The sequence below is a fragment of the Pyrus communis genome, chromosome 17, assembly GCF_041283825.1.
Source record: "Pyrus communis isolate YQ-2024b chromosome 17, ASM4128382v1, whole genome shotgun sequence".
NCBI lineage: Eukaryota > Viridiplantae > Streptophyta > Magnoliopsida > Rosales > Rosaceae > Pyrus > Pyrus communis.
Window position 1 is genome coordinate 8,316,530 of NC_142581.1, and position 70,649 is coordinate 8,387,178.

At 37.1% G+C, this 70,649-nt stretch overlaps 5 protein-coding genes and 1 pseudogene across 9 annotated transcripts; 3 read left to right on the forward strand and 3 right to left on the reverse strand.

Moving 5' to 3' along the window:
• Positions 1 to 1,908: 1,908 nt before the first annotated feature.
• LOC137749174 (subtilisin-like protease SBT5.3) lies at positions 1,909 to 11,258 on the reverse strand. Of its 2 annotated transcripts, none has more exons than XM_068489289.2 (11): positions 10,999 to 11,258; positions 10,770 to 10,879; positions 10,589 to 10,686; positions 10,341 to 10,505; positions 9,514 to 9,622; positions 6,984 to 7,518; positions 3,583 to 3,686; positions 3,249 to 3,494; positions 2,997 to 3,111; positions 2,685 to 2,898; positions 1,909 to 2,569 (listed from the first exon to the last, which is right to left on the reverse strand). In XM_068489289.2, the coding sequence occupies exons 1-11, from the start codon at positions 11,179 to 11,181 to the stop codon at positions 2,031 to 2,033; spliced, it is 2,418 nt and encodes an 805-aa protein (XP_068345390.2). In that variant the 5' UTR covers positions 11,182 to 11,258; the 3' UTR covers positions 1,909 to 2,030. The 2 variants fall into 2 exon arrangements, with proteins under 2 accessions (XP_068345390.2, XP_088545948.1); XM_088689822.1 differs by having other exon boundaries at positions 10,374 to 10,505; positions 10,999 to 11,207.
• Positions 11,259 to 23,787: 12,529 nt separating this feature from the next.
• LOC137709537 (heavy metal-associated isoprenylated plant protein 16) lies at positions 23,788 to 25,033 on the reverse strand. Its single transcript, XM_068448621.2, has 3 exons — positions 24,891 to 25,033; positions 24,699 to 24,777; positions 23,788 to 24,580 (listed from the first exon to the last, which is right to left on the reverse strand). The coding sequence occupies exons 1-3, from the start codon at positions 24,894 to 24,896 to the stop codon at positions 24,336 to 24,338; spliced, it is 330 nt and encodes a 109-aa protein (XP_068304722.2). The 5' UTR covers positions 24,897 to 25,033; the 3' UTR covers positions 23,788 to 24,335.
• Positions 25,034 to 35,110: 10,077 nt separating this feature from the next.
• On the forward strand, positions 35,111 to 38,873 carry LOC137708162 (ubiquitin-conjugating enzyme E2 5B-like; annotated as a pseudogene). The gene is made up of 3 exons (XR_015958677.1): positions 35,111 to 35,183; positions 35,632 to 35,759; positions 38,519 to 38,873. The product of XR_015958677.1 is annotated as a ubiquitin-conjugating enzyme E2 5B-like (transcript).
• LOC137708161 (uncharacterized protein At4g26485) lies at positions 37,146 to 39,314 on the reverse strand. 2 transcript variants are annotated; one of them, XM_068447172.2, is made up of 4 exons: positions 38,897 to 39,314; positions 38,585 to 38,789; positions 37,646 to 38,320; positions 37,146 to 37,433 (listed from the first exon to the last, which is right to left on the reverse strand). In XM_068447172.2, the coding sequence occupies exons 1-4, from the start codon at positions 39,042 to 39,044 to the stop codon at positions 37,346 to 37,348; spliced, it is 1,116 nt and encodes a 371-aa protein (XP_068303273.2). In that variant the 5' UTR covers positions 39,045 to 39,314; the 3' UTR covers positions 37,146 to 37,345. The 2 variants fall into 2 exon arrangements, with proteins under 2 accessions (XP_068303273.2, XP_068303272.2); XM_068447171.2 differs by having other exon boundaries at positions 37,646 to 38,329; positions 38,897 to 39,307.
• Positions 39,315 to 49,721: 10,407 nt separating this feature from the next.
• On the forward strand, positions 49,722 to 53,228 carry LOC137709133 (putative membrane protein At3g27390). Of its 2 annotated transcripts, XM_068448258.2 has the most exons (10): positions 49,722 to 49,853; positions 50,337 to 50,445; positions 50,573 to 50,765; positions 50,989 to 51,125; positions 51,217 to 51,505; positions 51,636 to 51,742; positions 51,896 to 52,061; positions 52,153 to 52,348; positions 52,443 to 52,683; positions 52,861 to 53,228. In XM_068448258.2, exons 1-10 carry the CDS (start codon positions 49,760 to 49,762, stop codon positions 53,108 to 53,110), a joined length of 1,782 nt encoding a protein of 593 aa, XP_068304359.2. In that variant the 5' UTR covers positions 49,722 to 49,759; the 3' UTR covers positions 53,111 to 53,228. The 2 variants fall into 2 exon arrangements, with proteins under 2 accessions (XP_068304359.2, XP_088544899.1); XM_088688773.1 differs by lacking the exon at positions 50,337 to 50,445 and having other exon boundaries at positions 49,723 to 49,853.
• Positions 53,229 to 64,728: 11,500 nt separating this feature from the next.
• On the forward strand, positions 64,729 to 66,493 carry LOC137749248 (uncharacterized). Its single transcript, XM_068489351.2, has one exon. It carries the CDS (start codon positions 65,250 to 65,252, stop codon positions 66,177 to 66,179), a length of 930 nt encoding a protein of 309 aa, XP_068345452.2. The 5' UTR covers positions 64,729 to 65,249; the 3' UTR covers positions 66,180 to 66,493.
• The last annotated feature ends 4,156 nt before the right edge of the window (positions 66,494 to 70,649 follow it).

The following is a 70,649-nucleotide window of genomic DNA, read 5'->3' on the forward strand; positions in this document are numbered from 1 at the left end:
CTTAGGGGTGTGTGTAATTTGGAGATTTTTTTTGCTAACCTTGATAATCTATGGACGGAATTTAACAGAGTTTTGTGAAAATGATTTAAAACCTCAAGAGTATTATTTCGATACTTATGTGTGTAGGGTGGGGGTTGTGAAAACACAAGGGGTATCATAATTACTAATTGGGTAAAGTACAAAAAATTACCTCAACTATTGGTGTCACGATACTTTCATATCTCATCTTTTAAAATTGACAATGTCATACCTCATCTTTAGAATTTGGTCCAATGTTATACCTTCCGTTACTTGGCCGTTTACTTTTCAGTTAAATATTGACGTGGCTTGATTCGGGGTCTACTTTCTATTAAAAAAGATCATTAAAATATTATTAAAAACTAAAAAAGAAATTATTTAAAATTATTTAAATATTAAAATAATAAAAAGTAAAAAAAAAAAAAAAAAAACCATCAGTTCGTCCCTCCCCTCCCCCTCCCCCCTCCTCTCTCTTCTCCCTATATTCATTTTCTTCCCCCCCCCACCTGCAAACCCAAAAAAAAATAAAAATTTTGAAAACCCAACAACCCCCCCTGCGGAAGAACAAGAAGGAGATGGAGGAGGAGAAAGAGAAAGAAGAAGAAGAAGAAGAAGAAGAAGAAGAAGAAGAAGAAGAGGAAAAAAAGGAGGAAGGAAAAAAAAAAATTCACCCCCCACCCCCGGTCGGCGCAGAAGAAGAAGAAGGGAGAAGGAGAAGGAGAAGGAGGAAGAAGAAGAAGAGGAAGAAAAAAAAAAAAAAAAAAATTTGAAAACCCATCAACACCCCCCCTGCGGAAGAACAAGAAGGAGAAGGAGAAGGAGAAGGAGGAAGAAGAAGGAGAAGAAGAAGAAGAGGAAAAAAAGAAGGAAGGAAAAAATTTTTATTTTTTTTTGAAAACCATCAACTCCTCTGCGGAAGAAGAAGAAGGAGAAGGAGGAAGAAGAAGAAGAGGAAAATTTTTTTTTTGAAAACCCATCAAACCTCAAATCCACCACTCTCATCCATTCTTCACATCCTCTTCCGCACCCATCCTCCACCTTCTCTGCGCACTCAAGATCCCGCCGACGGGATATAGGGTTTTTTTTTTTTTTTTTTTTTTTTTTTTTTTTTTTTTTTTTTTTTTTTTCTGGGTTGCAGGAGGGGAGAAGAGTGTGGGTGTGGGTGTGGGGGAAACTGAGTGTGGGTGTGAGGGAAGACAAATTGGATTTTTTTTTTTTTTTTTTTTGTTGGGATTTGCAGGTGGGGGAAGAAGATGAAGATGGGGAGAGGAGGGAGGAGCGAGGAGGGAGGAGGGAGGAGGGAGGAGGGGAGGGACAAAATGAGGGTTTTTTTTCTTTCTACTTTTTATTATTATTTTAATATTTAAAAAATATTAAATAATTGTTTTTTAGTTTTTAATAATTTTTTAATAGAAAGTAGGTCCCGAATTAAGCCACGTCAGCACTTAATAGAAAAACTAACAGAAAAATTGACGGAGGTATGATATTGTCACAAATTTGTAAGATGCGGTATGACATTGTCAATTTTAAAAGATGAGGTATGAAACTGTCGTGATCCTAATAGTTGAGATAGTTTTTTGTATTTTACCCTTACTAATTAGATTAAATAAACTAGTCAAATTAGTTAAAGCCTGCAGATAATCCCATTTTTGTATCAAAGTATAACCTTTGGCTTCTTTTCTGTTTTTGCTTTGAAATATATTTATGATTTTTAATCCCATCCAATACAAGTTCAAATGAGTAATAACATTAGTAGTCATATATATAGTGGCATGTGGCCAGTATCCTGGTGGATATGGTATTGAAATTCTACGCATGCGTCCCTGGCCTGAAACTTTTCTCTCCCTTAAATTATTGTAATAGTTTAGCTAGAACTCTCCCCTCTCCCCATAATAATAGTAATATTTTCATTGCCAATAATTATTGTAACTCATTAGCTTAGTACACAAGAAATGTGAAACTAAGTGAGGTGAAGTAAAATAAGCTGAAGCAATATGCCTACTATTCTAGCTTTAGGCAGCCTTGACAACAATTGGACTCCTCACATAGTGTTTACCATCTGACCATATCAACTTCCCAAACACGTAGTTTTTATCTTGTTTTGCTTCTCTAACCTGCAGGAGTACCTTAAAGCTTTTCTCTTCACCAATTTTCTTGAACTTCAACTCCTTTGGCTCAACAGAAACTGATATACCATCTGGATTTTGGATATGCGCCTTATATGTTCCTGGAGAGCCAACATTTTTCACTGTTCTAGTCAGCTCAAGGGATCCAGAGATTTTAGGGACAGTGATTGAGGGGTAGTTGAGGTTAGTGAGACTTATAGCTGGTTTGGAGCACTTATACATCTCCTCTGAAAACATTTCAATTTGTGTTTCATTGTAGCCAATTGCGCACAGGAAGTTCAAGTAATCGTTAAGGGATAAGTCATAAACCAATCCAGGATCCATAGCACTGTTTGGGTTAACATGTCCTGCGCCGTAACTAAATGGTGTTGCTTCATACAAAGAAGCATTGAGCAATGGTTCCATGCTGTTATCTCGTGTTACCGCTGTGTAACACAAGATTTGAAAAAAAAAAAAAATATCATACAGATGAGTAATGCTCTCTTGACAGACATTAATGTGAAGTGAATACATAAACTAATGTGCTTAGGGACTTCTTACCAGTGGTCATGATTGCAGACTTAATGGCTGCAGGACTCCAATGAGGATAGAGGGTTTTAAGAAGGCCACAAATGCCGGAAATATGTGGACATGACATTGATGTGCCTGACACTGAGTTGAATGGAATTCGCCGTTTATCAAACATTTGATTTGTTGGCCCTTGTGCTTCTGTGTAGGCTGCTATGACACTCACTCCAGGTGCAGTGATATCAGGCTGAATTAATGTAAAACAACAGTTACCGAATACTTAAAACGAGCAAAAAACTTGGGGAGTCTGTTCAATGAACAGAAATTGTTTTGCTAATAAAAAACCTTAAGGATGCCTGGTGTAATGGCGTTGGGTCCCTTCGATGAAAATGCTGCCATGAATGGAGATGGCTTCGTTCCCAGTTCTGTTATTGCGCGCTTTATGTAAGCCCGTGGAGACCTATCAAAATATGTAAGTCTCTCAATTAGTAATTTTACCAAAAAACTTGATACTGCTGACACTGAAGTGAAGCATCCTAACATGTGAAACAAATGCAGTCTAAAACTGGTAATTTGGAGGTACTTCATCCATCTTACTTAGCTGAATTAATATAAGCAAAGACAAGGTTCCCGTCGGTGAAATTGATATGTGAAGCAGGGAGAACATGTGGATCAGCAATAATTTCATTCCCGGTAAGCTCATTGTTAGCAAGAATCATTCCCACGGCGCCAGCCAAGAAGGCTTGCTCACCTTTGTCCACCCTTGCATTGTCCCCTCGAAGACAGGCCAATATCTTTCCCTTCACTTTTTTAGGATCAAGCGTGTTGGGCTTGCATAGCAAACTGCAGCATCATATAAGCAGATTACTTAGAGAACTTGAATATGGTTTTAGTACAATGAAAATCGAAAGTTTAATGTTTTTATCCTTACGCTTCTTGAGCTGATGCATTAGCTGCTTTAGCATCTGCAGCACTAATAAGTTGGTAGAATTTCTTTTTCTTACTCCGCAAAGCAACAGCCGATAAGCTTTGTCCCTTCAGAACAAAGTGGATAAAATTTACAGAAATTTTCATTTTAATCCTTGGTAAAGATGACTTTTAGATTAAAACCATAAGTAAGATCGAAATCTAATTTAGTCCCTTGATACATTAATAACCTCATTTATTAATTATATTTTGATTTTTTTAATTATTTCTCTTTTTCTTCCTAATTTTTAATGTATTAATTTTATTTCATTATAATTTTCATTTTCATTTCATTTATCGTAATATATTTTGTTGTAAACATTTAGATAAACTAATTTTTGTTATACGATATATTTCGATGCACTTTGTCTTCTTCATTTAGGTACATTAAATTTATTATAATACATTTCAGTGCATAGATTTAGGTACACACATTTCGGTACATACATTTCGATACAAACATTTAGGTACATTAATTCAATATAATACATTTCAGTGCATACATTTCGGTACACACATTTAGGTACATTAATTTAATATAATACATTTCGGTGCATATATTTTAATACATATATTTCAGTACTAATTAACATTTAGGTACATTAATTAAGTCTTTCAAGTTTGAAGAATGTTAAATAAAATTAATAAATTAAAAACTCTTTTTTGGTAAAAAAAAATTAAAATTTGTATATTAATAAATTTAAATATTTAATGGGAGACATTAAATAAAATGCACAATAAATATTTTGAATTAAGGACACATCAAGGGATTATAATCAATATGTAATCTAATACTAGGTTTATTTTAAATTTCAATCTTCTTGAAGGATTAAAGTTAAAAAAAAAACCCTAGAAAATTTCATTTTAATCCTTAAAAAGGATGAGTTTTAGACTATTACCTTGTGTAAGATTAAAATCCAATTTTAGTCCCTAGTACATTTAATCATCTCATTTATTAGTTATATTTTGATGTTTTATTTATCTTTTTATTTTTATTTTAATGTACTAATTACATTTAAATTTAATTTTTATTTCATTCATCATAATATATTTTAATGTCTACATTTAGGCAACTCATTTTTTTATAATATATATTTTGATAACAATTTTGTATGTTCTTCATTTAGGTACATTAATACATTTGAATATTTTGGTATATCCATCGATATAAACATATAGGTACATTAATTCAATATAATGCATTTCAGTACGTACATTTTGGTACACACATTTGAGTGTTGACTTTTAGGTACATTAATTCAATATACTATATTTCGGTGAATACATTTCGGTATGTACATTTTGGTACATACATTTCGATATTGACATTTAGGTGCATTAATTCAATATAATACATTTCGGTGCATACATTTAGGTTCATTATAATATATTTCGGTACAATCATGTAGGTACAAATATTTCGGTACAAAAAAGTCAATTTTATATATTTTGGCACAGTCATTTCTGTATACTTATGTATTTATATATTTTTGTATCACAAATTTCTTTTAATATTTTCTCATTTATGTTCATTTATAATTAAAGAACTAAATATGTGCATATTAATAAAATTAAAATTTAATGTGGAGAGATTAGATAAAAATACACATTAAATAACAAAAATTGAATATAAATTTTGATAAAAGTACACTTTAAGGGATTAAATTAAATATGTAATCTAGCATCAAGTTTTTTTTTTTTTTTAATTTTAATCTTTTACAAGAACTGTTGAAAAACCCGAGAGATTTGAGTAGTTTTGCAGGATATATATAACGTAAGCTCCCCTCAAACACTCTAACATGTCTTATTTATGTTAGAATAAAAAAGGACGCTAACTATTTTGGTAGTCCACTCTTCTCTCTATCTGCACTTCGGACTGAATATTTAATGAATTATATTTTCTGCACTCATGGATATGAGTGCAGGACATAAACGAGAATGTTATTTATATCATATTTTTGTATCACATTTTTATACTATTTTATATGACATTTGATGTGGACAACCACATCATTTGAATTAATCAGATTTTAAAATTTAGTTCATTATTTAATAAGGGAATTGTTATTAGCACTCCAAAAATCTCATTTTACACTCCAAACTTTATATATTAGAAAACAAAAATACACTTGTTAAGAGTGTAGAATGAGATTTTTAGAGTGTCAATAACATTTTTCTTTAATAAACTAATAATTAACAAAAACTAGTTAATTAAATGATAATTGTGGTATACAAGCAAGGGCGAAGCTACAAAGGCGCAAGGAGGGGCGTCCGCCCCTCCCCTCATCGGAAATCTAGCCTTGGAGCGATGGTTTCACCCCTCTGGTCCCGTTGGAAAATATGAAATGTTGCTTGTTTCTAGTTTTTCCCTGCTACTGTGCACAGGGTTGTAATTCTTTATAGAAAAACCAGGCCAGAAAACGAAGGCGTTTTGGTCCCGCTTGAAAATTAAAAAATCCTTCCTTTAGTGGACGACGTCGTTCTGTTATTGAGTTAAAGAAAAAATAAATTATTTAAACAGGGACAAATCATCACTCGTATCCCCTCTTTTCCTTTCTAATTTGGGTCCGCCACATTTCGGTTTTAACTCCACCATCTTCTATTTTGCTGACATTTTGTTTGTATTATCTTCTTTTTTTTTTAACGTTTTAATTTCCTCATCATTTTCTCTATTCCACCATCTTCCTCTTTCTCAATTGTATTCCATATAACAATATTTACCTAAAACTCCCAAATAGCAGGTGTTCGGTTTGATTATTGTCAAAAGCAAATCTAAACCATTTTATTATAACTAGCCCAGTATGAAGTTTAGCTAATTCCCCCTTAAGATAAATAATATTGTTTGTTAATAAAAAAAACCTCCCAAATAACATGTAAACATTTTGTTATCCATTTTTTTAAAAAAATAACATAAGTATGGTTCAATGTTTATTTATAGAATATAGTACATTTATTAAGTGCAAAATGTACTTATTTATATGATATATAATAAATTTACGTAAATTCGCTTAAGTCTAGATTAGGTTCCAACCCGTCGCCTGGCTAGTGTCTAACGTTTGTTAAAACCTTGGTTTGTATTGATAAATTATGAGTGACGTTAACATCGTTTACTCCGATTTGGTTGTCTACATTTTTGAGATATTTTACCCTTTTAAGTTTCGTCCCTCCCCCTGACGATTTCTGGCTTCGCCACAGTATACGAGGAGTCTTTTTCCTTCATTTCCTAGGGTTTTGCAAATTTTTCAAATAATGTGGCTGTCCACATCAAATGCCACCTAAGGTGGTATAGAAATATGGTATAAAAACATAGTATGAATATCATTACTCGTGTTAAAATCACTAGCGGAAAAAGGGACTATAACTAACCTTCAAGTGCTTCCAGTTTCCAAGGGTGACATAACTAGGAAACTCCCTATCCATTGTACTGGCGCCGACCGTGATCTGCCATGGCGATATATTGGAGACAGTACCTTCAGCTGGACCAGAATTCCCCGCCGAGCAAACCACCACAATGCCACGCTTAACAGCATGGAAAGCACCAATTGAAACACTGTCATTGAAGAATGTGGTGGGATCTCCACCCAATGAAACGGACAACACATCAACGCCGTCATCGATGGCCACATCAAATGCAGCCAATATATCTGCATCAAAGCACCCACCTCCTCCCACTGGAGGCCAGCAGACCTTATAGGCTGCAACCCTGGATTTTGGTGATCCACCCTTTGCTGTTCCATTACCAAAGCCGAACACGCTTGCACCGGTTACGAAATTTCCACCAGCTGTTGACAAGGTATGGGAACCATGGCCATCGTTGTCGCGCGGCGAATTGAAGGAGGAGTTGAGGGGGCCAGCAACTGCAGCAAAGCCCTTGTTGAAGTATCTTGCTCCAATTAGCTTCCTTTCATGGCAAAAAGTTTGTCACCGAATGGGTTACAAAGTTACCACTATATAACAAGTCAAAACCTTAATTTACAATATGACAAATATGTTGAAGTATATAAAATCCAGCGTCGAAAACTTTTTCAGATAAAATGCAACATACACTGAGTGATTACATTACTAATAACATTGAGACTTTTTGCATAAAAGTCACAACCTTTTGTATATATATTGTAATTCAGTTAAAGACAATATCAGGATTAACTAATAGTGAGCCGTTATACTCCTACCAAAATACACTTTTGTAAACAGCTGAGGGACTACTGCATACATGCAGATAATAAACTATATTAAAACAACGGTCATGTTCTGGACCTGTCTTCTCTCTCATCAATAACGTAATTTGCTTGCTTAATCTAAAGAAGTTGCCTTGTAATATATGGTCCCGGCTTCTCTGAATTCTCAGTTTCCATACACTCTCATCCCTTCTTATTTTATGCGATCACGATTAAGCCACGTCAGTATTTTATATTGATTTTTTTTATAGAAATAATAAGATAAAAACTAATAGTGATATAAAATGTTGACGTGACTTAACCGTAATCGCACAAATAAAAGATGATAGGAATATATGGGAATTGGGAAAGCAGAGTAGCCAGGTCCGTAATATATATGTTTTCTTTTACTGTCTTTCTTTTGGACTACAAGCAGTGAAAGAGTCTAATAGAATAGTGAATAGGAGTTAGATTTCCAATGAAGGATTAAATTTATATTGATATGCATGGGAGCATGAGGCATCTTCTTTCATGCTAGCTGTTGGACAAAGAGTTTGACTTCAATAGCTTGGTAGGTTAATTTATTGTCCTAGAGAAGATGTCTTTTTCAAATATTAAGCAAGCTGATTTGGGGGGGGAAAGAGGTTCTCCAAAGCCACTAAATCAAGTGATTCGGATTCTTAAAATTTGATCAAATAGTTAAAAATAGAGAAGTTAGTAAAAACTTTTAAAATTTATAATAATTTTTTGCCGTTTGATCAAATTTTAAGGGCCCGGATCACTTGATTTGGTGGCTTTAGAGAAAGAGATACGAAGATGATCTCTTTCTGATTTGGGGAGGTATTTTCGTACTATCAATAATAGAAAGATTTTTATAATCCACTCAGTGCCACAGTAAAATACATCGTCTAGATGAAACTAACCATCTGAGACTTCTTTTATGTTGAGAGTGTGAATCTAACATTGAGGAAAAAAAGGACTTTGCGTATACTAATAAGTAATTAGGTTACTTTCCATATTGTCAATTGATTTTAAAGTGAAACCTCAACTGTCTTCGCTTTGAACGAGTAAAGATAAATTTCACTATAGCACATGCTAGCAGGTGATTTGAAAAACCTTATAAACAAGATAGTTGATTAGGACCTTAGATGTAGTGTTCAATTAATAAAAAATGAATCAAATTATAATCTAATTACCTGAATTTTGAGAAATGGGATCATATACAAGGCATTGACGCAGATTTATATTCTGAGTTTGTACGGTGTTCTAGGTTTCTAGAATAAGAACGACCACAACTTTATGAGAAAGTTTCAAATGAATCCTCCTTATAGATACCATTTTCTCCACTACTAGGGGGGATCACCCAGTTGGACCATCCAAGTTTGGATAAAACTGGGCCTGATTACAATGACCGAAGAAGAGTCTCTTGTTTTCTTGCTTCAATTTCAACACGCGTGTTTTAGCAATGAGTGTATCTTTACTTTTCTGATAAGGTAATGTTCTAAACTACTTAATTTACAAAAAATGAATTTGAACTCAAATACAAGGGGCTAGCCCACTACTGTTCTTGCCTAACTCGAATATGCATTGGCAACGAGCCTATCCTGTTTAACTGTTACCAAGACACTTTAATTACACCATGAAATTTAACATTTGATTATTCTTGGTATTGTAGAACAGCAAACATAAGAGTAAACTAAACTTGCTTAGAAAATAATCATAAAATTAAGAGTGGGTACCTGTTGCAGTGAAATTTTGGATCTGTCTGATTTTGACAGATTCCTTTCCACTTGGATGGAATCGGTCCATACCCTTCATCACTAAAGCTCTTGGATTCTGGCCATGCGCCTACATTCCATTCAACAACACTAGGGTTAAGAGTGCTCAACAAAACAATCGGAATTCTTTTTAAACTTACATTCGTCTTATGTTTCCATCCGGACTGATAATGTTAGAGTGAATTATGTAAAAATCAAGCTATAACAAACTTACCAATGTTGCAAACAAGGACAATTAAATGCAATAACAGTCGAGTCTACAATTTTTTTTCTTTAAAACGAAAAATATCTCTTACTATAAAAAAATAGTTTTTGGATACTTATTTGTGAAAAACCACAAGGTAATAAAATAAGAGGAAGCCAGGTAATGCCAAGATCTTTTCTAGTTAAAATAGCTGTAAAAATCATTTAATGGTGATCCAAAACTACATAAAAAAACCTTAAATTAGAGTTGAACCTTCCTGAGGGAAGCGTTGCACAATACTAATAATTAATTTTGTAGAAGGAATGCCTCCCTCAACGTCCATGAATTTTTGTCATATGCATCACGTGTATCAGTGGGAACCAATAAAATTGGTCGAATATATCAGAGCACCAAACTAATGGTTTAAAGAAAATGAAAATCAAATTGTGAACATTATTATGTTGAGAAGTACTCATCTAAACGAGTGACAATAACCAATAAAAGAGTCAACGATCCAAATCAAAATTATTGGGCACATGGCATTGAGCTAATTGATGCCTTCCTAAAATATTTGAGTGCATGAACATGACTTGGAAAACCTAACCAGTATCAAGGTTTCCTATGATCGAATCTTCACCATATCTTGCCTTCTTCCAGATTGAATTGGGTGGAACAACACCCTCTTGCTCAAGTCCCAAGAAATCCCATGATCGAGTTGTGTGTAATTTTCTTCCCTGGTTCAAGAATAATGAGACTACCTTTGGATGCTCTGCAGTATTTCAACGGCACCATATATAATTAAGAAGAGGATAAAAAGAACAGAGAAAAAAGAAGATAAGAAAATAATCTCACTTGCAATCTGAGCCGCCTCTTCTTCTTCTAGGGTGGCAGCAAAGCCATTGATGTGCCTTGTGTAGGAGTAAAAGAGGGATTCTTTTGCAACTTCATGGCTGCATTTTGCAGAAAAAATTCAAATATTTAATCCGCGAAAGGCGGTGATTATGTATTTTAGTTGGAAATATGTGTTAGGTACCTGCCCAAGAAGGAGCCAAGAAACTCATAGTGATTGTCTGTGACTTGGTTTAGTTCAAGTTCCAATAAGTTTGGGGGATGTGAATGTGATCCCAAGTACACCACATATGACTGCAAAACAGAGAAAGGAGAAAGAAAAATGAAAAATTAGCACAAGTGCTAGTGAAATGCAAAGGAAGTTACTTTGGTTTTTTTGCAATTTTTAATGGAGGCAGAGATTGAATGCTTACCTTTTTGATGGCAAAGGTGGGAGTATGGAGTACTAGAGAGGAGAAAAGGAAGGAGAGGAGGCAAAGGGCTGTGGTTGGCGGCCTCATTGCTTGGTTCATTGACCCTTGTTGCCCTGCCTCTTCTGCAACACAGACTTGGGGTTTTAAAGACTTCCAATAGATGTTGGCAAAAGAAACCTCCATGAACTTTGCAATGCCCAATATGGTATAGTTTAGCCTAGCTGGATAATGTAAATGTAATATATAAAATGAGGAGTTGTTATATTAGGATGGAGGGCAAGGTCCACTTGTTTCATATAGATCTTAACTTTCACATCATAACATGATTTTGTTATTATGAGTAATAATATAAGTAAAAGATATGGTTGATGTATTATAAATTTGTGATACAATATTAAAAAGTAATACACATGTTAGAATATAACTAAGGAATTGATAATATTGCGTGACAGTGTGATCATCAAACCGAAAAAGTACTCAATATTTTTAGTATATAAGTTCCCAAAATATGTTAATGTGGACCCTCCTATTACAATAATTGAATATTTGGAGATGAAGGAACTATGAGTGCACAAAGAAGGTTGGTAGATTGGGGGAAATTGAGTTTTGAACCTTGTGTAGTAGGCCATCAAGTGGCCAAGGAGATAATACAGCGAATTTTACAAATGAGAAGCCTACACGTTTATGAGACATTGGACTCTTCCATAATTACATAAGCCCGTCCAATGCCGGCTGATGACAATGCCTAGTGTTGTTAGCTACTAGAGGGAACCTCCTTTGAGCCATTAATCTTTTTTTTTTTCTTTTTTTTTGGTACAAGGTAAACATTTTCATTACCAACAACCCAAGTTTACACAACAAAGGTCACACAAGTACAAGCAAAATTGGACTAACAAAGTTAAACAAAAAAGAGCCCAAAAAAAATTCAAACTCAAATAAGAAACTAACAAAAGCACAATTAGAGGCGTGAAAGCTTGCAGATCGTGTAGCTATATTTGGTTTTCACCAAAGCTAACCATCAGTTGAACTTTGAACTTTGAACTTTGAACTTTGTATATGATATCCACTAGTTGTTAACTTACAATACAAGCATCTGTTTTTTTCTTTTTTAGATTAATGTATCCATCGTTAACATATTAACATACAAGGATTCAATCGTAGGTTTTTTATTAAGAAAAATTATATATATACTAGAAGGCAATAAATAATGAGTGCTAAAAAACACACCTTTCCCTCCCTCCCTCCCTCCTCTCTATGTGAATTTCTTTTACCATCTTGAAGAAACCCTCAAGGGTTGCAGCATTTACAAATCTAATTTGAATTTCCAAGACTCCAGTTAGTGAAGAAAAGTCGAGAGCGAGGGAATTGGTTTTATCTTGGATGCTTGGTTGTGAGAGAGAATAGCGTTATTTTTTAATGAAGAAAGCTTCAACAGCTGAGTTTGATGCCTTCTATCCAATTAGACCAGAATTCCTCAGATGGCATGCTGCCTTCTCTGAAGATGGTCATTTGGATATAGTTAAAGTGCTTGGACGAATCCAACGGTGGGGTGTCCATCCTCCGATCAAAAGTGGAGTCTGGGAATTCTTGTTAGGTTGATTTATTCCAAATAGAACCTTCAAAGAACGAAATCAGCTCAGGTAGCACTGGAGGTAATTCATAAAAAAATAATTATTTTAGGGAAAATAATGGGTAGAAAAATAGCATTTTAATTTCATGGGAATGAGATTATAATTTGGGTGAGAAAATAGTACTATTCATTCAATAGTGTTTTGATTGTTTTGCCTCTGTTTTAATGATTGTTTTTTACAGCCTTAGTATTAAAATGTCCAAAATGCCCTTGCGATACACGCGTTGGTTATCTGATATTCAGTTCATGAGCTGTCATTCTCTCGTTTCGACAACATTCCTTTTCCCCCAACGGAAACCTTCTCAACGAAAGAAAAAACCTTCTGAATGAAAACCCTGTAAATTGCTTCACTAGTTCACCCACACCCACACCACCGCCGCCACCAACCTCTCTCCCCTCTTTCCTCTCTCTCTCTCATGCCGATTCCTGCGGAGAACTAGGCCCCAGAGAAGGTGAAATCAAAACAAAAACCTTTCAAGTTTCATTTTTTTAGTTGTTGGGGATTCTTGAGTCCCCCATTTCGAATTCACGGTTTTCATTTCTTTTTCAATTATTTAGTTTTTCTCTGAGAAAGAAATTTTCAGGATTTTTTTTCAAAAAGATAAACGGGCTACTCTGTAGAGGGATTTAATTTTCTTTATTTCTGGAGCAGATTATTTGATCATCAAAGAAATAGGGCTACTCTAGAGAGGTATTCTTGAGGTTTTGTGGCTTGGGAACGGGAGGGAGTGAAAATTGTTATACACTCAAAATTTGCAGGTTAACAATAGAACTCTTGATCTTAGTGGGCTTGGGCTTAAGGCTATAAATAAAATGTACTTAAGATTTAAATAGTTCATTTCTCAAAGATGGATTACATTCAATGTGTTGTTCATAATATATTGATATAAAGGTAACAAGCGTCGCTTGGCTATAGACTAAATTCTCTCTTTTCTCCATCGTCCGACCCTTTTATAAGAGGTGCCCACCCCTTTATATAGGCCCTCAATGGATTCAAAAAGTCTTGGCTTCACCTACTTTACTGTTCTGGTATTAAATGAGCTACCTACGTAGACTGGCGCGTTAACAATCTTTTTCATTCATTAGTCATTCAACGGTTAAGTGATAATTGTTTAGTTGATAGGCCAACGCGTACCGAATCTTGCTTAATCTTAACTAGTCAATGATGTTCTTTCCGAGTAGTGATCTGACTATTATCCTAAACTTCTGCCTTTGATTGGTGACGAACACGTGGTCTAAGTTGGTGTCTACGTAGGTTTGTTCCTAATGCCTTGTCGGTCCGAAAGTGCTTTACGTTGCTTAATCAAAACAGACTGGTGAGCAGTCGGCTATAGTGCACAGTAGAAACCCTTTTCTATTCCATTAGGCTTTTGGACTTCCTGTATCCTAAACTTTTGCCTTTGATTGGTGACGAACACGTGGTCTAAGTTGGTGTCTACGTAGGTTTGTTCCTAATGCCTTGTCGGTCTGAAAGTGCTTTACGTTGCTTAATCAAAACAGACTGGTGAGCAGTCGGCTATAGTGCACAGTAGAAACCCCTTTCTATTCCATTAGGCTTTTGGACTTCCTGTTCCTGCCTGTACTATTTTAAGGGTCGAAAAGGACTATATGTACTATTTTGAGAGTCGAAAAGGACTATATGTTAACAAAAGTGAGTAGCAATAAGTGGAAGCATTTGTTTACGAGTTTTTAGCGTAAACTAAGTGTTTTTGCATGGAAGTATCAAATTAATGTTTGTGACTCATTTGAAGAATGTGTTTTTTTTTTTTTTACTGCAATTGAGCATATATTCTAAATCGTAGGTAAAATACTATTACAATAAAAAATTTTAAAATTTACAAGTTGGTGCTTACTTCAAGGCATTCGGACTTGGAGCTTTGAACATTTCCCCTTCTTGTTCCGTGGGACTCACACAATATGCTAACTATATTTAGTATTGAACTTGTTATCTATAAAAATTGAACCTACATGTGAAAAATAATATAACTACACTATATTGCCAATAACAATTTTACTCAATGATCTTTAAAAGGACAATAAGTTGGTAACAGGGGGTTGTTTGAGATTACTGATCTGTAAAAGGGCAATAAGTTTAAAACCGCCGGGGTGGGGTGGGTGGGTGTTGGGGTTTGGGGTGGGGTGGGGGGTGGTTTGTTTCTGATTCAACCTAAACTAAGTTATGGCAGATTTGGGTCAGGCTTTTTCTGGGCTAACCCAAGTCTAGTCATCCACCACAAATCCAACTGCTAACCAATCAGACACCAAGAAACATGGCCCAAATACTATATGTACTGATATTTGTTCCCTTTTCCAGAACTGTAATCGGCATTTCATAGAAGTCATCATATAATTCTTCAATTTCTCCTCTACATTTTACAATAAATGAATGCTTGATAATTTAAAAAAATTAATTACTTTTTTTGGCAAATCATGTTTACTGATTAGTTGTTAAATTAGAAATAAGACTGAAAATGATTTGTAACACAAGTGGTAAAATGTTTCCACTCCTTTCCACTAACTATTGCTTGAATTTGAGAGGAAAAAAAAAGAAGAGAAATAAGACTCGTTTATGCAAGTCACATATAAACTGAATCGAGAACGTGATTCATAAATATGGTACAAAATATAAGCGTGTAGTTATCGAGATACACAATAGGTATGTGTCATTATATGTTTTACAAGTTGTTCACGTGTTTAATTTAAATCATTTTGCAAAAATGATGGTGAGAAAATATGAAGCCTTGTCTTCCAGCGTGTATTGTTCAGATCTCTCTACCTATCTCCTATTAATTTAGATTATACACACTAATTGTAACATGTGCCGCATCTCCTACCTCCTACCTTGTAAGTACCCTTGGTAACAAATGTCCCACAAACGGCCGTAAGACAGTACGTTAGACCACCTAAAGCAAGGCTGTGATTTGTCTCATGCAGTGACTTTGGCGCCGTCTAATACCGGTCAACAAGGCAGTTGGCTCTCTCCTATCAACAGCTGCCCACTTACCTGGAAACTATTTTTAAAATTTTATGGGTGATGGGAAATAATAGGTCACCGTATCCAACGCCAGAAACATCCAAACTTTCCACACTCCTGCAGAGCAAAGCTCAAGGCAGCCGTTTTTGGCATTATTAAGCTACTAATAACATTATAATGATACACATCAATATTTACCACTGATATCTGAGAAGATAAATGTTAATTTTGTTGCAAAAAATAGAGAGTGAGAAATAATGTTGAAGAAAAAACCTGTTTCTGCCGTCTGCTGTTTGAGAAGGAGCAGTGCTATCTAATCTCTCATATCTGCAGTTGGATGTTCTGTTGTCTTTGCCTACTTCTATCACTTCCATCTTTCCTTATAAATCCCACTTCTCTGCACACTTCTCATGCAGTCAAGCAAATTCGAGCAAGAGAGAACAAAGCTAGACTTGAATACAATTGCTATTTTCTAGTAACTTCCTCCAATTTCTTTGTCATGCATAGTTTATGATTCAGATTCAGTACTCTAACTATCGGGTAAGCAATGTAATTAAGCTTCTTGAACACCGTGGACTCATCTCCTGTTGTCGTTGACACTTATAGAAGTAGGACTGTCTGATTGCTATACATTGTTGACTCATCTCCTACGCTTACACTTTCGTATTTAGGGTTGTTTAATCCCACGGTTCTTTACCTGTTGGAAACTAATGCAGTTAAACTTCTTATACATTGTTACTTTTCCTGTAACTTTCGTGTTTTTAGGGTTATTTGCTATCTAATATGGTCTAAGAACCAGGTAAGAATTGAGATCTGATAAAATTTCTCACCTGGATGACTTCTTTTCTTGCAAATTATTAATTGTCATAATTGCGGATAATTGGGTTGGATTATTTAGTTTATTGAGCTTCTTATTATTGTGCAGGCCAATTATGATGAGATGCACGATGATTAAGGATCAACCTATCCACCAGTCAAGAGGCATGACGTGCCTGGCTCCCTGGATGCCATCTAAGCAAATTGTCAATAACAATGTTGATTTTTCTTAGTTGGCATTAAGGGAGTCATGCATGTCTAGCTGTTAGACTGACCGACCGATCAATCCTCATCATATAATGCGAAGTTTAAACCAATCATTTCTTACAGTGTTAAGTACACAGCTACATAGAAGTGTGCTATTTTGTTGAGAGGAGGTTGGTTCTTAAGATTGATGAGGAGTTCTTTCTTAATTTATTATGTATTCAATTTACAAATATTTATTGGGAATCTTTATGAAACTTTTTATAATTGGAATCTTTTTTATTATAAATTATTTTATAAAAATTGTGAATTGTTTAGCCAATCAAAAATAGGAAATAAATAGACAGTTCATAATAATTTTACTAGATTCATCTATATTTGTTTTTGTATAGTTTGATGACGAAAGGTTCTCTTTTTTTTTTTTTTTTTTTTGTTACAAAAATGATCTTTATAAAATAATTTATAATATTCATAATTCCGATAATAAGTTTAAAGTTTCATAAACTGGTCATGAAGTGAAATGAGGAGGAACTCCTCGTCAACCATTGAGGCAAAACTCCACCTCAATTATTAAGAAGCCAAGTTAATTTCCTTTTTTGTTGATCCGCTAAAAAGCCTCTATCCTTTCTGTTTTCTTGCTTTTCCCTCTTGTTCTTGTTTTTCTATTTTTGTTTTTTTTTTTTTTCCTTGTTTAAGATCAAGCCAAGGGGAATTGCCGTTCAAGTTGCCATCTATCACCATCATGATTTTTAATTTAACAACCATGGTGAAAGGTACATTAGGCAGTAGCAACACAATACATTATTTGTGTCTTTTTGTTTTATTATTAGGCCAATTTTTTTTTTGTGGTTACTGTGACATCCCACATCGTCCAGGGGTGTGATCCTTATATGTATATTCTCATCCCTACCTAGCACGAGGCCTTTTGGGAGCTCACTGGCTTCAGGTTCCATGGGAACTCTGAAGTTAAGCGAGTAGCGCACGAGAGCATTCCCAGGATGGGTGACCCATCGGGAAGTTCTCGTGTGAGTTCCCAGAAACATAACCGTGAGGTTGTGCTAGGGGCCCAAAGTGGACAATATCGTGCTACGGTGGAGCGGGCTCGGGAAGTGGTCCCGCCTGGGCCGGGATGTGATAATTTGGTATCAGAGCCTAACCCTGGTCGTGGTGTGCTGACGAGGACGTCGGGCCCCTAAGGGGGGTGAATTGTGACATCCCACATCGCCCAGGGGTGTGATCCTTATATGTATATTCTCATCCCTACCTAGCACGAGGCTTTTTGGGAGCTCATTGGCTTCGGGTTCCATGGGAACTCCGAAGTTAAGCGAGTAGTGCACGAGAGCATTCCTAGGATGGGTGATCCATTGGGAAGTTCTCATCTGAGTTCCCAAAAACAAAACCGTGAGGGCGTAGTCGGGACCCAAAGCGGACAATATCTTACTACGGTGGTGGAGCGGGCTCGGGAAGTGGTCCCGCCCGGGCCGGGATGTGACAGTTACTGTGGTGGCACAGCACAATCAATGTGACCTTTGTGTAAAAAAGTTGTTAATCAAACCTCTATGGTGAGTCCTATTTGCAATTGAACTTTAAACCCAAACTTCCATTAGTATTCTGTTAAACAAACTCAGGTGAATATTACATAGAGGGGTCAAATTCATCATTTTAATTTAAATTATATTTTATGTCTGATTTGGTGATTGATCCCGTGAAAATTTGGGGGCTGACCTCTTTTTTCTCCTCCATCACCTGGCAGCGGTTGCTTCCTTCTGCTCTTGAAATATCGAGTATTCAAATGGTGAGTGTGTTTGCATTAGGAAATGAGTGTGTCGTTTTGTACTTTAGTAAAAGAAAGGTGTGTTTCTTAAAAATAATTAAAAAAAAAATTGCTCAACCAGTGAAACATATTTTGATATTAAAAAAGGAAAAATTCAATTGCATGTTTAGATCTAGGAGATACAATTGCCAGGGATTCATTGGCAAGTGATGGATGAGAAGAAAAAGATAGTCCACCAAATTTCTACGGGATCAATCACCAAATCAAACATAAAAAGTAATGTTGATTGAAATGACAAATTTGACCTGTTCACGTGATAGTCAAGTGAGTTTGATTAACGAAAGATCAACATAAGTTTGGATTTAGACTTCAATTGTTAATAGAGCTCATCAACAATTTTTTTACCATAGGTGTAACATTGAAAGTGCCGTATCACCACACAGACCACTAAAAAAATGTAGCCATATTTTTATAATAAGTTACCCCTTAGATTACCCCTTGCTTTTGTAATATAATTAATGACCTAACCTAAATAATTCATGAAGAGTATGTCATGTTACTAAGTGTGTGCATGATCGCGTGACTCTTACTAAGTGATTATAGTCATAGGAATGTGCACCTTGAGGCATCAAAATTTCCGCCCTAACTCGTAACACTTCAGCATAAGGCACATCACAACACAAAAAGAAAAATTTGAAGAGTAAATCACACAAATTAAAGAATGTGTTAGCAGTGTGCAGTATATAATTGCAGACTAAAAAAATGTCAACTTTCTATATATAATTTATGGATAATGTTAGGGAGACTAACTTTTTAAACTAAATTGTGTAAACCAAATGATGTGTTTGTAGACGATTGGATTACTAATTAAGTGTCGATTACGTGCTTATTTTCTATTGGTGACACATAATTTGGTTTGTAAATTTAGTTTAAAATTTTAATCTTCCCAACATTATCCATAATTTATATACTAATAGGTTAATAGCACAAAAGAGATTATGAAATTGTCACTATATAGTTTCACACATATAGCTAAGTAATAATTAGAATAGTGCAATTACAGGAGGGGTCTTGGAATGGTGGATGGCTGTCCAGTTGTCGCCATATTTGTCCTTTAACCAGTTATGTGAAGGGTACATGTGGGCCACTTGATGTGGCAATGCCTTACTTGTGTCTGTTTTTTAATTTTAAATTTACCCCTTTATTATTCAACTACACTTGCAGCTTAAGGCAATCTCCAATTACGGCAGGATATGTACATGGCACGATGTAGGAATGAAGTGTAATTTTGAGGCTTTTGAATGTCTGTATATAGTAGGATGTAGGGATGGACAAATGTTATTTTGTGGTGCGGAATTGACGGTATGGATTGTCGGCCATTTTTTATTTCAAGAAGCTGAGGCAGTCATCTATCACCTAAGTTTTTAGGGGTTTTTTTTTTTTTTTTTTACTAGCTACTATTGGGCCTCTGTGGAGGATTTTTCTTTTTGAGCTTAAACGTATTTATGTTTTTTTCATTTATGTATTACTTTGTAAGTTTATGGTGAATAATTATCACTCATGCTTTGTTTGTGTAAGTTGACACACCCCGACCCAGAAAGTCCACTTGGACCCTGAATCGAGCTGTGCTGGCCGACACCTGGAAGGTGACGAAGCCATAAAATGTGATAGTGTATAAAAAGTGAATAAATTTGAATCTAAAAGTGTCTAAGTACCAGAGTGCGCTACGAGTGGGAGCGAACCCATTTCACACGCGATGTCAGAGCATAAGTAAGGTACAGTAGTATGGGTAAGAATCATACCCTCAAAAATATCCATTAATATTAAGATTCACCACAGATTGTTGTCGATACAAACTCAGCAGTTAAAACCTGGAGGGCACCAAACAGAAGGTGTGAGTAAGCAATAAAACCAAGCTTCCCAAAGTTATTACCCCTCTAAAAGTAATGCCCTAATGTAAAACCCGTATCGTTTTCCATAAGACAGTACAACATATATACATATATCCAAACCATACTCAGAAATGACCAAAACCACGGTTTGCCATTAACTCCACCATACATTAATAAGTAGGCCAAATGAACTAAATCAATACAAAGTGATATATCAGTCAGAGTCATCTAAAATGACATGTACAACTTATCCGTATCTCATCAATCATGGCTAGCATATAAGTCGGAGTCACCTCTAGTGACCTGTACGACTTATCCATATCTTATCAATCCTGGCTAGCATATAAGTCGGAGTCACCTCTAGTGACCTGTACGACTTATCCATATCTCATCAATCCTGGCTAGCATATAAGTCGGAGTCACCTATAGTGACCTGTACGACTTATCCATATCTCATCAATCCTGGCTAGCATATAAGTCGGAGTCACCTCTAGTGACCTGTACGACTTATCCATATCTCATCAATCCTGGCTAGCATATAAGTCGGAGTCACCTATAGTGACCTGTACGACTTATCCATATCTCATCAATCCTGGCTAGCATATAGCTCAATAAGTATACCTGCACACGAGTCAGAACCACCTAAAGTGGTCTGTACGACAGGACTGGGTGTAAATAAATAAGCTCAAGTGCTACGATCACGTGAAGACTGGGCGAATAATCGCGGGTCACCTACGAGTCGGAACCACCTAAAGTGGTCTGTACGACAGGACTGTGCACCTACCTTGAATCCAAGGTGAGCATAAGGTGCGGGAGGTGAACATCACGTGAAGGACTGTGCCCTGGCCACGGGCGGGAGCACTAACACCGGGGTGCAGGTTTATGAGCTCTCAATGCATCTCAATATAACATGTGCAACACATGGCAACCAGTACGACAGTATCGAAGTTGCCTAACACATAACTGTAGTCATGCTATAACGCAATCGATTCAACTAGTACCATAAACTCACCTGAACTTACCTGGGTGTCCTGAGTTCACCTTTGCACTTGAAAGCATTCCCAATAATTATATGCAAGTAATATACATATTGATATACTATGATGCAATCTAATACTCAACCATGTCGTAGCATGTTCAATTATAAACAATACAGTGAGAAGTGTACAATCAATAACGCATTACTCCCAAACTACTTATTTTCAGGGATAATTATCCATGACGACCCAATTAACACTAATTTAGCTAACTAATTCATAAAACTAAAACTTGCCTTTACCAATTTCCTTCGCCTTACTCAATTTCCCAAGCAAGGCTTTGGTCTCAAATATTTTATGGCTGCATCTAACGTCTCGTTAGACTGCCTACGTACCCTAAATAGGGATCAAGTCATTCGTAGTTCATATCGTACTTCAAGCATTCACAATAATTATATATGAAAGTAATATACCTAATCAATTTAAAAGTGTCGATAGAACTCTCAATAATATGTACGATAAAAAGGAAAAGATCCACTTACTTGGAGTCCACGCTATAATTCTCTAGCGCACACATCGAGGCGTCCTGAATGATTGGTCCCTGTGACCAATTATCAAATCACATCTCAGAACTCTTATCCGAAGAGTACGTAATTCACATAAAACACAACTTCAACGACATTCTAAAATAGTTTGATACCCATTGACCACAAGTCAACCGTCGATCAAAGATCGATGGTAGGGTTTACAACCCTGTATAACTTGACCCGGAAGATCCGCATATCAGATTTCCAATCCGCAACTCCCAACGATCCACAATATGTTTCAAGAATAACATACTAAAATTTCATTACGATCCAACGGTCAGATCTCCGCCAATTGCCTAAAACAAGTGGCCATGAACATTTATTTTACTAACTTACAAATCCAATTCAGGAAGATCCGTAAGTCGGATTCCCGATCTGTAAATTCCTATAATCTTTAAATATTACGTAATATAATATATCCCATTTTGGTGATGATCCAACGGTCGGATCATCGATTCACATTTTTATCAAGTAACGTATCGTAACGAATTTAGGTTCCAACTATCAACCTACGTCATTCAAATGAAAAAACTGAATTCAAGACATTTGACATAGCCTAAAAATAGCATTGGCGGCCCACTGGCCACGCGCCGCCGCGGGTGGCGGTCGGCCGCCCCGACTTGCCGGAAAATCCAACTATTTCCAAAAATTCTCAAACTTCACAGAAATGAAGATCTCAGTGAGTGGAGCAACTTTCATACCTGCCACGAAGTCCAAAAGTGGACGGAAGATGGTCAATTTTGCCCACGAAGCCGGCGGATGCCTAAAACTTCCCGACGTCGATTCGTCGTCTACGGTGGTCCAACGGGGTCAAGGTTGGTTGGGTTTTGCTCCTGGGATGATGGGCTACAAAGTCCAAGTGGTGGCATCGGCCATTGCTTTGCCGATTTGCCGGAAAATCGAAAAGGGTGGCCGGAGCACCATTGATTTTCGTCAACCTTCGTGGCCTCAAACCGCCTCATACCATGGTCAATCAAGGTGGTTCTTGGGTGGGTTTTGTAGAGGGGAATGAGAGCTTCAAGATGGTGGTGGTGGCATCGAAAAAACCACCGGAGTTGGCCGGAATCGGCCTTGGAAGATGGTCTCGTGGTGGCGCGGGTATGAGTGCACGGGAAGCTCTCTTCCCTCTTTTTTTTTTTTTTTTTTTTCTTCTTTTCTTCTTTCTTTCCTCCCTCCGTTACTGATTTTGGGCTTCCCCCACAAAGTGGGGGTTTAATTTAAATACACATTAAACCTTGAATAACCAATTTCGAACGTCCGTAACTATACCGTTATAATCCGGACGCGCAAACGGCTTTCGCCTATACGTTCGTACCAAAGAGTACTACGAGGATATGCTTAAAGAATAAGTCCCACATCTCTCAAGTCGATGGTCAACGGAAGTCAAAGTCCTTGCCTCTAGGGCAATTTAGTAAATTCACGCTTTTAAAATAAAATAAAAACGTAAAATTCGGAACAGGTTGTCACATAAGTGACATCTTCTTTCTATATGTTAATCCATTCTAGGGTGCAAGCCGTATTTCTACCTTTTAGACTTTGTTTAATGAATGTTCTCTACCATGGAAAAAAAGGGCAATCTCCAATGCTGATTATTTCTCTCCAATGCACATGAATCAAATGTTTGGAGTTTTAGATGGTTGTGACTGCAACTTTCCTTTTCTTTCTCTCTTCGGGTTGATCATTTGGGGTTTTAAGTTGAAGCAAATTGATATATGGGTTTGAGTTTGAGATAATGTTAAATTTGAGTTCACAACTTTTATCATCACTAGTTTCTTTTACGAGTTGTGGGCGGTACTCGTAGCTGAAAAGAAACTAGTTTTCTGGGCGACAGAAACTACAAGAATTTTGGGCAAAAGACACTGCAGAATAATTGAAGAATATTGGAAAATACCAATTTCCTTATAACACTATGACCTTAACAGAAAACTAAACATATTATGAAAATACGGGAAAGAAATACCATTCAGGCAATATTTCAATTGTAATTACAATTCATTTCATCTCTAAATGATGGTGCGAAAATGAAATAAAGGGTAAGAATTACTATTACTGTTTTGTTTTTCTCTCATAATAATACTACGATGGATAAGGCGAAGCCCTAGTTTGGTACTGAGGTGGTTCTGAAAAAAGTGGCTATAAAAAAAAATTAGGAGCTTTTTTATATTTGGTAAACATTCAGCTTCAGCTTTTTTTCACAGTTTTGGGTGAAAAAAAAGCCAAAAACACAAAGCTGCAAAATCCAGCTTTGAAAAACCAGCTTTTTTTCACATCTGTTTTACATAAAAGTTTATCAAACACTATAATACTGCTTTTTTTTTTTTTTTAAAGAACTTTACAAAAAAGTATACCAAACACTCTGCTGCTTTATTTCACAGTTGCTTATTTTCACAGCACAACATAATCAGTTTTTTTTCAAAACACATCAATACCAAACCAGCCTGAAAACGAGTGTGGAGAAGCTAGTACATACAATTAGTTATTAATCACAGAATGGTGCAGATACTGGCGGGTTCTTCATACCAAGGATAAGCCACCACGTATTGAGGGTAACCCATGGCACACTCCTCCTTCTTTTCCTCTTTCTTTTTCTCCTCCACAGGGATCACACTCAGCACATCAGCATACTTCAAGCTTTTTCTAAGCGAAGTTGTGAGCACAACTACATCAACCCCTTCCCCCGTTACCTCTATTTGTTGCTTGTCATGTTGATAACTTGCTGAGTTCACACCTGCATTATTAAACTTTAATTAGTAATAATTTGTAACTAAAGCTGCTAAATTGGGATTAGAGTTAATTTCTGGTATTTGATTAAAATTATTGTAGAACACAGTTAATAAGTAAATTACCATCTACCCCAACTGCAGTTTTTATAGCTTTGGCTTTGGTCCTTTCATCGTGCACAGACAACTTGATCACGACCTTTTGCTGCAAACCAAAAAGAGCGATCGATTAGCATAGAACACAAATTTTGAATCAAATAATTTGTCTTTTCTGTTTCCAATGCATGTTCTTGCATGGACCTCAAATCTCAAACATACCTTCATGATCCTGGTTCTTGATTAACGGCGACGAAGATGAACCGAAGGTCTTTGAAGGCCTTCGGCCGGCTTTGAGAGATTGATGGGTCTAGAAGGATAGGGGTGTGTACTATTATGTTGTGTGTGGAAATTTGGTGAAAAGTGAGAAGGCACTTCGATATTTATAGGCCTCTTGGGAGTCTCAGCCAAGTGCGTTTCTGAAGAGAAATGAGAACATCATAGGCGGAAAAGGATCCAGCGAGGGATCTCATGATCGTGGTCGTTTATCGCATATCTTGTGATCAGAAATCGTTTAAAATTTAAAATTTAAAATTAAATATAAATAATACCTAACGAAAACTGACTACACGATGTACAATGAACGACCACGATCATAAGATTTCTTACTTCCTAGTGCCTGTTGGTCACATGTTTTTATTTTATTTTATTTTGGTCAAAAGGTTATTGATAGCATCATGATATGAAAATTCGCTCTATATTAAATGTGAGTGTAACTTTTGCTTCTTTTTTTTTTTTTTTCGTTCTGAAAAGTTAATTTCATTAATTCGATAGAAGGTTACAGGTCAACACAAAGGAAGGTAAAATAATCAAAATACATTATGAGGAAAATAGATACATAAAAGTCCAGCCCAATTAAATAAATTAAAACGGAAACCCAAATCCCTAATCTTCACCAGCAGAAAGCAATGTCCGCCACCATCACCGCCACGAAAGTTTTGTCAGCAGTTACCGAAACAGCAACACTAGAGAAAACGACTAAGTGGTGAAAACGAACAAGACATTGCAGCATAAAAGTACCAAACCCGCAACTAGAAGCACACCACATCCAGATTTCTTCACCAAAGACACAGAACCAAAAGATAGTCACTAGATCCAAATCTCATTCATGAATCCCTGCAAATATATACAAACACAGTAACACATGGATAGAAGGTGAGGCTAATGGAATATGTAAAATACCCTTACTTAGGCCGAAGCGGCAGTACACTTGGCCTCGAGGGAAATCTGGCATGCCCGTTGGGGGACGAACAATGAGGGAGAGAAATAAATTTGGAAACCATATTCAATCCGGAGTCTACAGATTAGAGCAAAGGATGGGATGGGGATGGTACTATGGATTTTTGTAGGAAGGACTTCACTTGTCAATATATGAGCAAGAATTCATGTGGTTTATGAATGTATAAACGCAGTTGTCACTTCGTTTTCTATTGAAAACCTTTCATTCTATAAAACTTATCCGATATATAGAAACCTAGTTGTTACATCTCACCTTTCCGTTACTCAACTGGTTTTCTCATGCCCATGAATTGGGAAAGTTCATGAATAATCTTCCACACAAACCTTCTAGAAGGGAAAATAAAAATTTGTCATCAAAAGTGCTTGTAAAACATGAGTCCATCACACGATTAGTCCTAATATCTCCACTTTGTATGCTTATGAAAGAACATCAGTGGCACAAATGTTAAAATAAAATTTAAAAAAAAAAAAAAAAAAAAAAAACCTAGGGCTAGATTATATATTCAATTTAAGCCCTTGAAGTGTACTTCCATTAAAATTTATATTCTATTTTTGTTATTTTTTTATTTAATGTCTCCATATTAAAATTTTAATTTTATTAATATGCACAAATTAATTCTTTAATTATAAATGAACATAAATGAGAAAATATTAAAAGAAAGGGTAAATTAGGGACACACATGACATACCGAAATATGTAAAATTGACTTCTTTGTACCGAAATATTTGTACATAAATATATTATAAAGAATCAAATGTATATACCGAAATGTATAATATTGAACTAATGTACCTAAATGTCAATATCAAAATGTATGTAACAAGATGTATTATATTGAATTAGTGGATGCACGATACTATGTGGAGTAATGCTGAAGACTTCTAAGACTTTTCCACTAAAGTATTTCACACAAGAAGAGAAAAAAGGAAGAAAAATATGATAGAAGAAAATAAAATAAGAATGACAAGGATGTTGTAGTTTATTTTGCTTTAATTGTTTATAAGAGTCAAATACAATATACACACAAATATATACGAGGTTGAGGCCAAAAACAACGGATGACTCAATTCTGATTCCGACACTAATTGATGATGAAGGTCAATATGATCATGCTCATGGGCTAATACGACTTATACATTCACAGTCACTTTCTAATTTCTAGAGACAACTTTGAAAAGTAAAGCGACAATCAATGAACTTACAATTAAAGAATTTCCAGACAGCAGACGCACCAGTTATTGATAAGCAATTTCCGACTGTCAGAAAATTATTTTTGGCGTTCATGAAAGATAAAGACACACTTAATCAGGAGAAATTCTGGATTCAGCAACCAGATTACATGTTCGTCCGAATCCAGGAATAAAAACGGAACTACCTCTCTCTCCTAACCTTTTGGTCCTATTCCCTCTCATAAATTCTCTAATCCGACACGCACAGAAGACCTTGACCTTAATTAGCCCCAATTTGCACTCGTCGTGGTCTTCTACCGATTCGTCGTTTTCAGTTTGTCTTTGTCCACGCGCTCCCCTTTCTGAAAAGCCCTGACGTGCTTACGAAAGTTCTGCCTTGACCCAATTACTTGTCAAAAGGAGAATATTTTTTTCTTAAATCACATGTTGTGGACTACCTTTCAAACGAAAGAACTCTTTAAAGACTATCTGTCATTTTTTTTTTTTTTTATATATTATTTTATAATATTAGACAAAAATTGTGCTACAAACATGAAAAGAGCCAGGCCAGACCCCAATAGAACCCCCCTTTCCTCTTAGTTGTAATCTTATATTTTATCAATAACGTCTTTTTTTTTTAATTAAAAAAGACCAACTAACGTCTTGTTAATTATAAATAAAACAGAAAAGAGGAATGAATGTGTCAGGTTAATTTAAAATCACATTAACCAACCTTGAAATCGACAATGTAAAAACGTTCTTAGAATTATCCTCATCATGATTCCTTCATATACCCAATAGGAGTATTTCATTCAATATGAAGAAAAGTAAGCATATATGAATAATGCGAAAGTAAACAAGTACTAACAACGTCACACTCTTTATTGTTGTAATATTATGATTATGGTGGCTAAAATAATTTAAAAAAAATTATTTCATGTGTTTCATATTCTTTCATACTATCCATGTCAACATCCCGTCCCGGGGCGGATCACTTCCCGGGCCCGCTCCACCACCGTAACACGATATTGTCCGCTTTGGGCTTACCATTCCCTCACGGTTTTGTTTTTGGGAACTCACGAGCAACTTCCCAGTGGGTCACCCATCATGGGATTGCTCTAGCTCTCTTCTCGCTTAACTTCGGAGTTCCGACGGAACCCGAAGCCAGTGAGCTCCTAAAAGGCCTCGTGCTAAGTAAAGATGAGAATATACATATAAGGATCACTCCCCTGGGTGATGTGGGATGTTACAATCCACCCCCCTTAGGGGCCCGATGTCCTCATCAGCACACACGCGACCAGGGTTAGGCTTTGATACCAAATTGTCACATCACGGCCCGGGACGGATCACTTCCCGAGCCCGCTCCACCACCGTAACACGATATTGTCCGCTTTGGGCTTACCATTCCCTCACGGTTTTGTTTTTTGGAACTCACGAGCAACTTCCCAGTGGGTCACCCATCATGGGATTGCTCTATCTCTCTTCTCGCTTAACTTTGGAGTTCCGACGGAACACGAAGCCAGTGAGCTCCCAAAAGGCCTCGTGCTAGGTAAAGATGAGAATATACATATAAGGATCACTCCCCTGGGTGATGTGGGATGTTACAGTCCATGAGTTTCATGGTTTCAGTTTAGTTTGATTTTTCAATATTTATCGGAATCTTATTTATAGATTAAAATGTTTATAAAATAAAATTTGGATAGTCTACATAATTTTTTTAAAAAGTTACTTTAAGAAAAAATTATCCTAAATTCGTTATTTAATAATATTAACTTAAAAATATAACTCAAAAGAATTGAAGCATAAAATTGTTCCTGGATTAAAACCTAAACTTTTTGAGTTTAAAGTTTTAGGTTTTACGAGTTAGAGACTGTCTAAGAAAACCTCGACCATGCAACAAGATTAATTAATCAGCAAAAGGTTCAGTCCTGTTAGTTAGGGATTGTTGCTGGGAATCTCATAAAAATTGTAATGACTGCACCAAGTTGAAAAAAAAAGTTTTAACCACGTGAACGATTTCATGTAATCGACTTTTGGTTTGGAAGGTGCAAAGAAAAAACAAGTTGGAAATAAGAGTTATTATTCCGGCAAACTACAAATTATTAAGAGAGTCTTAATAAACAGTTTTGGTATTGTTCACTATTAACGAAAAATCACATTTTTACTTTTCTCTGATACTATTTAATACATCTTTATTTTTCATTTTTCATTAAAATTAAAAAATTTTTAAACTTTTCGTTAATATTCCTAATTAATAATTGTTTCTACTTCCTTTTGGGGTCATCTATGGACAGTGATGCGTTTAAGTCATTAGGCGGCAAATTGGATTAGTCGAAATTTTGACCAAAGTGTAAACCCCTTGAAAGGTACCCCATTACGCGGTTCACTGTTTGTGTGCTTGATAAATAATAATAAATAAAAAAAATTAAATATAACATATTGTATACGGTAGATTTATGATTCGTTTCAGAGTACTTTTAAAACGATTCAAAACGGTTTTAGAGAAAATAATTTTGCGTTTCAAAAGCACTTAGATTGCTTCATGAAATAACGCACTAGTTATGTGTTTTTTTTTCAAGAATAAGTTTAAGTGCTTTTTCATGATTCACTTACATTTTTATTAAGAGTTGGTTTCAAAAATATTTTCATAAAAAACCATTTTAATAATTTTAAAAGCATTTTCAAACAAACCCTTAAAACAAGCCCTTAAGCATCAACTCGTTGTCTTTCTTCTCATTCAGACAAAAACAAAAAAAAAAACCTCAGTGTTGAAGAACTAGCTACTACTAGAAAATATTATTTTGCCGATAATTTCTAAGCCGACTAAGTATGAGTGTGTCGGCACAACAACTTTCACCCGACAAATTTTTTGCTTTGTCAGCTAAACGTGCGTACCATGGTTAAGATTTTGGGGCAAACTCTTCCAGACGACTTAGTGTTATTGCCTACAAAATATTTTGTCGGTAGTGAAGTTCCTAGCCGAGAACTTGGCTTCGTTGGGTAGGATTTGGTGGGATTTTTCCCGCCTTCTTAAAATTTACATTTGAATACTAAATTTTTTACGGTTAGGGCTTTTTAAATTCCTAAGCCTAATTAATTAAGAAAATAAATTGCAATAACTCTCTTTAACTTTCACGCTGCTCCTTCTCTCTCAATCTATCACGCTTCTCTCTCTATCTGGTTTTTCACATCCCTCTTGCCACCTCGTCTCTCTCGCTATGTCATCCTTCACTCATGGACTCGAATTTGCGCTCTTTTTCCTTCGAAAGATAGGTGGCTTTCAATTGGTCTTTCTCATCTCTCACTCACATCTTTGTCGCTCATCTCTTTCCCTTTCTCATATTTATCATTGTGCACCTTGTTGTTGTAGTGCGTGGCCCAAAATTTCCTGCCGAATTTGATAATAAAAGGTACTAGAAATTGTGCTCGTGCGTTGCTGCAGAATTAAAAATTATATGAAGAATTAATTGAAAATTGTATGAAGAATTATGCAACTATATTCTCTTCGTAAAACAAATATAACAGAAAGTTTTAAATAATTAGATAATGGAAATTGGGTACAAAAATATTAAAGTGGCAAAGTAAATGTAAGTGGTGAGAAAAGCTATACTAATTATGCCCCCCATCTTTATTGAACATAGGCTTGAACAAAGAAGCAATCATTTCTACTTTTGGTGATTGAACATAAAATACATGACATGATAAAGCATCAAACTTTGCAGGTGACATCATATGAAAATTGCTAGTCCAGACGCAACAAACTAATACATGACATGATAAAGCAACAAACTAATACATGACATGATAAAACAACAAACTTTATAGGTGACATCGTATGAAAATTGCTAGTCCAGACGCAATAGTGTAATATAACGGAATATAAAAGGATTTTAAAAAGTCCAATTTCCATATCAACTAAGTTTCTAAAAACAAAAATTAAAATCAATTATTTGTGGCTCAAATCTTTCTATTATTTGTGGCTCTCCTCTTACTACGAATTTTGTGCTCACGCATGTGCAGAAAATATTTTTTAAATCACGACATGCTATGCACGACTTACACGTTTTAAATGTATTTATATGCGTAAATTGACAAAAGAAAAGTCAAATATTTGAAGTAAATGAATCATCTTAGATCATGCTAGAAAAAACTCCTCATAAATCAATTAAAGCAGCTGAATCCATATAATAAAATGGGTTTCTATTAAATTTATCTTAAGAATATAGAAAATAATATTTAATAAATAACTGATTAAATCACATTATTGCTAGCCCATTGTGAGGCTAAGCTCACTTTCCTCTCCCTTAGTGTTGATAATATCGTTGGTTAAAAAAAAACAATTATTTGATAACTAATTTAATCACATTATTATCCGCATGCGAAAGACCTTTTTTATAACCGGCATTACACGCCTCTTAAGATGTTTTGAACGTGTTTAAAAATAGAGGAAATAATATTTAAGGAACAACTGATTGAATCACATTATTACTAGCCTATTGTCAAGTACTAATTATTAAAAAAAAAACATGTACAAAAAAAATTTTAATTATTAAAAAGACACTGTTAAAATGACGAAAATACCCTGCCATATTCGATGCATTATTTTGAGTTGCTTTTGAAGTTTTTTGTTCGAGGGACATTTTTGTCCTTTTATTTAAATTTTTTTTTTAATGAAGCTTATGACACCAAAAAAATACTGTTCATTGAGCCCTATAAAGATAAGTCCTAAAACAAAAGGGAATATGAGAGAACTCAAAACTCCATTGTATATGAGAACAAGTAACAACCATAAAAGATGTTTAAATAACTACTACCATTAATTGATGATGTCATTAATGGTAAGTAATGGTGTGAACAAATATTGAAGCTATTTTCACTAATAGGTCATTTTAGGATGCGTTTGTTGCACCGTACTATTTCGAACTGGACAAACTTCAGGAATTAAACTGGATTGGCTTGGCATGAACTAAGTAGTACAAAGATAACGAAATGTTTAGTGCAGTGTCGGACTAAATCACAGATTAAATTATTTTAGAGTTAAAATACTTTTTTTTGTCATTTTTTAAATATTTTATTATTGTTAATACACATTTTTTTTATTTGACTCTCTCCCCCAGTCTCTCCACTTTTCTTCTCTGCTTTGCATTCTATTCTTCGAAAGCGCAGATTTACTCCCACTAATAATCAAACCTAGAAAACTCTCTCTTCTTTTCATTTGCTTTCTCTTCAATTAAAACCCATATTTCTCTTCTTTTAATTTACTTTCCCTTCAAATCAAACCCAAAAAAATCCCAATTTTTTTTTTTCATTTTGCAAAGGCTCGGATCGTCGGATCTGCAAATTAGCGACAAACTTGCGAACACATCTTCTTGGAGGAGCGCTTGGCGGCCTCAAGGAGGACATGACGGTTGGTGGCTCGTAATCTGGAGCTTCAGGCAGGGCATGTGAGAGAGCTGGAGCTACCGAATCTCAATTTGAAGGAAATTATGGAGAAGCTTTACAGAATTATTATGAAGCTATGCGATTAGAAATTTATCCTTATGATTGAAGTTATATACTATAACATAGGCTTTATCCACACAAGTAACCGAGAAAGGTAACTAATGTGGAGAGTAGCCATCGTGTCGTAAAATTAAGATTATTTCATTTATTTCTTTGTCAGAGAGCGGCCCTTAGAAAGCGAGGCTTTTTTTTATTAAAATGAGGGAGTTTCGGGAACAAAGCCCAGCCCAGATTTTAAAGAAAAGCCCTACCCTATATGTAAGGGTAGTATATTTTCCCTATCTAAGCTATATCAACACATCCAACTAGAAAACTCATCCACTTGTCAATTAATTCTTGGTGTAATACTCACTCATAAATGATTGGTGTCAGAATTTTTGACTGATCAGGTGTGATCGGTCTCATCCCTGTGATTGCAAGCCGAGGAAGAAGAAAAGCTTAATGGCGGAAGGTTGGGGATCTGTCGAAGACGAAGAGGAAGATGACTGAGGAAGTTGAAGCCTCAGCACAATGATGAAGCGAATCGATGGTCTTACAAATCTCATCCTTCTTGTTCGGCCTCGCTAAGCCTAGCTAGTGAAGAGTTTAGTTGGAACGAGTCTTAGTCCCATTAAACTTACTCTTGGCATGCACCAAACACGAATTAATATTCTTAGCTCAGCCAGCCCTGTGAGGCTTAGTGAGTGCAAACAAACACGCTCACCAAATGGAGTCCATAGTAACTTTGTCTAGTTAAAAGGGACCAATTTAGAAATTTAGAGCTCTATAAATGACGTGGGAGTTAAATCCCTCTTCAATACTTGTCCAGGTTATCATTTAATATTGGTAACCTAACAAGTCTTCATTTTTAAAATATTACATAATTATTTGAAATGTTTTACAAATATGAGACCAATTTAAAATCATCTCTAAAAGTTGAGTTGTTATTTGTACTTAACCCTAGAATTAAAATGAGCATTTCAAAATATCGCCAAAATTTAAAAATCAAATAATGCCAATGCAGGGGCTGTAGTTTGTTTTTGCCGTATAAGCCCAAATCGAAAACCGGAGCCCAATTTCAGATTTCTGAGAACCATATTTCTTGGACTCACACCTACCAGCTGCCACCAAAATCTTGTCCACACCAAATAGGCAAATACATTGCTGCATCTCTAAAATCTAATGCAGGAAACATGACATCTCAAAGTTTCAAAAACAAAAGAAGAGTAATGCTAGGTAGATGTTGATTGAAACATTAAAACCACCATTAATGTATATCAGTTTTTACACATATTATGAATGAAAAATTATAACTTATCGTTTAAATTTTCAAAGTTATATTTCATCTAATATTTTTTGGAGCATTTATATGGAAAAAGGATCCTTGCTGGATCCTTTTCATGGGGATCCTAGGGATCCTGTGATCGTAACTGATCATCGCATATTGTGCGATAAAAAATCATTTCAAAATTTAAAATTTAAAATTAAATATAAATAGTATTTAACGAAAACTAATCGCACGATGTACGATGAACGGTCACTATTACGGAATTTCTAGAAAAAAGAACCGGATCATTTTCCCATTTATATTGGGACTACCTAATATTAAAATCTTGAATCCGCCGTTGAAAACATATTCATAATATATGCAATTTGATTGGAACTAGAGACCTGATAAATCACCAACTCGTTCTTATGAATATGCTTGCGAATGAAATGGACATCCACCTCGATGTGTGTACTACGACTATGAAAGATGGGATTATGAGCTTAGTCAATTGCGGGGATATTTACAGCTCATTACTTATAGACCTGCTACACTTCATTTTATGGCTCTCAAACTAGGAAGAGGATCCTCTCCTGAGCTCAGGATGAGGATTTTCCTGATCACGAAATTCAGACTGTTCAAAATTAATTCAACGGTTTCAAATAAGAGGTCCTCTAAAAATTATAATAATTGTAATCGTTGGATTAAAATTAAACGATCCGAATTTCGTGATCAGAAGGATCCCCATCTTGTGCTCAGGAGAGAGGATCCTCTCCCCTCAACTATACTCAAGTATCTTTCTATTTGGCAGGCTTTATCAGACATTCGTTTACGAACCAATTTGCAAATTTCAAGGCTTCGTTTTTCCGCTCCAAACCCACGGACAATTTAGTCGCTCTCTCCTTCCTCTCCAGACGGACACTCTTCCTCTCCAGACGCTCTCTCTGCCTCTCGCGCGCTTGCTTTCTCATCTGAATCCAGGTTCGTCTTCTCAAATGCCTTCTTCTTCGTTTTCCATCTAATCCAGTTCAGCTTCTCATTTTTCTTCTTCTTCCCAAGTTCCGCCCCTCCCTCTGTTCTTCCCTCGCCTCCTATTTTTCTTGTAATTTTCTTTCAATTGATTGAATCTAGTTATTGTTTTCTCTCTAATTAAGCAATTGATTATGTAATTTTGTGTTTTAATTAGAATTTTCGAATTTTAGGGTTTGCTGTTGGGGTCGAATTTTAGATTTGTTGTTGGGTTTTTCAGGTTGTGTTTTGTGTGATTGTGTGTGTTTGTAGGTGTTGTCATGGCATCTAAACGCATCATGAAGGAGCTCAAGGATTTGCAGAAGGACCCCCTACCTCATGCAGCGCTGGTATTTGCTCCTTTTCCTTGAACAAATCCCTTGTCTTTTTATTAAATTTGGATCCCATATATAAAATTGTCTTAGAATTGTAGATGGTAGTTCTAATTGCAGCTAATTTCAACTGTTTGCAGCTCAGAATTTTAGCCAAAAATTGGCCCCTTTTCATCAATTGAACAGAAAAGAAAAAAATTGAAATTTTAACCCTTTGCTTTATCGATTAGGAAATAAAGATGTAGCAAATTTGTGGATGGTCCATTTGGGAGCGAAACAATCATCCTTCAATGGTTTAACTGATGTAAAAAAGTGATGGTTAGATATTCTCACAATGTAGCTGGTTTTGTATAGGTCTCTTATGCTGGCTCATGCATCTTATGTTTCTCGGGTATATGCATATTTTGATCACTTTACTGAACTTGGCATACATTCTTCTTGTGGGTTTCTCTTTCATGGATTATAGGTCCTGTGGCCGAGGACATGATCCATTGTCCGGCGACAATTATGGGACCTGGTGATAGCCCATACACAGGTGCTGTTTTTCTAGTTTCAATTCATTTCCCTCCGGATTATCCATTCAAGCCTCCAAAGGTACAAATAGAAAAACCGGGTCCTCATGTTTCTATATGTTGTTGTGGTCATGTTCTTCCTTACAGTATCATTATTGAAACATGAGTTTTTGTGAGTCATATAATGGGTGAAATGGATACCTGCACAGTCTTTAGTTATCTATTCATACATGCAGGTGATGTATATTTTGGGTACTTGGAAAACAACAACAATATATTTTGTTAAAAGCAGCATGTATATATTCTTGGTACTTGGACAAATTGCTTCTTACTGAAAGCAAAGCAGCAGCATGCGTATATTTTGGCTTATATGGACAAACTGTTTCTTACTGAAACCAACTTGCATTTGTATATTTTGTTAACTTGGATATGTGGTTGGATTAATCTATATAACGTAACGACTGTAGTTGTGTTTTGTGAACCTTCTTTTATGTTATTGGAAAATATTTTGAATTTGTTGTATGGAATTTACTATTTTTCTTTGTTATTTGAAATTTTGTGTGGTTTTGAATAGGTATAAATATGAGAAAAGTTCAACAAACAAACACATATTTGTCAAATTTTTTTTTCCCCTTTTCTTATCCTGTGCAGTACCAAACACAGTATAAATAATACGGTCATGAGTCCGATAATGCACTAAACACCCGACTAATTTAGTCAGTACTATCCGGTGGCTATTTATATCTTACATAAATAGTCAATACAGTCCGAGCTGTTAAACGAGACTTAAGATTTATTAAAGTATAATGTTAAAGATATTAAATTTTTAGATGAAATTTTTCAATAATAAAATATAAATACATTAAACAGCACCCGTTTAATAATTTAATTAACTATAATCACATAATTTGATTTGCAAATTTAATAGAAATGTTTTGGTAGTAGTAGTACCTTATCAAAGACACTTCGATGTCTCTGGTTTTTTATCTGGGTTTTGCTTGTTTTGTGATTTACGATTCTCTTTCTCATCCGGGTTTAGTGCGAAATCACACTTGGAGGGCTCCAACGGCGATGACAAGCTCAACCACCCACAAAAACTCTCTCTCTCACACATCTATTCCGACAGATTCTCACAGCTCGGGGTCCGATTGTAGCTTTCTTATGAAATTGTAATTTTGGTTAATTTACTTTAATCTAGAATTTGAGGATAAATTTGAAGAGTTCAAATCTGCAAGGGGACGGCGACCCCAGGAAGACTCGACCCCAGGAAGACTCGCTACACGCTGGGGTCTGTAAGACGAGGTGCCGTGAGAGGTAGTCTCAAGGGCGGCGCCTGAGTATAGGAACTTGCAGGAAACGGCGGAAAGGTAGGAGAAGGAGAAGGAGGGTTTTGATAGGCGGGTAAGGGCCTCCATTGAAATGCCGATCGAAGTTTGCAGGGTGTGGTTAAGAGACCGTGACGGAGGTGTTATTGGAATGTAGAAAGTTTCATTAGACATCACTATGCGTCCGCGTGTTTTAGAAAAAAAGAAAAACAGCCCTAAACCAGTACTAAATGTAAGAAATTGCAATCCTCCTACCAAGCTCCGAAACAAGAACGGATCAGCAAGAGGTTCTCCTGAGTTGTTGCTTCTGGAAGAAGAGGAGTTGCACAAGGTTTGCACTCAGTCATACCAGCTTTCGACAGTAACAAAAAAAATTGCCTAAAGCAGTGAGCGTCCAATATCCGGCCATCAGCAAAAAAATTGCAAACAAACTGCAAATTTAAACAAGAGATAGCCGAGGTCAGTGAAGCAGTGGAAGAAAAACGGAATACAGAAAGTAATTTTAGTTGTCCTATATGGCATTAAAAAATAGTTTAATCGCAACAAATCCTAAGCAGTTCATCCTGTTCACTGTTTGTATGCTTAATCTGCAGATAATCATCGAAGAGTATTCTAGGTTGGGACAAGGACAGCATGCGCATACCAGGCTCCAAGGATTGAGCAGCAGCCGTTGTCATCATCTACTTGGCGTGAAGGATGTGCGGTTGGGGGAGCTGGGGGGTCATCATCGTCTTGGCAGGAAGGAGGTAAGGGTGGAGAAATTCTTTCCTCCGGAACCCGGAGGCAGTGGGCCATGGAGAGCGAGGGCGGGTTGGGGTCATTACATGGGCTAGTGGTGGGTCTCAAAACAAGAGGTGATGGGTCATGCGGGGGTTTTTGTGTCTTAGGTTCGCACCGGCTCGTGGTCTGGATGCCAGACCTAAGAATCTCTCGTAAGGGTGGGCTTGGAGGAGCTGGAGGACAAGGGTAACCCTGATAGCCAGGTGGTGAAGGGACATCACTAACAATGCTGGTTGTCGAATCACAAACAGAAATTTCAGAACTTGCATGTTTGAGAGAGAATTTGAAGGTGTAACTTTCCTTGTTTTTTAGAGGAAACATTTTGTTGCTCTGGATGCCGCCACCTCTCTTATTGTGGTAGCCAAGGTAGTCCGATTTGTCGAACCGCACTTTCTCCTTCAAAAACAGGCCTGCTTTCTCAGCAAGCTCCTTCAACTTCCATTGATCATACGGGTAGTCTACCCTGTGTGAAACATGAATTTCACCACCTTTGCTGAGCATCCCGCGGGCGCTTTTGAAAAACGCTTTTAACAAATGTCTGTGCAATCTAGCTCCATTGAAGCTCCAAATTAATCACTTATGACAAAATAATCCAGTAACTAATAGTTATAAGAGCTTATGATAATATGGATAGAGATTAGAGAGAGATTAAAGGATCGGCATTATGCTATGTAACTGCTCCTGCAGTCTCACCATTGCATAAACATTAACCAGTTTTGTCTTTTTGGTTACACAGGCATCACTGGAGAGCATGTCGGAACAAGGCATGGTACAAAAGATGAAGGCAAATTTTGTCACTTACTCTATAAGCTCCTCGTCGGTTTCGACTAGCCGATGGTAATGACCCGCATGAGGAAAGTTGAATATGATAACATCAAATTTCATAGACCTAAGTGTGGGATGACGGTCCATGACATATACGTTGACTTCATACAACACCAAGCCCCCTCTTCTCTCCAAGTCCTCCAAATGTGCCTCACTGCTGCCATGCTCAACCAATATAGTATCTGAAAGTTCTCAAGAAAATTAATTAATTCATGTAAAACAAATTTAAAAAGATGAAGGTAATGGTTTTCTGTTTGTTACGTGCATCCAAGGAGTCCATATATTTTACCTTCCGATTCGAGAGTCGTAGCAACCATGTTCGCGGCGGAGCAAAATGCTCCAGCCAAACAGGCAGAAAATGAGAAGTCTCCCTCACCAACCAAGAGTATTTTATGAGAGCTAGAGTAGTGTCCTATCCATCTCTGTTTCTTACCCATGCCTGATTTTTGCTCAACTTCCCTTAAAAATTATCTGCTTTCTCTTTGAACCATTTCACTTACTCTCTTCAAGGTGATACCAGATACAGAGGGTATCTCTCGACAAAGATGAAGTAAGAAACAAAAGTAAAAGCTCTTTATTCTTGTATTATTCGAAGAGTTTATGTGCTCAGCCTAATCTTTGCTGCCAAACAACGCTAACTTAATTAGCTTGCAAATAAAGCTGCCTTGACAGCTCATTAACATGTCAGTGAGTGACACTTGTACTCATGTTTACAAAATGGACTGTACGGTTAAAGGATCATACTTGAGTACTGACTAGGTTGAGTGCACCACTTTGCAGAAAAGGAGAATTCGTCGTCTCTAATGATAAACCAATATTTATACTTTATATTTTACCTTTTTATATTTTTTTTCTTGTCCAGTTTAGTTGGAAATTTTAAATATTTATGATACTTTTATCATATTGTATTTCTCGGTGAAAAATGATCGAGTTTGGTAGAAAAGTATGCAAATGACTGAATTTTTAAGTGATTTCAGATGGAGCTTTCAAGGATATCTCATTCATCCTTTCGGCTAGGCAAATAAAAAAAAAAATATAAGCAGCATGATGTGGCAAGGCCACAAATCAAATGATTAAAGCGATATGGTTGGATGTGATCGGGACAACAAGATATTTAATAGAGAGTTTTAACGAAATGTTCATGGTACTATTCATTTTAACGAAAAATCATATTTTTACACTAAAAAATCAATCATGGTACTATTCACTTTATTCTTTATTTTGTTCTTATCATTAAAACTCAAAAATTTCAAGTTGTTTTTATTAGTTTTCCTTATTTAATGTTGGAAAGGGTTAGTGAAATGGGATTAGTAGTGGAATGGTGGGAACTTGCCTTCTGTTAAAGGCAACGGACAAATTTGAGAAAAAAGAATGGGGGGAGTGACACGGACAGATTAGAGAAAGTGGAGAGCAAGTGGAGCAAAAAAAGAAAGGAGTTGTTGTGGGAGTTGGCAGAAGAGGAATAGACGGATTGGAGTTTTCTCCGGAGAGTGCGGAAGATGGCAGAGGGGAGAGCAGAGAGAAGCAAATGGGGAGAAAACAGAGGGAGAGCAGAGAGCAGAAAATGGAAGGGGTGCCGCAGCTCTAAATTTGAAGAGAAGAAGAAGCATGCTCTCTTTGAGGAGAAGATGATCAGAGAGCTCATCTTGTAAAACAGGGTTGTTTTATTTCTTTGATTTTTAATGGATAATTTCTTATATATTAAAACAAGTATGTGTAACTAATTTTCTTTTGCTAAAATAAGGCTATGGGCCTCAACATGATTACGTAGATTTCTCTTTTAATTGTTTAAGTGTTGTTACACGTTTATTTTGATATTTTCAATCATTGAATTTAACTATCTATATGCCTTGATGTTTGATCATCATTAGAATACTTAGAAAAGTCATCGGATGCAATTTTGTACGAATTTCACCTTAAAATTAGCTATGCTTTTTGTGATTGAGCATTGTAATTTGTTCTAAGGTAAATACCATACTCTTAGGGATTACATGGTTTATCAAAAGGATTTTCACCAAGATTAATGAATCACACATGTTTATATTTAATCCAGATGTCATGGATGAATTGCATTTGGTGGTATGCGTTTTAGCTTGAATGTCACAAGTAAAACTACATAAGGAAAAACCCAACCTTCAAAGCATGTGTTTTCAATTACTTAAGCAATTGGAAGAGCTACGTAGGAGTGTTGTTGGTAAATGTCAGACTCTAGTGCCTTGTCAATCTAATTTTCTTCAACTTTTATTTTTTATTTTTTATTTTTTATTTTTTATTTTATATATATATATATATATTTTTTTTTTAATCTTGAGTTTCTACATTTAGTTGTTTTATTTAGTTGAATCACTATTTTTGTAAGCCAATTCCCATTTTATATATTTGTTTAAGTTACGTACAGTAGGATTTAGTTTTGTCAAATTAGTGTAGTTCTTAGAGTTAATTAAGTTAAGTAATCCAAAAACTCGTAAATTGTTTATACCAATCCCTGAGGAGATCGACCTTGCTTGAGCTATTCTATACTACAACACTTGTTCTCTTGCAAGAATTTTCTATGTTTGAACCCTTGTTTTACAGGTGGTAAAATCTCTATCACCCAACAAGTAGTATCTCTTAGGAGCTTGACTATTACTCAACTCCATTTTTGTAGTCAACACAAGGTCAATGTCGGTGAAAAGAAGAATTCGCAAGTGAACAACCTAAAACCCATGAGAGCACGCACCTTCTGAAAGAAGTGCAATAGTTGGTAGACCATACCTCTATTAGAAAAATGATACAAATAATGATATAAATAGATGATTGTGGAACAAAAAATTATCAAGAAAATTATGGAGGCGACACGTGGACTTTTGAGTAAAAAGAACATTCTAAAAGAAGTGCAACGATTGGTAGACCATACCTCTATTAGAGAAATGATACAAATAATGATATAAATAGATGATTGTGGAGCAAAAAATTATCAAGAAAATTATGCAGGAGACACGTGGACTTTTGGGTAAAAAGACAAAATTACCCTTGAGGCACACCGGGATTCCCATGCGCATGCAACAAACAATAACGGCTCAATCAAGGTCAAAGGTGATCCAAATGGTATTTAATCAAACTCTTTCATCACTCCTCATCAAATCATCACCCACAAGACAACTTCCAACTATTCTTTTCAAATTGGGATTAATTACCAAATTAATTGCAATATAGTATCTGACATAATGTCTTGCAATTATATTCAAAATACCATCATAAGTGGCCCGTCCCTATTTCTCCTAATAGGGCTGGCCACACCCCTATATATAGCTCTATCTTCACACCAAAATGCAAGTTCATTTCTCTCCCTAAAATTTTCTAAACACTTTTTCTCTCAAATTCTAACTTTGACATCGGAGATTCTTCGACCAAAACCCCATCATTCATCGTGGGCACGTGATGCTCTTGGCCTTAATCTTAGGTGTTATTATTTTGCAGGTGCATTTTCATCAAATGAGAAGAATGCGGAAATTTGCATCCACAAATTGATGCTTTCATTGAGAGTTTTGATTCCAACACTCGAAAAAAAACTCTCGCATTCAACATTTCTAATTTTTCGTTCATTCGTAGATTTTCCCAAATGTTCCAATTCTTAGAATTTTTTTTTATAAATTCTTTGAAATAGCCCTGGGGAAGAAATACGATGGCGAATAATTTTGGAACCACAACGAACGATACTTTCAATGGATTTTTCACCCACACGAAGGACCGATGAATGGAGGAATAACAGCCACCATCGCTGCCAACAACGGCCCACATGGAGGCAGCGTGTAGTAGCAGGCCTCCTAGGCTATTTCTAACCATGCAGCCCTTGCTGCCCAATCGGAAACCAATGATCTAGGAGCCCACTTGTAGGCCCAAGACGCTGATCTCAAACGGAAGCAGGCGGAAACATTTCCAGTGAGTCCAACTTTCCAAATCAGGAGCCCAAGCTCCAAGCGCAGCAGACCTCTCCACGCGCGAGCCCAACAACGGCTGAAGCAGCAACCCTCGTGGAAGCAGCCCATTTCAGCAGCTTCCTAGGCCCAATCCGCACGCACTCTAGTAGCCCAGAGGGTTGACCTGTGCTCCAGAGCTGCGGCCACGTGCCCTGACCCGGATTCGTGCCTCTTTTGTGCCTGGGTTGACCCATTTTTTGGTGATCTGGACCCGTTTTTTCAATGTTTTAACCTATTTTATGTAGATTTGACCTATTTTAGCTCAAATCTCGCGCCCAGAGTTCATTACACTTCCACCACTCATTGAGACACATATCGTCCAAGCTCTTCCAACCCAAATGGAGAACAACACTTGTCTTAACAAGTCATAGAGTTGACAAGCGCCCTTGCGCAGCAGACGACCTTGGTTAATCAACTCTTGCAACATACTGAGCTGTAGTGTGCCCTAGACGAGGTGTCCTGAAGTGATAAGGACAGACAACAAACCTCTCCAGCAGTATCCCAGCAAGCAGCCACTCGACTAGTGACGAACCAAGCGTTCTGGCAGTGTACATTCCCGATTGAGCCCTCGAGATAGCATATACTCTCATCTTAATGCACGGATGAGCGTGCACTCTTGGTTAGGGCCACGAATGTGCAAAGATTCACGATTGGGGCCACACTCCGATAATTAACATAAGTAACCTTCCAGGCAAAATGTTCATTTGCGGCCAGGCCTGCAAGGGGCATCATCCGCTTGATTCTCGACTGCCTTAAGAAATCTCTCTCCGACAAGAAGGGAAAATGGCTAGACGAACTCCCCAAATGTCTATGGGCGTATCTCATAACCAAACAACGAGTAACCGATGATACTCCTTTCTATTTGGCATTTGGTTCATAAGGAATCATTCCTCCCAATGTCATCGTGCCAAGCATCATCACTCTATTGCCAAGCATCGAGCAGAACGGAAATGAGATGGCCACAAACTTAGATATGGTAGAGGAGAAACACGAGAATGTCATCACCTGCATCGCAGCCTACCAGTAGCAAAGCCTCTCTAACTACAACAAAAGGGCCAATATCCTGCAATTCCAACCCGGATATCTAGTCCTAAGAAAAGCCTTGTTCACTGCCTGCAGAGAAGGCTCCAAAAAGATGGATTATATCTGGGAAGGTCCGTACAAGATTAGTAGAATAGGCAGCAAGGGTAGTTACACCCTCACCACCATGAATGACAAAGAGATAAAAAAGCAGTGGAACTCTTACAATATAAGGAACTTCCATGAGTAAACCTCCTACTACATCAAAGCCCGAAGACTCAAGCAACTCGACGGGCACCACCTCGTAAGCCGATGACTATCCAATTGTTATGCAGTTCCTACCTTATATCTAAGTTTTCGTTCGTTTCACTCATTTTTCAATGAGGAATTCAAAAGTAATTAACAACTTGGCTCGGCTGCATGCTTACAATAAATAATCACTTCTGCACTTCAAAAGAAAACCGCACCCTTCTTAAGGAATTATCGCAGGAATTGCACCCCTTAGGGACTAACCATGCTCTCTAGTGTGAGAGGGTAAACCAATTCTTCGACACCCACATGAGTTTGCTCTCCAATGCGGGAGGATAAACTTACACTCCGAATATCTAAACGTGGATGAGTCGGGTTGCCCTAGTGTAACTAGGTGCACGATGGCTTGCACCAGGATTCCTAGAAGTAGCCACGATGGTCTTTTTCAAAGCTTAGCTAACTGAAGGATTTTGGGTCTCTTGGCCTAATTTGTGTGGAATGGGGCCTTAAAGACGGAGAAGGGACATTACGCAGTGCGCCCTACTGATGGCTGCCTTATAACCCTAAAGTTGATACTAAGTGCACTAAAATGCTTACGGTTTGCCCTTCAAGCGGTAAGCCGCGCTAAACTTATACAACCGCACATTTTTTGTGAAAGGTTAAACAAGTTAGGGTACATATACGAAGCTTTGTCCACTGCCAACATGCTACACAGTCGATAAGCTTCACCTCTGCTAAGCGCAAAATGATCATTTAGATCTATACTAATTCATAAAGTGTTGTGATACTTGCTACGCAACCCATGAAATTGGTTGCATAAAAGGAAAGAGTTTTCTTGGACCTTTGCTTACGAAATTCCATACAACCGCGTACTTATGATATGAAAGGTTAGTGAATTTCATAACCCAAAAATCTTTAGTATGTTGTGATGTAGGCCACACAGCTCAAAGGATTGAAGAAAGCGGAGGTTAATAGCCAAGTAATCACGCAGACTCGTCTGCTTCTGTAAGTAAGACGTTCAGCTGCCGACCCTATGGCTAACAACTTTGCAAAAGTTCTACACCAACACCTACAGCTGCTTATAGAAAAGTAACACGTCTGCTGCTGGTCTAAATGTCAAAGGTTGGGTGTGAACAAAAGAAGCGAAGATAAAGAAAAACGAAGGAAACAAGTTTATTAAATTTTATAGCAAAATTGATAAACAACTAGCAAAGGCCGAAAGAGTTCAAGCAAAGCAAAAAGCAACAAGGAAAACAAAGAAAATCATAAAGGCTACCTAGAAGACCACTCTTCAGCAGCTTGGACATCCTACGACTACTCAGTCGCCACACCTTCAGCAGCGACGCTCTCAGCAGCGGCATTATCGTCGCTTTACCCCTGGCTCCCTCAGCCTGGGCACCAACTTCTTCGACTACTTCACTAATGGAAGCCTCAAAAGTAAAGACAAACAAGTCTTCCAGAAAAATAAAGAATGTATCAAAGTCTTTCCTAGAAAACTCAAACGACCTACCAAAGAGATGATCTACATAACCCAGCTTGTAGAAATAGGCCTGACTCTGAACAAGCGAAGCCTCGAGCCCATCATTCTCACCATTCAGCTACTCGTTCTCCTCAAGCAGACCAACACAGACGTGTTGCAGCTCATCCACTTCTTTCTTCAGACTTTCGTTGATCTTCAGTGCACCTTGGAGTTCCAACACTTAGGGTTCAAACTTATTGACGATATTCTTGAAGTAGATCACTTGATTATAAACAGCAATCAGCTCTTCATCCTTTGTGTAAGCAGCAAAACGAAGCTCAGAAATGGTATGCTCAAGATATTGAATCTGAGGTATGTAACATCCAATCTCCTTCTCTATACTTTCATACTTAACTTGGATAACGTCAAACCTAGTTTTCAAGTTAACAATCTCTTGGCGAGCGGTATTAAGCTGTAGAAAAGTAAGGGCAGAGATATTAGACCCTTTCAAAGTGACGAGCTCAGATTCCAACTTTTTGATATTCTCGATAGAAGAATAAGCTTTAGCGTCCATAGTTTTTGCCACCCCTTTGGGAGCCTTGGTATTATCTTGGTTAATAAGCATAGGCGCGGCTGCCAAAATCGTCGATTTTTACATCATAGCAAGCAGATTAGTCATTCCATATTCGGTCGTATGCTTTGCAAAGGAACTTGGGCAAACAACCCCTTTAACGTCATCCATAAGCTTGGCACACGTGTCTATGTCTTCAAGCAAATTTGGTTTCAAGAGCGCATAAATATCATCAGCTTCCTTATAAACAGGCTTGGTGAATTTCTCACAATTACCCACGTGAGCAGTCTCATCTTTCTAGGCAGGTGAATCAACCTTAGTAGCGAGGGGAGTGGGCTTTGGCGCCACTTTAGCAGTAGAGTCCACCTTATCGCTCTTTATAGTGGCAAACCTCTTTGAAGATGAACCAGACTTAGCTTCCGACAGACGTTTTGGCACAAATTTTAGCATTGGGGGCACGACAGAACCTCTACGCTGAGCAATCCTATCAGCAATTGTACTAACCACCTTTGGCATGACTGGCGTCACTAGCTCAAATCTAGTAGCCCTATCTTTCTTCCCCTTGAAGAAGTCAACTTAATCACAAGCCTATCGGCAGCAGGTGGACCCTCACGAGCAGCGGATGAAGTCTTCGACTTTTTCCCATCCTGCATCTCTTGAGCAAGAAGGGAAGATCTCTTCTTTCCACCTTTATTCACAGCAGGTTCCACGATAGTGATCGGATGAGCCAAAGTCTCCGCCTTAATCCATTTTATCTCCTCTCTCGGAGGCAGCCTACCGTTCTTTCAGCGAAGAGGACTAAGTAGCCAACGCCATTCATGGTACTCAAAAAGGATACCTAAAGAAACATGCACCTTCTTCATATTTGGAGAAGTCTTGGGAGTTGAGTCAAATTCCAAATCTATATAAGCAGAGGAAGACAATCAATAAATTGGAGAGCAGCTCAACCAAAAATACAAAGCAACCTAGAGACTAAGCAACCTACTTATCGGAAATGAAAATTGTCGGAACACATAGCTCAGGGGAAAAATTAGACTTCCACTCTCCACTTATCTCCAAAGTCTCCTTGGCTCAGTCATGATCTCCTTTGCTCGAATGATCGAAGAGCCTATAGCAGGATCGCAGCTGCCCAACTCCTTTAATATGGCATATGTCAAAGAAGTATCAAAATTCATTGACAGTCAAATCCAAGTCGAAGAATTGGCTTAGATTGAAGAACCCCACCATCACACAGACTGCATTTGAAGAACATTGAGAGGGGGCACACTTCATGGAGTAAAGCATTTATTGGAAGAAACATGGTATGGGAAAAATAAATCCCAACATAAAGTAGTAGGGGTGAAACTTGATGGCTTTCAGAGCCCTACTACATGGCTCACGGCTGCTACCTTCCTTGACACGCTTCACATACACTCCCGACAGAATGGTGTGCCTATATGCCTCAAGAAAGTCTCAGAATCGTTAGATGGCTGCCGCACACACACACACACACACACACACACAAAAGGATCAGTGTGCCAGGCTCTATTCCCCAAGACCGCATAAATGCAATAAGCCGTGCCAGGCTTCATGGCATGGACCTTTACTCCTCTCTCGGCCCAAACCCGCAACAAGGGGAGCAGACACCCCATCGCACCCCTTAGCCTACTTAAACGGGCCTAGCCTTGTGGCCCGAAGACTCTCGGCCCTTCTCACTTCCCTTGACACACAGGCCCAAGCCCAGCAAAAAATGAGCCTTGTGCCTCATTGGCTAGCCTAGCGCCCTATCAGCTTGGCCCAAGCCGAGCTGCACTTAGCCTAGCCAGCAGTTGCTGCACCGAGCCACCCATGGCAGCAACCCCATCGTGATTTTCCAGCCACCTTTTCACACATCCTCGACCCTAGTCGAGCCAAATTTCAAGCCCCGAGGCTCCCAAAAATTACGAAGACAAGGAAAAATTAATTTTTTCTTACCTTGGTGTGACGTGAAAATGAAGAAAACAATGAAAGACAATCCTTTGCACGGGTAAGTGTAGAGGATTGCTAGGGGAAGGGGAACAAATATCTTCTAGCTTTCTCTCTCTTGTAGGGTAGAATGAATTGCTCTCTGAAGTTGATTTAATCATCTACTTTAGGTAGACTTCAATAGACTTTAGAAGTAATTTCTTTCCTTTTCCTAGAAGGATTTAATTTCCAATTAAAGATGGAATCTACACTAAAATAGGAAACAATCCTATGTTTCCTAAAACAAGAGAAAATCTCTACACCTGATGTCCTTTCCTACGAGTAGCCCAACAGGTGTGGGGGCATTTGTGAAGCCAAAAATAATCAAGAAAATTATGGAGGAGACACGTGGACTTTTGGGTGAAAAAGACAAAATTACCCTTGAGGCGCATTAGGATTCTTACGCACATGCAATAGATAATTAAAGCTCAATCAAGGTCATTGGTGATCAAAATAGTATTTATTCAAACCCTCTCACCACTCATCATCAAATCCTCACCCACAAGATAACTCCCAATTATTCTTTTCAAATTGGGATTAATTACCAAATTAATTGCAATATATTATTTCATAATATCTTGCAATTATATTCAAAATATCACCATAAGTGGCCGGTCCCTATTTCTCTAGATAGGGCCGGCCACACCCCTATATATAGCCCCATCACACCAAAATGACAGTTCATTTCTCTCCCTAAAATTCCCTAAACACTTTTTGTCTCAAATTTTAACCTTGGCATCAGAGATTCTTTGACCAAAGCACCCCTATTTATCGTGGGCGCGTGAGGCTCTTGGCTTTGATCTTACGTGTTATTATTTTGCAGGTGCATTTTCGTCAAAGGAAAAGAAGACGGAAATTTGCATCCACAATGATAAGTATAGTGCTGCTCTTTATTTATTCGATAGAAGAGAGTCTGGGATTTTGGGCTTATGGATCTGTTGAGCCTTTTGGCATGTTGGTCTTTTCAGTCTGTTCCTGAAGGAAGCGCCATACGACCACGAAAGTGATGTCATGTGTGTCGTTTCTCAAGTACTTGTAGACAGTGCTGAAACATGTTGAATGGTTGGATTTGATATAATGATATTTGGCCATTCTGTTCAATTTATTGGATTATATTTAATATTAAATACACACACACGCACACACACACGTTGTTACTTAATATTATGAGCTAGTGATATTGTTTTTAAATAATTAATATCAAGGAAATGAAAGCATTGAAAACTATTACGATAACTTAAGTGAGATGTAGTTTTGAACCTAGAACGCATAGGTGGAAACTAAAGACCTTATGCACTAGGATATTAAACTATATGCAACGATTTAGTATATTTCTCTCCATATATAAATGATAAATTGTAAGTTTGAGTCTCATAAATAACGAGTTCAATGTCAATTTATTTTTCAAACCCTCTTTTTTACTATAGAAAGCATCCCACCATACGTTTGTGACAAACTAATCTCTCTAGATACGGTTTGATACTGCATGAAACGGTAAGCTTTTGCCTTTCAAGTAAAACGGTATGCCAAAAGTAAGTTGGGAGCTCATATGATCCATGAGTGGGAGTCAGTGCAAAATTATCTCGTTTGCTTCTCTTTTTCAGTAGAGATGGTTGTCTTTGGGCTTGCAGGTCATCTGGGCCTTTTGGGGCTCTTCCTTTTTGCTCCCGCCGAACGCGTGACGATCCCCCAAGAAAGCGGTGTCGCTTGTTGTCGTGCGTGTCGTTGTCTCAACGCTCTCCCTTACGAACCCGTCGTTTGCCACGTGCCCGTCTCACATCCCCCTTGTCCCGCCACGTAACGTCTCCTCACCTGCACTCCGTCAAATCATACACTTTTTCTTTCACTCACTCTCTCTCTCATTTTATTAAATTCAGATTTTTTACCAAAAAGTATTACTTGAACGGTGCAATGGAGGTTCCTGTGGATTTTGTTGGGAAGCTATGGAGTTTCATCTCCTTTCTGCCCTTCTTTTTCTTGCTTCTCATCCTTGGCCTTGTCAAAGGTAATTAACCACACAGAGTTATTGCTAATCAATGTGTGTACATCTGATATGAACGATATGTGGTCAATATATGTCTATGCATACTGAACACAAATTGTATATCTACTGCGTTTATGTCCATGTTTATGTGCATATATATAAATATAGGATCTGTTTCCTCCCATACCGATACTTAGTCAATATTAATATTATTGCTATTGCTGATACTTTGACCTAGTTTTTAATTAAAACAACAATTTCCTTTCTAATCCAGCATTGCTATCGTTGATTTTATGACCTTATATGGTGATATTGATATCGATGATATTTTAACCGTTGGAGCATGTCAATATATTGTCGATATTGTTGATAAATTGAACTCTTCTTTTTGCAAGTGTAGTTCAACTTGACAAGAAAAACCCTTATCATGGGTATGCCAATTTATAGGTGATATATACATATGTGTTTTAGTAAATTAGTAATAGTGTAGGTTTTGCTTGGCAGCTACAATCATTGGGCCAGTGGCGGCGGGAATTATCGTGATTGGAAATTTATCTGTAATTGCTGGCCTTTGGATAGCTCATTTCATCTGGACTTACTACTGTGTAGCAAAGTATGCTTACCTTGTACTAATCTTTATGATTATGAACCGACATTATAAATGTTTTTATCGTTCTTTATACTATGTGCTTTGACATTTCCAACTTTTCATAGCCCTACTATTTCCCTAATTATTTCAGGAGCAAGAGGCTTGGGCTTGTGTTGAAGATCCTTGTGCTGTTATTGCTGCCATTGCCTCTTGTCCTTTGGCCGGTCCTCGGAGTTGTTGGAAGTGTTTTAGGTGGAATCGGATATGGGTTTTTTGCTCCCCTTCTTGCAACATTTGAGGCTGTTGGCGAGAATATAACCGACAAGTTCTATCATTGCTTTGTTGTATGTTTCCTTTCTCCTTGGATTTTTATTTTTTATTTTATTTATTTTTTTTATAATGTATTCCGAGGGGCCATTTGAACAATAATAACATCCAGCGCTATGGGGGATTTTCATGATTTGTATCAAATTCATGTCCCTAACAAATTGTTTGTATGGAGCTTTCATTATCGATTATAGTAAGGTCTTAGCAATTCATGTTAGCAGCTCATGTTTTGTGTGCTAGGATGGTTCTTGGTCGACAATCAAAGGAAGCTTCGTGGTTGTGCAGGATCTCACAGATTTCTGCTTCCACTCTTACTTCTCCTTCATGGATGAGCTAATTGAGCAGATACCTGCGGATGAAAAGCCATTGGATATCGAGTGAGAAACTTTACTTCTGAAACTCGTCCATTACTTGGTAAAAGAAATTACATAGATGGATTTTTTGAAAAATTTTGGTTTCACTTGGCAGGTTATTGAAATTGCCAGCTTCTTTGCTGGTGAGTCTGATTGGAGTGCCGGTGGATGTGCCTTTGATTACAATGGTTGCGATATGGAAAAGCCCGTACATGTTGTTCAGAGGATGGAAGAGATTATTTGAAGACTTGATAGGCAGAGAAGGACCATTCTTGGAAACAGTATGTGTACCATTTGCTGGTCTTGCCATTATCCTATGGCCTTTGGCAGTTGTGGGAGCCGTGGTAGCTTCTTTCATCTCTAGCTTCTTTTTGGGACTATATAGTGGTGCTATTGCTTATCAGGTAGGCCAATTAGTTGCCTCTTATGATAATTTTGTTGTGTTTGGGCATACTATTGGAACTTCTTAGTATGTGGATAGGTTCATTTTTCGTAGGAAAGAAGGTTTCCTTAATATGATGTGTGATTTTTCAGGAAGACTCGATCCACCTTGGACTTGCTTTCATAATTTCTGTGGTTTCACTGTTTGATGAATACGTGAACGAACTACTCTATTTGAGGGTAGGGTCTTGCTTTCCAAGGTACGTCAGGGATCCCCGTCCTTCTTGTAGACTTTATATGAATGATTGCCCTAGTGAAATGTTTTGTCCAAAAATAGGGAATTTTACTTTCCATTAGGCCATTACAGCTTAAAGTCTTTTAATTTGATCATGAGACATCCCTGTGACAGCTAGGCCAATATACCGTAGAAATATGAGTTCTCGCCTGGAGGGGAAAAAGTATGGTAACAACGAGAAAAATGATTTGGAGAATGGTGGTGAAGGCTCATATAAATCAAAACTTGTCTCACAACGATCAAGAACATGGAAGCAGGCAATTCAACGTTATAAACCAATCCACGTAAGGAGTTGCCAAAATACAAATATAATCAACATGGACTCGAGTTTATCTGTCATTTTAATGTGACAAAATATTTTTGTTATTGTCAAAGGTGTGGGGCTGGCTGTTTAAATCCTGTGAGATTAACGGCCGGATACTCCTCCGTGACGGTCTGATAGATGTTAAGGACATAGAAGAATGCCTTCTAAAAGGAAATTGTAAGAAGTTGGGGATCAAACTACCTGCTTGGTCTGTGATGGAATGTCTTCTTGCATCAGCGAAGTCGAACTCGTCTGGGTTGGTCATATGTATGTTATCTGACTTAGATCTTTTTACTCTTTGCTTAATTGATATGTGTTACCATGAGCTTAATCATAGTTAATTCTAATTTGAATCCCATAGCTGATGATGTAGAGTTGACGAAGGCAAATGGACCTAGGGACAAAGTGTTTGAGTGGTTCATCGGACCTTTGTTGGTCATGAAAGAGCAACTAAAGAATCTCCAATTGGAAGCGAATGAGGAAATGAGTCTCAGAAACGTGTTTATGAAATCCAGAAATGAAACACCCGAGGAGTGGGACGATACAGAGTTTCCATCGGGAGACCATGTCAGACGGGCGCAGTTGCAAGCCATATTTAGGAGGTGCGCACATTCATTTCATTATGTAAATTGCTCTAGCCTCGATTGTGTTAGATATTCAGATCATCATGTCATTAACGTTGATCATTCTCGTGCACATGATCAAGTTGGTGCTTGTTTTCTTTAGTTGTACGCTACCTCAAAAGCAAATAAAACTTTGACAAGCTCTTTTCGTATCAGATTGCAGGGGCTTGTAGCATCTATGTCGAGGATACCAACTTTCAGACGGCGGTTCAAGAATTTGGTGAAAGTGCTGTATATAGAAGCGGTTCAGGCTGCTGCTTCAGACAGCCATATAGGAGGAATCTTAAACCCTGGTAAGGGTGCCAGTAGCGTCATTGGAAGCAAGGACACAAGAGATGGTGAAACTATGGACAGAGGCCGGAACAATACACACGACAACGGGTCATATGGGATAATGGGGGTGTAGTATGAATGAGTTCTTTTTCAAACTACCCTTCCATAGAAATGGAAGCTTGGCATGTCTAATGACTCTATTTCGAGTTAAATTTTAGCTAAAAAGCTAAAAACGGAAAGTTAGTTTAGGAGCTCGCTAGGAAATTTTAACTTACAACCATATTCTAATTTAGCCCTACTTTGGTACTGAGATGCTTTTGAAAAAAGTGGATATAAAAAAAAGTTGAGTTTTTTTATGTTTGGTAAACATTTAACTTCAGCTTGGTTTTTGGGTAAAAAAAAAAAAAAAGCTAAAAATATAAAGCTGCAAAACTCAGTTTTGAAAAATTAGTTTTTTTTGCTTGTCCAGCTTTTGTGCAAATTAATTTCGCAAGAGGTGCTGAGGCTTTTAATGAAATTTTACCCAAAATGGTCTTTAGCAATTAAATAAATTATATATTATACTCGTCGATTTTATCGATGACTCCGCCACATCTTTTTCAATGGTGAGCATAAAAATTGGAAAATCGTGAAACCGAATCGAATCGAGTGAAAAAAAATCGTGTTGACCAAAATCGATCAACCTTTGACTGAGAGCGAGACCGAATTGTTTTGAATCGGTTTCGGCTCGATTTTAGGCTTTGGAAAATCAGTTCAAACCGAACTGAACCGTGAGGATATATTTATATGGGTTTTATTGCATATTAGGCCCAATCTTATTTACCCACTGCTTTGCCAAGTCCAAGTCTATCTTGTTTTTCTTAAGCCCAAATCATTTCTATTACACTCATCTTATTGATTCAAAAGCCCAATCCATACAATTACATAAAATACCCTAGCTCTCAATCTTCATTTCTCATAATTGCTCCACACTCAAGGTGAACTGCACATTCCTCTCTTAGACTCTCACTTCAACCTTCTCTCTCTCATTCATCAATTCTTGAATTCACACCCAGCCTTTGTCTTCTCGTCCTCTCCCGTTCCTTTCTTTTCTTGCCCCACACCCAGCTTCATCTTCTAGTCCTTTTCGTCTTATCATCTTCGCCTTCTCATCCTCTTCTTCCTGTTTCTTTCATTGCCGACTCCACACCCATGCTCTCTCATTCTCCTTATTGATTTTGGGTTGAAAAAATGGGTTTGATCTTGAAGGGAAGGATTTGTAAGAAATCGGTTTGAAACCGGAAACTGATGAAACCGAACCGGAACCGTTAACACGCCGAACCACACGGTTTTAATGATTATTTTAGGTGGAACCGAACTGCACTGGAACCGTCAAGAATAGCCAGTTTGGTTCCAGTTTGAGAGAGAAACCGAATCGAATCGGACCGTGCCCACCCCTAGTCTCTTTTCCGTCCTCTCTAACTCTGAGCTTCTTCGGATTTTTGGGATAGGAGCGGCGGAAGATTCGTCACATTTCTGGGCTTTGTCAAAATCTGGTTACACAAAGAATGCTAGATTTGCACCCTTCTACTTGACACCCAAAATCTCAAAGGGAAAGCCTCAATGCCTTCACCGCTAACACCAACGGTAAGTCCTGAAATCGGAGTTCATCCATCTTCCACGAGTGAAGATGAATGGCCATTTGCGTTGGACCCAGAAGGAGCTGAAGACATGTTGAAAGCTCCAAAACAAGGGCGGCGAGTGGAAGACAACCAAGTGGTGGTAGTTGTGGGCAATAATGTTGTCGAAGAAACCTCTAACATGAAGGGAACTCTCCCACGACTTCTCCCAAATCTCCTTCGAGAGAGCAGGGATAGTGTTCGAAGGATTGCAATTGGTGTTGCTGTGGTGGTGGTCTTTGACAAAGGAGTGGAATTTGTCGGCGACCCAGCCTTCCTTAGGATATGGCAGAGAAAGATAGAGAGAGGGAGTGGGCGGCGGAAGAGGAAAGAAAATACAGGTTTTGCAAAAGAGGAGAACTGAACCTTGGAGAAGAATATAGAATAAAAAATTATGATTCCATAATAAAATAAAAGATAAAGAGTAATAGTTGTATAGTAAATAGATATTATAAATGTTGGATTATGATTTCTTGTTAAACATTGGATTATATGTTTAAGATAAAGTTTATAAACATTTTTCTTTTAAAAATAAATTATATTTAGTAATGCACCTTTATTTGTTAAGAAAATTAAATTAATGGCACATCACTATAATACTGCTTTTCTTTTCTTTCTTTTTTTTTTTACAAAAAAAGTTTACCAAACATTCTGCTGCTTTATTTTACAACTGCTTATTCTCACAGCACATCAGAAGCAGTTTTTTTTTTTCAAAGCACAGCAATACCAAACCAGCCCTTAGGGAGTAGTAATAATTCTGAGCCAATAGGAATATTTATTGTTAAATTTTAATAAGTAACGTTAGGAGCTCATTGTCATTCCTTACTCTAGATTCAGGAGCTCCAAGAGGCTTTTCGATTTTAGGAGTATAATACATTCAATTCGGTTTTTTTAGCTTGGGTTCAGTTTTTTCGAACCAACTTCTACCATCCACTCATGTTTTAAAATAAGGTACTGTTAGGGAGATTAAATTTAGAGTCAAAATTGTAATTAAATGATGTGTTACCAATAAGAATGAGCACGTTTAACAACGCTTAAGTAATAAAATCATTAACTTTCATGTTTTTAATTTTCAAAATTTTGTCTATAAATTTAGTTTTTATAGCATTATCATTTTAAAGATCTATTTCTTTTTAATCATCTCTACTAATTAATGAAACTCTCTTTGTCAACCAAAAGATGGTGAAAAGATAACTTAGTCTTCTATCATGCAAAAAAAATTATGGGCAATAGTGTAATTTCACATGTCCAAATTTTACTGTTTAACATTTACCAAAAAAAAAAAAAAAAAAAAAAAAAAAGCCAAAAACAAAAACCTCCCACTCCCCCCACATTCTCTCTTTCTCTCTCTTTCTTTATCTATCTCTCTTTGTCTCACTCTCTATCTCCTTCTCATTTTCTAAAAAAATGTGTTCATACACACAAAGTGTGTAGGCAAATGCTAGTATTAAAATATTCAAAGAACTTCAATGGGACCTACCGCCAGCCATCAGTTAGCAATAATATAACAGCAACAAAATTTCATTTTGCAACTTACCATTGGAGCAACATTAGAATACTCTAAAATCTTAACATTCATGAGTCTTCAGATGAATTTAGCAGAAGAAAGTCAGAAAATACAGAAAGGCAGCGAAGAGAGAAATGAAGAGAGAAGTAGAGAGAGGAAGAAACTGAATAGTCTTTCTAAATTACATCAATCTAAAAGATTATTTTACACATGGATAGCTATATATATATATATATATATAGTTGCTCACAATTGATGACTTAGCACTCTCTTTCTTAACCAACTAACTTGTAACTAACTATAGTTGACATGGCATGAGGTGTATGCTAAGCTATTATACATCCTCAGTTATTATCCCCCCTCGATCTCAGCTAGGGTAACCTAGTATGAGATTGCAACAATAACGAACAAATGCAGCCCCTTCGTCAAGATATATGCAGTCTGGTGTTCAGTTGGCACATACTGAACTTGTAAATCCTTCCGTTGAACTTTTTCATGAACAAAATGAAAATCCGTTTCCAAATGTTTAATTCGTGTATGAAACACAGGGTTTGAACAAAGAGCTAGAGCAAATAGGTTGTCACAGTGCAGCAATGGTGGCTCAGAAATGAACTGATGCAAATCCTTTAACAACAATCTTATCCACACAATATCAGCTGCACAATGTGCTAATGCTTTATATTCGGCCTCCGTAGAACTTCGTGATATCGAGGCTTGCTTCTTAGACTGCCACGATATAGGATTTGGACCCATGAAAACGACAAACCCAGTAACAGATCTCCTTGTATTTGGATTGGCAGCCCAATCAGAATCGGAGAAAGTAGTTAAAGAGGTATCTTGTGATGCTGAATATGTAACACCACATTGCACAGTACCTTGAATATACCTGAAGATCCTTTTGACTAGATCAAAATGTATATCAGTATGATTATTCATGTATTGACAAGCCACACTCACATCATATGACAGATCTGGTCTAGTGAAAGTTAAGTATTGCAGAGCACCAACTAGACTCCTATATGCACTTGGATCAGCCAAAAGCTTACCTTTAGTGGCTAAAAGTTGAGTATGAGGCTTACATGGAGTTGCAATAGGCTTGCACCTATCCATTCCAGCTTTGTGAAGCAAATCTCTTGCATACTTAGACTGGTTATGAAGATATCTCCATTTTCTTTATACTCAACCTGTAATCCCAAAAAATAGGCCAATCTTCCCATATTTTTCAATTCAAACACATCACCAATTTCTTGAATTATAGCCTGAACTTTATCCTTGTTGGACCCAGTGAGAATAATGTCATCCACATATAGCAATAAGATAACAATATCAGTTCCATCATGTTTCACAAACAAACTTGTATCAGATTGAGACATTTGGAACCCCATTGTAGGCAGATATCTTGTAAATTTGGCATTCCAGGCTCTTGGGGTCTGTTTCAAGCCATACAAAGATTTAACCAACTTGCATACATAATCAGGATGTATAGAATCCACAAAACCTTGTGGTTGCTTCGTATAAACCTCTTCCTCTAGTTCACCATGCAAGAATGCATTCTTGACATCCAACTGTCTTAATTCCCATTTAAATTGGGTTGCAAGAGAAATGATTAACCTGATTGTTGTATGTCTCACAACATGACTGAATGTCTTAAAATAATCTAAACCATGTTCCTGATTATACCCTTGAGCCACTAATCTAGCCTTATACCTTGAAATAGAACCATCAAGATTCTTTTTCAGCTTGTAAACCCATTTACTACCAATGATAGCTCTGTGTGTAGGTGGAGGGACTAGCTTCCATGTGCCTTAGCCTTTCAATACATCAAACATTTCTTGCATTGCTCGTTGCCAATTGACATTTGTTGCTACACTTCGAAATGTTGTTGGTTCTGCAAGATCACTAATTTGAGCCATAAATGAGAACCCTTCAGTATAATAGGGATCTTGTTCATTAATTTGTAAAGTTGACAACTAAGGAAAGCTAGCTATAAAGGTTGAATAGTCTTTTCTTGAAATAGTCCCTGCTTGTAACTGAGTTTGCATCATTGAAACAACAGGATCAGATTGATTATGCTCAGGTACTTCAGATGAAATTAAAGGAATAATTACCTTTAATTGTGCATAATTGTGGACAGGTAACATCAAAGCTTTGTGTTGAGGAGATGAGTGAATTGTTTTAGGCGACTGTGAAGATGTTGTTGTTGAAATGTTGTTGCGTATCCCAATTGTATTTGCACTGGTCTCATTAGCATCTGCACTTGTTGAATGTGTAGAACTCACACTTACTGATTCATGTGTCATATTTCTGCCATCTAATTGACCAGAGCTAGGCTGCACTGGAAGTGTAACAATAATTAGACTATTCACAGAACTATCTCTTTGAAATTTACCGTGAAATGGATACTTGGTATGATAACCCGTGAATTTGTAAGGAAATACACTCTCATCATGTATAACATGCCTAGATATAATCAGTTTCTGAGACTGCATATGAAAACATAGTACTCCCTTCTAACCTTCTGCATAACCAACAAACACACATTGAACAACCCTTGCTTGCAATTTGTTCTCATTATAGGGCCTGATATAAGGATACACTGCTGTTCCAAATATCTTGAGATCTTGTAAATGAGGCTTTGTACCAAACATCAACTGATAAGGTGACTTCATCCCTAATGTTTTACTTGGCATCTAATTTATGAGAAATACAGAATGTGCACATGCATGAAACCACTAGTTCTGAGACAAATTAGCAATGGTCATTAAAGTAATTGTAGTCTTTATGATATGTCTGTGCTTCCTCTCAGCTATCTCATTCTGTTGAGGAGTGTATGGACATGAAATCTTATGAAATACACCTTTAAGTTTCAAAAAATCATCAAACTGTTTACTCATGAATTCTCCACCTCTATCAGTTTGCAAACATTTAATTGTTACATTAAACTGATTATGGACAAAGCTGAAAATTTTCTGAAATACACCAAAAGCTTCTGATTTATTGACTAAAGAAAATATCCATACATGCCTTGTAAACTCATCAACAAAACAAACATAATATCTATATCCTTTTATAGACCTAGTTGGTGAAGGACCCCAGAGATATGAGTGAACCTTCTAAAATGGAAAAATACATGTATTTGTCCTATTTGGAAACACCTGCCTCGACATTTTACCAGAAATACAGAATGAACATACATGCTTCTTGACATTCATTGTAGTAGCTATATCTGAGTGTTTCATCATCTCTGAAAGCACTTCATTGTTGGGATGGCCAAGCCTTTGATGTCAAACTGTAGACTTCACTTTATGTCTAAGTAATGCTACTGACTTCTGAATTGATGGAGACAAACACCTTGGAAACAGCTTTAATGGAATCCGAAACAACTCACCATCCTCACTCCTTCCTTGATAGATGATAACTTTGGTTACCTTGTCCTGCACATAGAAATTTACATCATCACATATAAACCAACATAAATTGTCTTTGCACAGTTGTTTGACAGAGAGTAAATTCACAACTATAGTTGGTACATGTAACACATTTCTCAAGATCAAAGAGTAAGACAGTGTATTTAAATGTGTAGAACCAATATGTCTGATCGGCAAACCTTCACCATTGCCAATTATAATCTTGTCATTTCCTGTATATGAAGTAACTTGTTACAAAGACTCAACATTTGCAGTCATGTGATGTGAAGCTCTTGTATCTATAATCCAAGAATCACTAGGCAAGACTGTTGGTGGAGCTTGGGCTTGCATTTTTGTGAGAGTAGGAGCAGGTGGTGTCCCTTGGTAAGCAAAATTATTTCTGTGATAACAATCTAATGCACTATGCCCTTTCTTGCCACAAATCTGACATTCCAGGACTTGTCCTACTGAGCTTGGTTGGGTAGATTTTCTCCAGCAATTAGGTGATATATGCCCTCTTTTGAAACAAATCTGACACTCAGACACTATATTAGACTTTGTCTCAGTATAACCAGTCCAAGATTGCCAGCTTCCTCCATTTGATTTGCCCCCAGAATTACCACCTCTATTGTTTCCATAATTTTGAGATCTGGAAGTACCATTCCCATTAGTCTTAGAGCCATATTGAGGTCGAGAACCATTATTATTAAACAGTCTTGGAGTATTTGTTGTCCCCACAAAACCATAAGCATTTGCACCCTCATGATACACCGAATCTTGAGACTGTGGAAAAGGATAAGAAGAAGGAAACATCACTAAAGTTTGAGACTGTGGAAAAGGTATATGTATTGGAGGTTGAGACTGTAGAAAAGAATATGGTATCTGTGTAGCATTTAAAGATGATATTCCTGATCTATAATGTGCTTGAGACTGTGGAACAGGATATGGCATCTGTGCAGCATTGGAAGATGATGCTCCTGCACTATAATGTCCTCCAAAAATAGAACTTGCACTTGGTATTGGTGTTAAAGTACCTCCAGTGATGAAAGGGACATTATCAGAGTTAGTAGAAGACCCTTGATGCATTAGAGAATAAGAACTTGACCCAGTATGCCTTTGCATATACAATCCAGCATTATTTGGAGACAAATTATGAATAACGGAATCAGCTTCTCTTTCTACACACAATAGCTGCTCCCTAAACTCTATTAGTGTCATAGGTGTATCTCTTGTAAAAATGACAGTTCTTATAACAGAATATTCTCTTGGTAAACTAGACAATGCTGCAACGATGAAATCATTATCACTCACTACTTCTCCAACTGCTATTAACTGATCTTTAATATTTCTAAGACGAGACAAATAATGATCAATTGAACTTGCTCTTTTTTGCATGGTCTGAAATTCTGTCTTAAGGGTATTAACCCGAGCTTTAGAAACAAATGCATATCGATCTTGCAAATTGATCCAAGCTTCATTTGTAGTTCTAGACCCTAGCACATACTCAATTGACTCATTCGGCAGAGTAGCAATTAACAAACTTAGAAGAGCAAGATCCACAGACTCATATTCCAAGAATGCATCAGAAACTGCATTAGTAACCCCTTGATCCACACTCACTACATACTTTGGTGGACATGGAATAGAACCATTAAATTGGCCAAACAGTTTATAACCTTTAAGAATAGAAGTAAATTGAAACACCCACTTCGCAAAATTTTTATCATTCAACTTGATTGCCAACATGCCTAAAAGGCTCTCTACTTTCACAGATGATGATGACATTATGTGTACACTTTGTAAAATAGCAATCAAGTAAACAAATACCCAATTCAATACCTTCAACCACAGTAAAAGATCAACCAAGAAAACAGAATTACGAAACAGAATCAAGCTTAATCAAGAAACGGCTTCATGCCCACAACAAACTACAAGAATCAAGGAATGGCTTCGTGCCCTCAACAATCTACAGCGAAGTAATCAACAATGGCTTTGTGCCCACTACAAATAAAAAATCAAGAAATGGCTTCGTGCCTCCAAGCAGACATATTTTCTCACAACTTTCCAACAACTACCAGTAATCACAGAGATACCTAGAAATTAGGTCAAGAAAAATGAGAACAATTTCACTTGAATCTGCCACTGTCAGCCCCCAACACAAAGAAAATCGCCATTGATGGAGTATCAAGAAAAATATCAACAAATCCACCGAGACGTAGCAACCCTTAGTCCTCACAGCAGAATCATTGGCTCGATACCATCTTAACATTCATGAGTCTTCAGATGAATTTAGCAGAAGAAAGTCAGAAAATACAGAAAAGCAGCGAAGAGAGAAATGAAGAGAAAAATAGAGAGAGGAAGAAACTGAATAGTCTTTCTGAATTATATCAATCTAAAAGATTCTTTTACACATGGATAGCTATATATATATATATATATATATACAGCTGCTCACAATTGATGATTCAACACTCTCTTTCTTAACCAACTAACTTGTAACTAACTATAGCTGACATAGCATGAGGTGTATGCTAAGCTATTATACATCCTCAGTTATTATAAAAATGAGGCAATCGGAGATGCAAAGGACCCGTGATGTATATTTAAACTAACCTAAATAATAGATTAATTTAAACTAAATTTAACTTGCAAGTGCATGAATCAATTGTAGCAATATATGCAAATACGAGGTCGATCATACATGGATTGCTTTTAATACCAATTTAACCAGCTGATTACGCGAAACTTAACTTAATTAGGAAACAAATGATTGATTAATTGATTGCTAAAAATAATTAAAACTCCAACTTAATATCAAATGAGGAATATAATTAACAAAAACACACAACCAATGAAGGTTTAAACAAATCAATAAGATGAAAGCCTAAGGTCATGAATCCATCAATAACAATCCTATTCCCTTTTCTTCAAGCCCATTACTATCCAATTACCCTGCCAATATTTAAAGTTGTTCATTCTAATATATGAATTAATCCGTGGTCAGGCATCAACTCGTGTGTCTGTTCGTGACAACTATATTGGTTAGGCATATAGTTAAACACATAAAAACCCATTAAGCATTGAAGAATCATGTCAACCAAGTAGGACTAGTTTGATATTGGTCATCCTCACTAGTTTATCTACTCTTCCTAATCTTAGTTCCAATAAGTTTAATTGATTGGTCATCCTCTTAGATTTATCTAATTATCAATTAGTCATCCTCTTAGATTTATCTAATTATCTAGAACAAGTTCACAATGATGGCCAGTCACAAGAACATTCGAAACTAGAATAAATTAAACACAAAGATTAAGAATTAAACATGGCATGTAATCGAATAATAATCAACAAGATACTTCGGAAATAATCATGTCATGGTTTCATCATAAACCTTAGAAAAGTAGTTTAGTTACACTTAGTCATAATAAAAATCACAAAAGAAGTCATGGAAGAAGATAAAACCTGCAAAAGAATGGTAAATGCACGCTAAGCTTCCCTCCTTCACTTTGGACGAATTTTTGTGTACTAAGTTCACTTTTTGAGATAGCCTAGGGCACTATATTTATTCTAGTAAAACCTTAAAAAGTCTAGTAGAAACTATCCTAAAAGAAAACAAATTCCTAAATAATCAATGAGAGAAACTAGGAAAGAATCCTTCTTGGGTTGGAAAACACGTCATCTGAATTGCACGCCAAGTTTAAGGTTGATTTATCTTCTAGAAAATTCTGTAAAAATATGATAAACGTAGCTTTATCTCTTATCTTTCCAGGCATATATCGCACACCACTAGGAAGGAATGCCTTCAAATCATCTTTCTCCTACAGCTGCGCATTTCTAACAGGAAAACAACTTTTGCGGGATGGATTTGTGAAACTGGAATGAATGGCTTAATGGAAAATTATGAAATTCGAACATAACGATCTTCAGCCTTTTAAATTCCTTCTCCAATTGGCTTTGCATCAAAACTCCTCTGGAAAGTCGAATTATCACCAAAAGCATTCTAAGTGTGCAGATTGGCTGAAATTAAGGAAAAGAAAGTAATAAGGTTCTTTTAGGACCAATTCGTTAACAAAACATAAAGATAAATGATATGAAATAATAACAAATAATGCACTTATCAATCTGTTTACATCCTCAATTTTTCATTTTTCGCATTGGAGATGCCCGTATGATTGGAGATAAAATCTTCAGCTTCCCTCTATATTTTGGCTAGGGGGCACATTCAAGGAGTCCATTGGAGTTCGAGTCTTCCAATTCGTGTAATTGAGCCTCCACCTTTACCTAGACCTCTAACCCTTCTAACTGTTTCGACAACTAATCTTGTAATTCATCAATGAGAGAGTGGAGGGATGTACCTGCAAAAGACACATCCCTCCACTCTCTCATTGATAGATTACAAGATTAGTGAGTGTCCAAGTGTCTTTTGCAGGTAAATCCCCTTGCTCTCTCATTAACTGATGGTAGATTAGTTGTTGGTAGAGAATTGGAAGACTCGAATTTTTCTGCACCAACATTGACATTCTCTCCTTTTTAGATTATTTTCTTGGGTTGGACTCCAACGAGTTTGGCCTATAACGAATAGAGTTATGATTAGTTTTTTTGCTGGTTCTCTATGATCAGATTAGAATGGGTAAGCTTTCACATTCAAGTATATTAAAGGATAACAGGTGAATGGTTTTTCATTTGGTGCGGATTAGTGGATTAATAGTTAGTTGTTAAGGGGGAGGAGAGTGCAAGTGGCCATTTACCACAGTGGTGGAAAGATGTTGAACCCTTGCTTGACGATATGACTAATCTAATATCTAATTTAACAAAATCTATCATTTGACAAAAGAAAGGAGAGGACAGTCGGAAGGATTGAACCCGCACCATATTACATAGACAATATTATTTTCTACCAATGCATTGCAGTTTAACGTTCAATTTAAATTGTACCGATACCTTATTTAATTTTTACTAAGTACCATAGACGGATTTAATTTACTTTTCTTAGTTTCCTCCAAAGCTAAACCAAAAAACAGAAAGCAAATTGATAAGGAGGAAGCTGTAAATAGAAATAGTAAAAGATCTTGTTTTGTTAACTAACCCTTCTGTTTCGGCAACCTCTTAGATTATAGCCTTTAAAATGGAGAGTTTTTTCTCCCCAAAACAAACTGCCTCTTCCATTTCTCTCTTTCTCTCTCTTCACCAACCCCTCTCTCTCTCTCTCTCTTCTCTCTGTCAAACCAGTTTCTCCTCAATCTCCATCCATGTCAATAGGCCATATCCAAGGGCACCAAGAATCCCAAAGATCCCAAGAGGTTAAGTTGTAAGTTCCAAATATCCAATCCCTTTTCATTCTCATTAGCATTAGATTTCAAGATCCACAATTGAAAAAGGAAAAAAAAAAAAAAAAAAAATCAATGTGAAACTTTTTACCTAACCTATTCAATGATTGCTAACCCAACAATTTTACATATTTGTTGGTGTAGCACATGAAAATGGAGGTGGCAATAAATATTTGATTATTAAATTGCTACCGATCAAACCTTAAACATTACACATCTCTTTCTCATCCTCAATCCGCATGCTTATTCAATCTGCGATATTATTATATTTTTTTCCGATCATCAACTCCTATCGGAAGTATACATCGGTTTTGGTGAACAAATTTCGCGACTCTAGCATTGTTGTTTTGAGAAAGCATCTACATTTGCAAAGATGCAGTCTTTGAGTCGATCAATACGAGGTCAATCGTTACATGAGCCTCCACCATTTGCAGAGAAGATCACAGAAGACCCTGTGACAACGAAAACCGCACAAAGCACGGTGACTTGCGTCTACCTTGCAAATATTGCGACATTTTGGCGGAAGGTGACGATCATATGGTGTAAGAACCTCATGAACCATTCCCTCAGCATTCGGATTGATAGCTTAGACGGCGGTTTTCATTATACGTGCAAAATCGACCTAAAGCCATGGCATTTTTGGAGCAAAAAAGGGTATAAGTCATTCGAGGTCGAAGGGAATCAAGTGGAGGTTTATTGGGATCTTCGTTCTGCAAAATTTGGCGGCGGCCCAGAACCTTGTTCTGACTTTTATGTTGCTCTTGTTTGCGATGAGGAGATTGTGTTGCTATTGGGAGACATGAAGAAAAAGGCATACAAGAGAACAAAATCCAGACCAGCCCTTGTGGAGGCACTTTTATACTACAAAAAAGAAAACGTGTTTGCCAAGAAAAGTTTTGCCACAAGAGTGAAGTTTGATGAGAATAGACAAGAGCATGACATTGTCGTGGAGAGCTCAACATCGGGCTCGAAAGACCCTGAAATATGGATCAGCATAGACGGGATTGTGTTGATTCATGTCAAGAATTTGCAGTGGAAATTCAGAGGGAATCAGACCGTGCAGGTGAACATGCAACCGGTGCAAGTTTTCTGGGACGTGCACGATTGGCTTTTCAGCAGCCCCGGGACTGGGCATGGGCTGTTTATTTTCAAGCCAGGGCCGCCGGAATCAGAGAGCGATCACGACAGAGATGGCAACGGCGGCATAGACAGTGATAATAGCAGTCCTTATTATTCAACTCAGACTAGTAACTCAACATCTTCCGACTTCTGCCTGTTTCTTCATGCATATAAGATTGAGTGAGGGAAACTAGCTTATAGAAAAAAGAAAAAAAAAAAAAAACAGAAAATGGTTGTAAAATTGTAAATTATGGTCGTAGCATTACTTCATATAAAAAGGTACTCTAATATTCATTTGATAATTTGTAAACTGAATTTTTTTAATTGTTGGTGTCACCCGTTTAGTGCTGTTATAGGATACTGGGCAGCCTTTGGTAGGGAAGGTATTTGGAGGATGATGAATGGTGGGAGGCATATATAATAATGTAAAATTGTATTCATATTATATATGCAGGAAATTAAGAAAATTAAGGTCTAGAAATGCTATTCCATGATCTCCTACTTATACTTGCAATTTTTCAAGTAGATTGATTATTATATTCTTGCCATTTTTATTTTCTGTGTGTGGAAAATTGGATGGGTGTTGGTATAATGTGGATAAGGCTAGGGTTTAAGGACTGATATTGCTGTTAATTTTTCAGGATAAGAAAGTGAAAAGAAAATGCCTCAAGTCAATATTCAAGTATCAAACGTTACGACATTGAACTGATATGTTTTAGAGTTTAATTGTAGCCCAAACCATGAAAAAGGGGTGGATGAATTGGTTCATGTTACACTTGTTTCGATAGATTAATCCAAGGCAAGTCATGTAAAATTACTTTTGATTTTCTTATTTACTGCTGTTAAATTGGTTGAAGTGGAAAAAGTTCTACCGGGTCAATGGTCAAGAGAATATTCTAGCAAATTAGGGTTATATATGAAATTTTAGCGAAAAGTTCATCCAAATTTTGAAACCACCTGGGATTCAGACTAGCTAAGCTGCTTCCAATTTCAACAAAACCTCATCTGTCTTTAACTTTTAGGAGATGTATGTCAAAACATCGGCCATTATATTAAATTTGAATATTTATTAATCTAACTTATTTTCATTTGGCTTTTTAGCCAAAATGATTTATGAGATTTGTATAACACAGAACCTTGGTCCCTAAAATTGAAAATCAATAGAAATGGTTCCTGAGATTGTCCGTCATCCATTATTTTGGTTATTCCGTTCAAAAACTCTGTTAAGCAGTCTTGGAGCTCACACCGGAAAAAGGATTTTTGGCTAAAAGTTTGGGCAATTTTCAAAGCTTCGTAACTCAATCGTTTTTTAACCAAATTCGGCCCATAATATATCAAAATGAAGATAGGAAAGTGTAGAACAAGACTATACCTATTTGGAAGCCCAATGGTTGTCGGAGATGGCCGGAAAATAGCCTGAAAGGTGACTGGTCTAAGGGAAAACTGGGAAACTCGCAGAAACTGGGTAAACTTTAAACGTTCACAACTTCTTCAATACTCAACGAAATCAAGTGATTCAAAAACGAAAATCATACTTCCCGATGAGACAAAGAGAATGGTACCTTATGTAACATCCCACATCGCCCAGGGTGAGGATCTTGTAAGTCTTAGATGTATATTCTCATCTCTACCTAGCACGAGGCCCTTCGGCAGCTCACTAGCTTCGTGTTCCATTGGAACTCCGAAGTTAAGCGAGTTTGCGCGAGAGCAATCCTAGGATGGGTGACCCACTGTGAGTTCCCAGAAACAAAACCGTGAGGGCGTGGTCGAGGCCCAAAGTGAAAATATCGTGCTACGGTGAAGTCGAACCCGGGATGTGGTGGGGGCACGGGCCGGGATGTGACAATTTGGTATCAGAGCCACTATGTTGTTTAGTGCGAGTGTGCTGACGAGGATGTCGAGCCCCTAAGGGGGGGTGGATTGTAACATCCCACATCATCCAAGGGTGAGGATCCTATAAGCCTTATATGTATATTCTCATCTTTACCTAGCACGATATCGTGCTACGGTGGAGTCGAGCCGAGGATGTGGTGGGGGTTTGGACCGGGATGTGACACCTTAGCCATCGAGAAATGTACCATTCTCTTTGTCTCGTCAGGAAGTATGATTTTTGTTTTTGAATCACTTGATTTCGTTGAGTATTGAAGAAGTTATGAAGGTTTAAAGTTTACCTAGTTTTCGGCGAGTTTTCCAGTTTTCCCGTGGACCAGTCACCTTTCAGGCTATTTTCCGGCCATCTTCGACAATTATTGGGCTTCCAAATAGGTATAATCTTGTTCTACACTTTCCTATCTTCATTTTGATATATAAATAAATATATATATATATATATATATATATAGGTTGAATTTGGTTAAAAAACGATTGAGTTACGAAGTTTTGAAAATTGCCCAAACTTCCGGCCAAAAATCTCAATTTCCGGTATGAGCTCCGGGACCACTTTACGGAGTGACCAAAATAATGGATGGTGGACAATCTCAATGACCATTTCCTATTAATTTTCAATCTCAAGGACCAAAGTTATGTGTTATGCAAATCTTAGGGACTATTTTGGCTAAAAAGCCTTTTCATTTTATCAATAAATAATATGTGACGTTTGTATGTTACATTGAAAAAGTGTATAGTACTTTCACTTTTTGGGAAAAAAAGGCATACTTTAACTACTCATTAAGATTGTATGAAAAAAAATAAAAATACGTATGTATGATCATAAAAAGCGTATTGAATCGCACTGTACTTTCATATCTCATCACCGCACCACCGTGAAGTACTCTTTGTTGGCTCCAATGGACAGAGGAAGCTAGGTTGGCCGAAATATATTTATTAGTTCAAACGTGGTGTACCATTAAATTTTTTAGAATAAGAAAAGATGGAGAAAATTTCTCAAGCCAATATTCAAGTATCAAGCACATATCAAGCGGTGTGCCATTAATTCTACACTTGATTTGTTAGAGATATTGGTCTGTTCTACTCATTTGCCACCTAAAACAAGATTCAAATCGTACTGTACTTTCTAAAATTAAAAAGTCGTCACTTAACTCCTTAAAAGTTGAATTCCATCTCAATTGGTCTTCTTTTCGTCTACTCTATCTACTATCGAATTAAATTGGGTTCCATGACTTTCAAGAAGAGTCCTACTAGACCCACCCCAATGTCTTATTTCCCCACCCACATTATAATCCCACCCACCACAAAAAGTTAAAAACTTGAAATGTTATCTTCCAACCAACTATTATTCCTAAAATAACCTTTTATATTAAAATTCTTTTTATTTTTATTGAGTAAAAGAAAATCTACAAAAACACGATTCAATTGATCAAGATGCACAACGAGGATCGCATCTATACAATACATTTTACACAATTCTCGGCGTCTTCTCCATCCTCCAGCATGCCACTTGCCGCGAGAACATTATGTTCCACTTCATCTGCGCCTCTCACAACAATCGGTATGTGGATTGTGGACATACAAGTCTTTATCCTAGTTTTCAAGGTTGTTTGCTGGTACTGACAACAAAAACAAACAGATCAAATAAAAATGGCCAAAGGTACTGGGACTTGATTTTTGAAGATTTAGAGCGGTGTGTTGTTCTAGAAGATGGGGAAGAACGAACCTGCCAACCTAGAGAGCAGAGGTTTTTCTTTTCTTCGGTCTTAGATGTCATTTTACAAGAGAGTAAATTAGGTATTAAATTTTTTTATTAACAGGTCGGTGGGAAAATAAGACAGTGAGATGGGTTTATCACCACTCTTCAAAAATTAAGTGACAAATTTTTAGTTTCAAATAGAAAACGAATAATCAATGGCAAGTCATAAACCTTACCCTAGAAAGAAGAAAAAACAAATGCCATTCATTTTTTTAGGCAAGATTTTATTATTTAAACTCCACACACACAAAAAGGAGGAAAAAAAAAAAAAAGGGTTATTGTCTGTTTACTACTCTCATGTTTCGTGGTTTTCAACATTTAGTACATCAAGTTTTTTTTCGTCCCCGAGTCATACTTAAAGTGTTAATTTTGGGACAGTCTCATATATCCGTTAGTCAAACGGTTAAGTTTACCGTTAACTGATGACGTGGCGCCTATGTAGACAATGGATGGGTGCCACGTGTCATTAGAAATATTAACATAAATAATTAAATAAAAGTATTTATTAAAAAAACAAAAAAAACCCTACCCCAGCACACTCTCTCCCTCTGTTCTCCCTCTCTCTCTGCTCTCCTCTTTGCGCTTGCTTCACTGGGCTTGGATGAAAAACCCAAGATTTTGCTCTGGCTGAGATGAAGAAATCAGTGCAAAAGCTTGGATCTTCCACTGAGGTAAGAGCATACTGAAACCACATACACATTCAATCATCAAATCTTTCAAGAAATTAAGAGAGAGAGAGAGAGAGTCCTCCGACACCATCGACAATGTCAAGGACAAGATCCAAGCCAAGGAGGGCATCCCCTCGGAGCAGCAGCGCCTCATAGTCGCCCGCAAGTAACTCGAGGACGGCCGAACCCTCGCCGACGGAGATGGAGATGGAGGGAGAGAAATCGGGAATGAAGATGGTGGTGAAGTTGAATCGGCGCCGGGTTGCGGCGATGGAGTCGACGAGGGTTCTGGCGGAGAGGAAGAAGAGACGACGATGGTGAATTGGACTAGGAGGAAAAC

What these genes read in the sequence shown, in the direction of transcription:
- LOC137749174 (XM_068489289.2), bottom strand. Translation starts at nt 11,181, where the DNA reads ATGGAGGTTTCTTTTGCCAACATCTATTGGAAGTCTTTAAAACCCCAA. An exon ending in GCTTATATTAATTCAGCTAA is followed by an intron (nt 3,112 to 3,248) that starts GTAAGATGGATG and finishes ATATTTTGATAG; the next exon opens with GTCTCCACGGGCTTACATAA. An exon ending in GTCTGCAATCATGACCACTG is followed by an intron (nt 2,570 to 2,684) that starts GTAAGAAGTCCC and finishes TGTGTTACACAG; the next exon opens with CGGTAACACGAGATAACAGC.
- LOC137749248 (XM_068489351.2), top strand. Translation starts at nt 65,250, where the DNA reads ATGCAGTCTTTGAGTCGATCAATACGAGGTCAATCGTTACATGAGCCT.
- LOC137709537 (XM_068448621.2), bottom strand. An exon ending in AACTGCAGTTGGGGTAGATG is followed by an intron (nt 24,581 to 24,698) that starts GTAATTTACTTA and finishes TTAATAATGCAG; the next exon opens with GTGTGAACTCAGCAAGTTAT.
- LOC137709133 (XM_068448258.2), top strand. Translation starts at nt 49,760, where the DNA reads ATGGAGGTTCCTGTGGATTTTGTTGGGAAGCTATGGAGTTTCATCTCC. An exon ending in GTAGGGTCTTGCTTTCCAAG is followed by an intron (nt 51,743 to 51,895) that starts GTACGTCAGGGA and finishes TGTGACAGCTAG; the next exon opens with GCCAATATACCGTAGAAATA. An exon ending in TTGCAAGCCATATTTAGGAG is followed by an intron (nt 52,684 to 52,860) that starts GTGCGCACATTC and finishes TTTTCGTATCAG; the next exon opens with ATTGCAGGGGCTTGTAGCAT.
- LOC137708161 (XM_068447171.2), bottom strand. Translation starts at nt 39,044, where the DNA reads ATGGGTAAGAAACAGAGATGGATAGGACACTACTCTAGCTCTCATAAA. An exon ending in TACGACTCTCGAATCGGAAG is followed by an intron (nt 38,790 to 38,896) that starts GTAAAATATATG and finishes GAGAACTTTCAG; the next exon opens with ATACTATATTGGTTGAGCAT. An exon ending in ACCGACGAGGAGCTTATAGA is followed by an intron (nt 38,330 to 38,584) that starts GTAAGTGACAAA and finishes CAATGGAGCTAG; the next exon opens with ATTGCACAGACATTTGTTAA.